The sequence below is a fragment of the Spermophilus citellus genome (assembly GCF_964194105.1).
Source record: "Spermophilus citellus genome assembly, contig: SCAFFOLD_222, whole genome shotgun sequence".
In the NCBI taxonomy this organism is placed as follows: domain Eukaryota; kingdom Metazoa; phylum Chordata; class Mammalia; order Rodentia; family Sciuridae; genus Spermophilus; species Spermophilus citellus.
In genome coordinates, this window is record NW_027673054.1 from 307,747 (window position 1) to 379,835 (window position 72,089).

General features: G+C 38.1%; 2 pseudogenes across 2 annotated transcripts; both read left to right on the top strand.

Moving 5' to 3' along the window:
* Positions 1-12,357: 12,357 nt before the first annotated feature.
* On the top strand, positions 12,358-33,604 carry LOC308640178 (chromodomain-helicase-DNA-binding protein 1-like; annotated as a pseudogene). Its single transcript has 9 exons — positions 12,358-12,361; positions 23,113-23,261; positions 24,260-24,423; positions 25,359-25,564; positions 26,627-26,725; positions 29,518-29,588; positions 31,764-31,879; positions 32,524-32,632; positions 33,493-33,604. The product of its transcript is annotated as a chromodomain-helicase-DNA-binding protein 1-like (transcript).
* Positions 33,605-38,798: 5,194 nt separating this feature from the next.
* Positions 38,799-39,790, top strand: LOC308640181 (glyceraldehyde-3-phosphate dehydrogenase-like; annotated as a pseudogene). The gene has a single exon. The product of its transcript is annotated as a glyceraldehyde-3-phosphate dehydrogenase-like (transcript).
* Positions 39,791-72,089: the final 32,299 nt, after the last annotated feature.

The window sequence follows — 72,089 nt, forward strand, 5'->3', positions numbered from 1 at the left end:
ATATATGTGCAGCAAATGTATTGGGCAGTACTTTCTAGGTCAACAATATGACTGAGTGAAGTGGCCAGGGCCAAGGGAGCAGAGAGCATACAGTTCTGCAGCCAAAACACTGAATAGAGGTGGGGGGGTCCATTTAAACAGAAAAACCACAAAGAAGAGGGGCAGATGAGGCAAGAAAGATCATAAGTCAAGTAAGTGGAAGTACCAACTAACAGAACATTCTTAGAATTCATACTTCTTGTATCTACTCAGAACAGCTCCATAGTTTAAAGACATTGTGGTGAGGGAACAAATGGGTGGGAGTGTTACCTTCCATGTGAGTGAGCTCTTATAGGAGGGGGGGCGACTCCCAGTGCAGGGTGAGATGTATGGACAGAATGGGGTCAGCCTGACTTAACTTTCAAATCAGCCCATAACACTATCACATTGTATATTTTCTACTATACCGAATTTTTTACATTTTTCTCCCCTTCCCAGAAAAACATCAAATGTCAACTCCTTGAGAGTAGGGTTAGGTTATTCTCAACTTTTTAAAAAAAAATTCCCCTAGAACAGTGTCTGACATGTAGAAATTGATGCTTGGCTAAATATGCTATAGTACCTCTCCACACAGATGCAGAAGGTTACCTATAATAATGAGGGGATGCATATTGTTAAATCAAGAAACCATGATTTTCTTTGGAAAGAAAAAAAATGTGTAAATCCATACACAAATTTCTGAAGTATACATAGTGAGGAGTATAATGCTGATCTTTTCATGATAGAAATGCTGGTGATTCTTTTCTCCTTTTCAATGTAATTGAATTCTTCTTATGACTGGAAACCAAATAGTGTGTTCAAAACAGCTTTGCTGAAGAAAAAGTATTTCGGGGTAAGAAGTAGAAAATAAGGTTTTGATATCATCCCATTTTGAGTGCAAGCTGTTTCATAGGTCAAACACACAATTTTGACCTGCTAATAATAAAAGAAATAATATGTGTAACTCCTCAATGACATAATATTTTGTAGTAAAAATGTAATCCAAAAGAAAAGGAAACGTTATAGATTTCTTTAAAAATTAAAAAGTCCTAATCAATTTTCTCTGTGATTCCTAAATAAAGTGAAACTGAACTCTATTTTTCATGCAATTTCTTTGTCTTTGAAAGCAATGAAGAAAAGATTTAATAGCAGGTCTGAGTAATCATCCTTAGACAAACCTGCTTTCAAAGTTGGTTCTTATTTGACATCTAGGAATTTAGGTTTCCCACCATTAACTGGGAATAGTGACTCACTACACTTAACCTGTTCTGCTTGAACCTAATAGGTTCTGCTTAACATAAAAGAATGGTTTATACTAAACACCTTCTTATTTTCTGAGTGTCTAGAATTTAGGTATGAATGAGGCCCAGACTGCTTATGTGAAAAATGCTTAATAAACAGCTTGGGCACTGACCCTCTGATGAGCTTACTTGGTTGGAAACACTTTAAAATTTTTTTAGAAATTGTTTTAATTAGTTATATATGACAGTAGGATGCATTTATGCACTTTGATATACATAAATGGGGTATAATTTATCATTTTTCTGATTGTACATGTTGTAGAATCATATTGGTCAGGCACTCATATATGTATGTAAGGAAATAATGTCTGTTTCATTTACTATCTTTCCTATCCCGAGATCCTCTCCTCTCCCTTCACTCCTCTCTACTTGATCTAAAGTAACTCTATTCTTCCCTAGCCACCCCCAACCTTATTGTGAATTAGCATCTGCATATCTGAGAAAACATTTGGAAGCATTTTGTACACATTGCCACTGTTTCTGGAGAGGTCAGGACATTGTGTGCTAGTCTTTGGGAGAGGACCCTTGGAAGCTTGTGACTGGTTTCCCTAGACTTTGCCCATGTGCCCTTTTCCTTTGCTGATACTGCTTTATAACTTTTTACTCTAATAAATCATAACCTGAATGCTACTCTATGCTGCATCCTAGTAAATCATTTGACCTGTGGGTGGTCTTGGGAACTCCCTGACACGAAAGTTAACTTTCAGACTAGGATCTTTAGCCCATCTTTCATACATTTGTTTGAGCTATATTGTGATTACCTATAGAATATCTCCTACATACCATAATGAATCTATAGCATTAATCTATACTCACCTAATTCTCATAATAAGTATAATAAGATTCCATAGAAAATTCAGACTTTCCAGAGTCTGATTTGGCAGGGTTTTGAGTTGAATTGAAAAACCAGACTCTTTTTTCGGGGGGGAGGGGTTTGCACAATTTAGGTGTTGGTAACAGCCCCTGAAAAACTATAACTTTTTATTTTACTAAATGGAAGTTATATGTAGTGATAAGAACTAGTAGAATAGGAGCTAAAATTCATCTTACATAGAACAGAATTGGTTGAATTATGACATATTACTCATAAATAAGAAGATTCCTCCCATGTTTTAAAAAATTGTTAGCCAGGTCATAGTAATGAATGCAATTGTTGTCATAAATCTTTCTGCTCCTTCTCTGAGGTATTTTGTCACTAGAAAAAAAAACTATTCTCTTTTTATAGAATTAAACATATAATAACATGGCATGAATCTCTGGAGACATTTATACCGTTCACCTTGTATTATTGTAGACTGTGGTCAAGCATAGAGAATTAGCTCATGGTCTTCCCCTGTCACTAACTAGCTGTGTCACTAACTAGCTATGTGACTACTTAGCCTTTTAAGCCTCACTTTCCTCACTTGGAAAATGGTAATAACATTCTAATCTGTTCTCAATGATTGTTAGTAAGGAGATAATAGGAGAAAATGTTTAGATGGCCATCAAATGATTTTTTTCCCATATGGAATGTAGATCCAACTGAGATCTAAGACCTAAGGAAATAAAGATTGTCAGCTGCATTAACTGAGAGTTAATTGGGGGACGTGACTTTGGACTTGTAGTCAAGTGTGTTTGCTAGTGCTTCACCCCTGAATCAGTCTTACTAACCCACTCATTGGCACAATGATGTGACCATAGGCTTCCTCTGCAGGGACACTCAATACAGAACAACCCAGAACACACACATCTGCTTGGCAGGCTGGCTCCTAGAGGAATTCAGCCCTATTTTTTTTTCCAAACTAGCCTATTAGAGAAGTTATTTCTCCTCATTGGCATAAGCAAGCCATGAGAAGAGGAATCAGAAGTTTTGGGTTACCCTGATTCATGTCTCTCCAGAAGAGAAGAAGCTGTTTTGAAACAGGCCCAGTACCATCCATGATAGGAAAGATTTCTGTTGAATGTTCACTTTTATGTTTACTATGAATTTTCCATGAAAGTCTAAGGATCCAGAGGTTGAGGTCATGTCTGACCTCTTATCCTGAGGATGTGGTGGCATCTGGCACGAACAGATGTTTTGGAATGAATATGTGAATGAATAGTACATAGAACACTACTATTACGTGCTTTTATTCTGGTCTTTGAAGCAAATTTAGTAATTAGGAAATAGATGATCGGGGGAGATAATTCTAATTCTCGTTTTGTGTAAGCTTGTTGTTTGCTTGTGAACAAATCATTTAATTATTTTTTATGAAGCTATAATGTAAATACTATCCCTGTTGTACAGGATATATAACAGGAGTAACACAAAACAGTGATGTGAAAAGTTTCTTGGAAAATATGTAAAAAATTATTGTGCAAATATTAGAAAATTCATAGAACTACTTTTCACTTAAACAAAAAGAAGGAAAGAAAACTGCCGCATACTTATATTCTTCACATTAGTTTTTGACTGCTCATAGCATATTCTCAAAAACCTAGTGTCAGCTGGGTGTGATGGTGCATGTCTGTAATCCCAATGGCTCAGGAGACTGAAGCAAGGGAATTAAAAATTCTAAGCCAGTCTCAGCAATTTAGTGAAAACCTAAGTGACTTAGACCCTGTCTGTAAATAAAATCTAAAAAATGGCTGGAGTGAAGTTTAGTGGTTAAGAGCCCCTGGGTTCAATCCCCAGTGTGCACACACATACACACACACACACACCAAACAACAACAACAACAAAAAATCATAAAGAAAAACAACCACCACAACAAAAATTTAACGTAGTATCAACTATTTGTTTCTCTGTTTATTCATCATTTCAATGAACAAAAGACTCAAATAACTCTACTTGGTACAAAGAGAAGTTATCTTTATTTCCTTTTATTTTCCATTTTAAAAAATGAGCATATGCTTTTTAAAAAATGGAAGTACAATAAAACTTGTTTATGTAAAAGCAACACCCTCCAATGGACCACCCACTGACTAGACATGAAAACTCAAACTCCTTAACACTATATTTGTGTCTTCTACCATCTGGAGCTAGTTTTTCTTTAAGAATTTTACATCCTTTTTTTTTAACGTGTCCCATGCTCTCCAAGAAATTTGGTTCTACTTTATGTTTTTCAAACACAATTTTTACCTCTATGTTTTTCTTTATTCTATTTCTTCTTCCTGGAATGTCATTTTCTGTAGGGTCTCTTATATTTTTGTTTTTTGGGGTTTATGCTGAATTCTAGTGTTTCCCATTTTCTTCTGATATCCCTGTCCAAAGTTTCTCTCCCTCTTCACATAGAAAGTGCACTTTGCTTTGTGTGTTTTCTTATATTCAAGTTTTATTCTTGCCTGCATTTGCATTTATCCCAGTGCCTAGTAATGTGCCTTGCTCCTAGTACTTATTTTCTAAATGTTTATTGGTTTGAAAAAAGCCACAATAAAATAAATGATCCAATGATTCCTCTCCCTCAGTGGTTTTACCCGAAAACACACAACTATTCCCTTGGGATAGCATAATGTAGAAAGATGAAAGCAGCAAACATTAGCCTGATAGTTTTAAAACCTTTAAAAGCCAAGAAAATCTAATAATGAATGCATCAAAAATTTGTTTTTGTGTTTCATTATTTCTCTGTTCTTTGTACAACTGATTAACTTGTAATCACCATGCTAATGAGGTCCCTTGTGGGCTACTTCACATCTTTAATCTATGCCCATAAGGTGAACTGCAAATATAGTCCTTAATCACAATTAGAATCTAATGAAATACTTTAAATGCAGCAACCTATTATTGTCTCTGTTTCTGGAGGAAAAAAAATCATAAAAATATAAAAATAGGAAAATAGTTTTATTATATTAATAAGCAAAAAGTACTATTTCACTTAGTATCTTTGTGTATGTATGTCAGGCATAAAATGACCTGCTTAAACAATACTATTAGAAATATGATTAGAGATAGAGTTAACATGAAAAACCATTATATATCTCAATATAGAACAGTCATAACAGTGAAATAATGATTAAAAATATTCTAACAATGATCATTAGCAAAATAATATAACAATCGAAGAAGATAAAATAAAGAACAGTGTTCACAAATATTTTCTAAGTAGATAAGCTGTCAATATAATATTTCTCTTTGTGTTTTCTACGTGATATGCCAAAAGTAAGCATCACAATCAATATTTGTGGTTTTAAAAAGTTAACATCTATGTGATCTGACTTAATATTATATTTTCTTCAATATATTTTGCAAATAAAATATAAAAGATAATAAAAATTCATTTAGGATAGTTTGAAGCTAGGGTATTTTCTTACAAATATTTAAAATGTTCATGTACATGAATTTCATCAATATAATCACAAACACCAAGTGTGAAATCATTGTTAGTTATTACAAACTGCTTAGTGTATAAATTCTTGTCTTTCAAAAAACATAATTCTTGTACCCTTATATTGCTATTAGGAATTTTCAAATAATAAAACAGCTTGGCAACATCTCTTTATAACATCTTGTGGTTCCTGAGATAGACCTTGTAAATATTCAGTATATACTACCTATTTGCTTATTTTTAAACATAAACCACAAAATGAAAGTCTTTCCCTAGTCCAAATATCTGTTTTAAATTTTTCTTCTCATTATTATATTAGACAGCCTAGACAAATATTGTTACAGACATCCCCATCTGAGCTGACTTAATTTTATAATATGTATACCTAAAACTAATATCCAAATAAATTATTACACAGTAACAAAACTACAAAGCCAGTGAAATCCAGATAAAGAAGCCTAATAAGTGGAGTTGATGATGTTATTTTGTATGAATTCAGTGCTTTGAGTGATATGAATTATTGTGAGCATGATCAAATCCACACCTTGACCCTGAGGTTCTAGTGATGAGTAGACAGGTCTCTACTCTTCTCTTTGTGAGCCACTCTTAAAACTTTACTTTTTAGAGCATGTATGAACATCTCTTGGCCTTAAGCTAATGTGTAATTCATTCTTAATATAATAAATCTACTCAATTTAGTCTTTTTTATTCTTTGAAAATAAATTTTTAATTACCTAATAGCAAGGAAATTGTATTCAAAAATATAGAAAAAAATATAGTCACGGAAATCCCATGCTTCATAGTCAAGACGATCCAGAATGTGTTTTTATTTTCAGTATAATTGAAGATGAATGTAAAATTATGATAAAAAATTTAATTTGAAAGTTCTCATAGAAAATGCTCAAGCCTTGGGAATTTGTTGAACCCAGTCCCTGGCAACAACCATCTATTTTCAGTTTCTACCAATTTACCTGTTATGGATATTTCATATAAATGATATCACACAATGTGTGACCTTTTCTGTTGGCTTCTCTCTGTTGACTTCTCTCATAGTAGAGTGTTTTGGAGGTTCATCTTTGTTGTAGTACCTATCAGTGTTTTGGAATAATATTCTAATTTCTCTACATCACCAACAACTAAGTGCTATTTTTAATAGTTTGATTATGGCCTTCCTAATGGCTACAACATGGTATCGCTATTATTGTGTGACTTGCATTTACCTAAATGATAAAAGATGCTGAGCATCTTTTCAGGTTTTTTGGGGGGATTTGCGTATCTTCTTTGGAGCAATGTCTACTATGTTGTTTGTCCTTTTGTTGTTGAGTCATAAATGTTCTTTTTATATTTTGATACTAGATCCTTTTCAAAAAATAGTTTGCAAATGTTTTTTTACATTCTTTAATTTGTGTTTTCGTATTCTGGATAGCATCTTTTGTGGAACAGAATTTTTTTTTCTTTTCTTTTTTTTTTTTTTTATTGGATGTTCACAACTTTACAAAGCTCATGACCAATCATATTTCATAAAATAGAATCAATTGGGTTATGAACTCCCATTTTTTCCCCAAATACAGATTGCAGAATCACATCGGTTACACATCACATTTTCACATACTGCCATATTAGTGACTGTTGTATTCTGCTACCTTTCCTATCCTCTACTATCCCCCCTCCCCTCCCCTCCCATCTTCTCTCTCTACCCCATCTACTGTAATTCATTTCCCTCCATGTTTGTTATCCCATTCCCCTAGTAAACTCTTAAATGTAATTTTGTATAACAATGGGGGTCTCCCTCCATTTACATGTGATTTCCCTTTTTTTCTCCCTTTCCCTCCCGCCTCATGTCTCTGTTTAATGCTAGTCTTTTCTTCCTGCTCATCCTCCCTGTTCCATTCTTAGTTGCTCTCATTATATCAAGGAAGACATTTGGTATTTGTTTTTTAGGGATTGGCTAGCTTCACTAAGCATAATCTGCTCTAGTGCCATCCATTTCCCTGCAAATTCCGTGATTTTGTCATTTTTTAGTGCTGCGTAATATTCCATGGTGTATAAATGCCACATTTTTTTTATCCATTCATCTATTGAAGGGCATCTGGGTTGGTTCCACAGTCTAGCAATTGTGAATTGTGCTGCTATGAACATCGATGTGGCAGTATCCCTGTAGTGTGCTCTTTTAAGGTCTTCAGGAAATAGTCCGAGTAGGGCAATAGCTGGGTCAAATGGTGGTTCCATTCCCAGCTTTCCCAGGAATCTCCATACTGCTTTCCAAATTGGCCGCACCCGTTTGCAGTCCCACCAGCAGTGAACAAGAGTACCCTTTTCCCCACATCCTCGCCAGCACTTGTTGTTGTTTGACTTCATCATGGCTGCCAATCTTACTGGGGTGAGGTGGTATCTTAGGGTGGTTTTGATTTGCATTTCCTTGACTGCTAGAGATGGTGAGCATTTTTTCATGTACTTGTTGATTGATTGTATGTCCTCCTCTGTGAAGTGTTTGTTCATATCCTTGGCCCATTTGTTGATTGGGTTATTTGTTTTCCTATTGTCTAATTTTTTGAGTTCTCTGTATACTCTGGATATTAGGGCTCTATCTGAAATGTGAGGAGTAAAAATTGGAACAGAATTTTTTAAATTTTTATTTTTATCTCTCATTCCTTGTGCTTTGGGTGTCAAATCTAAGAACCTATGGTCAGAGCCAAGATCATGTATATTTTCCTCTTCTAAAAGTTTATAGTTTTAGCTTTTATATTTAGTCCTTAATTGATTTTAATTTTTTTTAAATGTAGCATGAAGCAGGAGTATCATTTGATTCTTTTCCACATAGCCCCTTGTCCCAGAACCATTTATTGACATGACTGTTTTTCTCCACTGAATGATCTTCACATACTTGTTGATGAAATCAGTTGCATGATTTCATTCTTAATGAATAGAAAATATGAAAGACAGGTGGGTGATTAAACAATGCAAAAATGAGAAGGAACTCAGAGAAAACAAAGACAATTTAGAAAGCATAAAAAATTTTAAAGTGATGCAGTGAATATTCTTGGAGAAGAATGAATATTGTACTAGGAAAACAAGAGAAATTTAGTAAATAAATAAGAGCCTTTAAAAATTAAAAAGAGAACTGAAAATAATCAATACATTGTAAGAAAAAGATGAGTATATTAACCACAGAAAAATAAGATGAAATGAAGATGAAAGATAAAAAATAAGTAAGTCAGTAGACCTATCTAGAGCTCCACATCTTTCAAAGGAGAGTTCTGTAATGGTAGAACCAGGAGAAAGTAAGGGACAAATTCATCAACAAAGTGACGCAAGAGTATTTTCCTAACAAGATCATGATTTTAGAGATTAAAAACTATTCCAATGTCTACCCTAATGAATAAAAAGACACATTTCAAGGTAGAACTTTTTTTGAAGGTGGGTAGGGTACTGGGGATTGAACTCAGGGGCACTTAACCACTGAATCACATCCCCAGCCTTGTTTTGTATTTTATTTAGAGATAGAGTCTCACTGATTTGCTTTGGGATTTGCTAAGTTGCTGAGGCTAGCTTTGAACTCTCAGATCCTCCTGCCTCTGCCTCCCAAGCCGCTGGGATCACAGGTGTGCACCATCGTGCCCAGCAAGGCATAACTTTTTGAAACATCCAACCAGGAATGATAAAGAAAATGTTTTGTTCCTAAAAGTTTCCATGGAATTAAGATTCAGAATAGATTGAAAATTGAACCATCACTGGACTTTGTAAAGAACATACCCAGAAACTAGAAGACAAAGAAGTAAATGTCTTTTAAAATATTAGCAAAAATAATTTTCAACCTAGATTTCTATGCTTATCTGAGCCTTCAAGTAAGTGCAGGATGGAATAAGGATAAATTACCTGGTGCACTTGACAATGCTGAAATGACATCTATTTCTATGTAAAGTTTAGGGTTAAATTGTTGCTAAGTAGAAAAGCTCAGTAGAAAAAAAAAGAGTCTCTTAATAAAATAAAGTTTAACTCATGGAACTTAATTTACCAAAAACAGTAATTGTGATCAACCAATTTTTTTTAACCAAAATAATTAATTGTATTGTATAAATATAGAAAAAAAATTTTGGGGGACTCACTTTTGTGAGATTTTCAGTGATTGCTTAGGAATGCTGGGAGATTGGGATAGGTTCTGAGGAAAAGTTAAGTCTTGAATAATTATGAAAGCATTGTTCAATAATGATCGGTTGGTTAAAGAAATTTCTTTGGCAAATTGTATTCTGCATAGAAAAGTCCTCTTGGGATCTGTAAAAAGCTATTAAATCAGTAATAAGCTTCAAGCCGATTGTTACTTTGATAGTAAAGTTAAGACTCAGACTTTGCTATGAAATAAGATTTTTAAACACTATGAGAAAAGCTTTTTTTTTTCATTTTAAAAACAACAACCTGCTTACATCATCCACTACTTATATGGTCAGAGGTAGGTTGAGTTTAACCAAAAATTGGTGACAGAGGAGGATTCAGTGAGCACTAGGGTTGAATATTTTGGGCATCTTAATCATCCAGTCACTGGTGATACACACATTTTCTACCCTACAAATCCCTAAATTAGCCTTTGAACTTAAGGAAAAGTTTGTAGATGTGAAAAATTGATTCATTTATTAGTTTTGAGTATTCATAGAGAACAGGTAAACAAAAATTATTATGGATGTATACTGCATATTGGTATATGCCTGCATATTGGTATATGTTATATCTGGGTTGGAAAGAAGAAAAAAATCCAATGAAACATAGAGAGCTGTCTTTATTAATGTAGTTCAAGTGAAAGGTCTAGATGTCACATTTTTCCTATATTGAAGTAATCTTGTTGGAGAAACTATTAACTGAAAGCAACATATTTTTAATTCCTATGCCTATATGACTAATATTTTTCTGATCCAGATAGTTTGAGGTAAATTATTGAAAGGGAAAAGATTTTTATATTTTCTTAAAAATATAAACAATGTGAAAATAAGTTGAATGGTAATCAGCTGTTCCTTATTACCATTGTGAAATAGACATCATTGAGGGTAACAAATATTTGTTGAACTCCTACTATATGCAAAGTGCTATAATAAATATCCCTGGAGGTACAGGATGAATAAGGAACATTGAGGCCACATCCCCAGCCCCTTTAAAATGTTTTATTTAAAGATAGACTCTTACTAATTTGCTTAGGGACTTGCTAAATTGCTAAGGTTGGCTTTGAACTTGTGATCTTCCTGCTTCAGTCTTTTAAACCACTGGGATTACAGGTGTGAGCCACCATGCCTGGCTTCATGAAATGTTGATGCCCACTAGATTTCAATTTTGATGTTAATTTCAGGAAGAAAGCCTCTCTCCAGCCAAGTTTGTGACACATCTGTTCTCTCAAGCCAGAAGAGGGTGGTGACACAGAGATCAGCAGCCCCGTAGAGACTGTTTTGGGGGTTAGCAGTAGTTTTCCAAGGTGAAGAAAGGAGAATATATGTCAGATGGACCACTACGTATGTCAGATTATAACAGGAACACTATATAATGTATTATCTCAAATGCAGAGAACTGCAAGCATGAAGAAGGATAAAAAGAGAATGGGATCATTTATTATTTTGAAGTCTAAGCTATAATTATATAAGTAGTTTGAGCTAAGGTTATAAAAGTCAGGTTGGAAAGGCAAATGAAAGATAAGAACAGTGTTCTCAATAGTGAGGTCCATTGATCAAATCAGTGTTAGGTTTAGAGGCAACAGTGCTGCTTTCACAGGTGGAAAGTGGAAACCACACCACAATGATGTGAGGTATTTCACCATTCAGATGAATCACGTGAAAGGACTTGGAAGATATATACTTGTTGCATTTTATTACTAAAATTATTAACACATTAATTGTACAAAATAATGGGGTTTGCTATGACATTATCATACTTGCATATATCTTGCTTTGATCATGTCCCACCCACCCTCTTTTCTTCTAACGTTTCCCATCAGCCCTCTGAATCCTCATCTGGGTGCCTCTTTCCAGTCCCTCATAGTCCCTCTTCTATTCCTAGGTCATTATTTTCCCCTTCCCCCTGTCCAGTTTCCACACATAAGATATGCAATACTTGTCTTTCTTTATCTAGCTTATTTTACTTAACTCGAGATCTTCCAGTTGCAATCTCTCTGTTGCAAATTACAGGCTTTCATTCTTTTTTATAACTAAGTAATAATCCATTGTATATATACAATGTTTTTATGCATTACTCTGCTGATGGATATTTAAGTTGATTCCATATTTTGTGTTATGGTTTAGATGTGGTGTTCCTCAAAAGCTCACCTGTGAGACATGCAAGAAGGTTTGGAGAATAACTGGGTTATAGCCTTAATCTAATCAGTTAATTAATCCCTGGTGGGATTAATTGAGTGGTAACTGGAGGTAGGTGGGGTGTGGCTGGAGGAAGTGGTTCATTGGAGGAGTGGCTACGGGGTATATATTGTATATCTGGAGCATGCACTCTCTCTCTCTGCTTCCTGATCTTCATGTGAACTGCTTCTGTCCACCACACTCTTCTGCTATGAGTTTTTGCCTCACTTCAAGCCTAGAGGAATGGAGCCAGCCTTCTATGGAGTAAGACTTCGGAAACTGTGAGCGCTCAAATAAACTTTTCCTCTCCTAAAATTGTTCTGTTCTCCTCTACAGTTGTTCCTCTACGGTTGTTCAGGTCTCTTAGTTGCAGTAGCAAAATAGCTGACGAAAACATTTTGGTTATTGTGAATAGGACCACGATAACCATGGGTAAGCAGGCAGTGCTGATTTCATTTTCTTGGGGTGTATACAAGAAGTGGGCTAGCTGGATCACACGGTAGCTCTATTTTAGTTTTTTGAGGAATCACCCTACTGTTTCCATAGTGGCTGTACTAATTAACATTCACACCAACAGTGGATAAGGGTTCTCTTCTCTCCAGAGCCTTGCCAGCACTTGATATTTTTGTTTTTGTGATAATGGCCATTCTAACTGGGGTCATATGGAATTTCTATAGAGTTTTCATTTGTATTTATCCAATGGCTAAAGGTATTGTATTTTTCAAAAATTTGTTGGCCATTTGTGCTTCTGTTGAGTAGCTAACAAATATTTTTCCCGTCCTATAGGTTGTCTTTTCATTTTGTTGATAATTTCATTTGCTGGGCAGAAGCTTTTTAATTTGCTGTAATTCAATTTGCCATTCTTGCTTTTGTGTTCAGAGTTATAAGAGTCTTATGCAGAAAACTGTGGCCTGTGCCAATATCTTGAAGTGTTTCTCCTAGGTATCCTTCTAGTAGTTTTAAAGTTTTGGGACTTATATTAAGGTATTTGGTCCTTTCCAGTTGATTTCTGTACAGAGTGAGAAATAGAGGTCTTATTGCAGTCTTCTACATGTAGATATTAAGTTTTACCAGCACCATTGTTGAAGAGGCCATGCTGACTAAGGTGCTAGATGACAGGTGCTGGGATATTCTGCTTCTTTTGCTTTATTATCCTCCTAGTCTCTGGATTTTGCCAGGTTTCCCTTTCTCTGCTGTCCGTTTCCATGTTTCCATTGCTCTTCCATGGCCACTCACCTCTCCATGCAATTGTGCACCTGTTGCTTTGGTCCATGGAGAAGCAGGCGGGTGCTGGGTGCCTCTGTATTACCATCTTGCCTCCTCAAGCAAGATACCTACTTGTTAGGTGAGTCTAGAGAGTGGAGAGGTTTGGAGTTGAAAGCAGAGGAGGAATGAAACTGGAAGACAATGTTAGAGAACAGCAGGTCTTCAAATACCCCAGTGAGTATTTAGTAGCTTTTAAAGTATGTTTTAATCATTTAATTTCCAAAGCTTGTGTTTGGCATGTCTACCAGAGACTATCGTAGATTAATTCTGAAGTTCTTACGAAGATGTATTCTATTTTCAATTTTCTATTCTTTTAGGGTTACTGAAATATTTATTGTTCCCAGACTTAAGTAGTCATAAATGTGCAAATAAATGATTTTTCTTGTTTAATTATTTGGTTGTTAATCAATTAATCAATTACTTACCTTTTATTGTTGGCTAAAATATAATAAACAAATATAATGCTTTGCATAAATTACATATATTATACCAATTCTAAATGAATATAATAGTATTATTTAAATCACATTGAGCTATTATTAAAATTTGAGGCTTAGCAATTCATTTGTATTATTATGGAGCAGGATTTTTTTACATTTTATGACATGCTTTTGAATTTTTAAAAAGTATTTCTCAATATATATCATAAATATTATACAATATCTATTGAAATATCATAATTTATGTTGCATAAAACATATATTCTCCATGATTGATTTTCCATGCTTTTCTATACTCTTTGATTGCAGAAGTCTACAGTTGATATACTAAATCAATAACTTTTTTCATTAAAAAATATATCAACTTCTTAATGACATATTTAGACTCAGACTATATATGACATCTTGCTAATTGTTTACTCCAGAAGACCAGTTGCAGTGACAGAATGAAAACTGATTTCAGCAGTTCTCCCCTCAATGTCTCTGACTGCACCTGACAATCTAAAACCAAGGCATAGAGAGCAATGCTAGTCATTCCCTTTCCAGGGACAATAATACCGGGGCTGGTAACATTTTTATATTAAATCATTTCATGAAGTCACTTGACTTTGCTGTGCTGGTTTTGTTACCTGTAGTAGTTAATACAGATGCTTACAATTACTGAAGAAGCCAAAGCTAAAAAGTAGAATATTCTCAGTCATGAGATAACATTCTCACATAATTGCAATCATACTTATGATTTTTTTGAGGCAAAATTCTCAGTCACAGTAGCATTTTTTTCTGCTAAACTAAAAGTCTATGTTTAAAAAGTGTTGAATAGTGTTCTTGAAAAGAAACAACAAATAAAGGAAAGGTCTCTCTGAATTCAGCCAGCTCCTTGTGATAAGGCTTTAGGATTCGTTAGTTTACATGTCTCGGTTATAAATCCAGGGCCAGTTGGCAAGGACATGCAAAAACACTCAAAGTGCTGGTGTGTCAGAGTGTAGCCGATTCTGTGATGTGTTTTTAACTTGAATCTTTATCAAAGTTATTTCATCTCAGTATGATTTTTCTTTTCTCTAAATCTAAATTGGGATAAATTTACTTTATATTGTGGTGCTACAGGCTCCCAGTTAGATTGCCCTAAGCAGGATGGGTGAATGTGTTAGTTTAGAGGAAATCCTTTTGAGCAGGTTATCTGAGTTCAAATCCCAGCTTACCACTAACAAGTGCTGCCTCTGGATGGAATCCTTCATCTTTCTATTCTTCTGTTTTCCCACTTATAGTTTATAGCTTGTCTACTTCTTGGCCTGGTACAGTTTTTATAAAATATAGTGTTTGGAAAATACTGAAGAGTCTATAAGAGTTTTGCACATGGAAACTTGAACATCCAGAAATGCACATTAAAAAGTCTAAATGCTGATTTGCTAATTCTCTGGTTAAGCGTAGCATAACTCATGATAATAACCAGGTAATAAATTCATTTCTAATGTAATACACAAGCCAGTTCTAGGCCATTGATAATAATACCTTTATTTCACACATAACTGAAAATTGGAGAGACTCAAAATACTTGTCCTGAACTCTGTTAGTTGGAAGATGGGATTTTAAATGCTATACTCCAGAGATCTAGCACTTAACTATTTTACTGTATAACCATGAAATCCAAGGAACAGCACCAGAGAGAATGAGTTATGGGTGGTGTTCTGTAGGAAGATAATGGGTAAACTGAATTAGCAAAGGACAAATCTAGTATTTGTGTGCTGCCATTTCTCAGATCATGAGGCCAAAGTTTTGGCATCTCTGATTTTTTTCTTCAACAGCCTCCAGAGATAACAATAGCTTTGAGGGGAAATGGGTAAGAATATACATTTCTAAGTGTGCCATTATTAGAAAAATGCTTAATTTTCATCTTCAGGTATAAAAAAATAAAGATGTCAAGTAATCCTCCTACATCTATCGGTTGCTAATAATAAGGAATGCACTAGTTTATTTTTACTTCACTAATGTTATTCCCCCCCGCCCGCCCAAAGAATGGATTGCATGTTACTTGAAAAATGGTCTGTCTAGTTTTGCCTGCCCTGATGTCACTATATGAGTGAATCCGAACACTTGGCTGCACCTTCAAAATCATGAGGAAACTTTGAAACAGGAGAAAGGACTTCTGTACTAGGTAGAATAAATGAGCTGCCTTTATCACCTTCAACAGGGACCTAAATTAGACTCACACTAATGATGATTTCTATTCTAGGAAAAGTCTAAGTGCCTACATAAGTATACTGTGTTACAGAAATATGGCAGATTAAAACAATGAAATTCACACATTTCCATGGCACAGAAAAGCAATTATGGAAAGTCATTTCAAACACCTTCAGTCTTTCAGATTTTAATCTAATTTTCTTTTTTCCTAACTACCAATTTAAGTTTTATTTGTATCTCAAGAATATTGTTTTATCTATTTTTATTTTTTATTTTATGGAATATACTTTGTTATATGCAATTGTTTTGAGAGTAGAAAAAAGGTGGAAGATATTAGATTTGAAGTGGTAGATCTGGGGAGAGAACTAGGTATGTTGATATGGAGATTGTCCCGGTCCATTCTTTCCACAAGTGGTTTTTGTGCACTGACCATGTGCTGGGTACTGTGAGTGATAAGACTAGGGATACAAGGATAAAAATATAGTTCCTGTTTTTGGGGCACCAATAAACATAATGATAAATAACTGAATATAAAAGAAGGTGGTAAATATCTTAAAGGGCAGAAGGGATTAAAAAGAAGGAAGAGAATATTTGCCTCATGTGCTAGCCAATATGTTATATCCTAATACAAAGTTTTTAATTCATGAAGTTATATTTATTTCCACTTTATTAATGAGAAAAGTAAAAGGCTGAAGAAGTTTGATGTCATGTAGATAATAATTCTAGCTGTGTTTAGAACTTCAATCTCTCATCTTCATAACATTGTTTTTATACAATGATACCAGAGTTTATGCAGTTTGCTTTATCATAGCCAATCATCTGGGAAATATCTTAATATACAGTTTTTTAGCTTCAATACCAGAAGTCCTAAATCAGATACTCCCATGTAGGGGCTGAAGAAATCTGTACTTTTAATAAGCAAGTCTCAAGTTTTTAATCAACCAAGATTTAGAAGCTCATAGTATCAGTTTACTACATTCTATGCTCATAATGAAGAAATTATGTTGAGTGGAGAAAGGAAGACTATTCATGAATACTTTAGAAAAAAAATTATACTTGACCTTGTCAACCAAATAGGAGTTTGCTAAATGGTAAGGGGGAAAGTTTTTGGTATGATTTTTTTTCAGAGTGCTCTTTTATGGTAAACATAAATTAGATTTCATGTTTTCTTGGGTTACCTGATTCACCAAAATGTGCCATAGATAGAAAGATTGATGGATAGATATAGATAGATGATAGATATGCATATAATACATACACATCAAATTTAATCTTTATTAGTTCTAACTAGTTATATATGATAGTAGAATGTGTTTTGGCACACCATACATAAATAGTGTAACTTCTCATCCTTCTCGTTGTATATGGTATAGAATCATACCAGTCATTTAATCATATATGCCTGATTTATTCTTCTGTACTTCCTAACCTTAAAACCCCTCCCCTCCTTTCACTCCCCTCTGTATAATCCAAGTAACTCTATTCTTCCCTAGCCTCCTGGCTGATTGTGAATTAGCATCCACATATCAGAGAAAACAAATTTAATCTTTCATGACAAGCAGCGTATTGATAGAGGAGGATAGATAGATATTCAAAGTCCTATTTTTAAAAATTGACAAAGTGCAGAGCCTTATATTATTTAAAATTTTGCTTTCTACAGTTTCAATTATCAAGGGTCTACCATGCTCTGAAAATATTAAATGGAAATTAGCAAAATGAGTAATTCATAGTTTACCTTTTATCACAGTACATTGTATCACATTGTTACATTTGTTATATTTTGCTATTTGCTGTTATTGTTAATCTCTTATGGTCCCTATATTTACCATGTTTTGAAAATAAGAGGGGAAACTATAGTAAAAAATGTCGACTTTAATTCCTCAATTTGATGTTCCTCCCACAAAAAATTAAGGTTAACTACTAGTCAATAGTGATTAGAAGAAGCTCTGAGAGAAAGGTTGGCATTTCTGAAATTTTCTGTTCCTATTTCTTGGCTGCTTCTGTATAGTGCAGAAGAATGTTACTTTTCAAGAATTTCAAGGCCAAACTGGTCTGCTTAGTATATTTGTGTAGCTGAGTAATTGGACCTATCACTTTGGATCTGTGAGGAATTGAGATAATGCAGTAAATACTCACAAGCACCTGCTGTACACCTGGCACCATCCAAGTCATGTCAACCACAGCATTCCCTTGAACAAAGATCTTCAACTTCACCTCCTACTTTGTGGGGTGATTTAGTAATAATAAAATAAAATACACTTACTGAGCATTTGCCACATGCTATGTACTCTTTTAAGTGGTCCACATACATTCTGTTATTTAATCATCACATCAATTCAATGCAGTGGGTGTAATTTTATATGGTGAAAATGTAAGGTAGACAAAAGTTAAAAACATTGGCCAACTTAATAATTGGCCAATTTAATAAGTAATGGAATAAGAGTTTAATAAGTAATGGAGTAAGTTCAATAAGCAATGAAATCAGAGTTCAAACATACAGAAAAGTGGTTTCAGAAATTGAAACCACTTGAAAATGCTATATGCTCACAACAATACATAGTGATTTTGATAATGGTTTTGAAAGAAACCCATATCCACAAGTTAAGCATAACTAAGAAGAGAGAATAAAGTGTTTCCACTTACTCCTGCATGCGCTTTCCCCCCCTCTTACTAGCATCTTACAACAGTATGGTATATTATTGTCAATTAATGAACCAGTATTGATATATGCTTATTAATTAATAAGTTTATGCACTTTTAAAATTATTTTTAACCTACTGGCTTTGTGTGTGTGTGTGTGTGTGTGTGTGTGTGTGTGTGTGTGCTTTAGGATCCTATGTTACTATATTCTCATTTAGCTATTATGTGTCACTAAGCCCCTCTGTACAGTGACAATTTCTCAGGCTTGTTTTTGATAATCTTAGTAATTTTGAAGGATCTTATGGGTATATTGTAGAATACACCTTTATTGAATTTGTCTTTTGCTTTCCTCATGACTAAACTGAAGTTCTGAGTTTGGGGAGGAAGATCACAATGTAAAGTGACATTTTCAACACCTCAGGTCAAGCACACATACCCATAGTGTGATTCATTACTGTTAACATTGACCTTCACCATCTGACTCAAGTAGTGTTTGCCACCTTCTTCCATTGCATAGTTCCTCTTTCCTCCACTATTCCCCATACCCGTTCCATCATCCCATGGTCTTTGGAAAGAAATCATTTTGCATAGTCTATAAACTCAGGACTAGTAGTCTCCTTGAGAATTGAGTAGCTACATAAGTTATTTGAAATTCTTCTGCAGAGGAGATTTGTCTTTTCACTTGCACTTATATTCAGCAATTTATTTAAATCACACTGGCTTGTGGGTATTTCTTTTATCCTGAAGAGTCTATAAACCAACAGTAAATTATTTATTTATTTTTCTCCAATGATTTTAGTTTCATCCACTGGGGGAGGGGTTCTCATTGGTTCCGGTGCTGTTTTGACATACTCCTATCCATTATCTACCTGTATAATCTCAATCTATCTATCTCTCTCTCTCTCTCTCTCTCTCTCTCTCTCTCTCTCTCTCTCTCATGTTACATGTTGCTCAACACTCACACTGTACATTTTCTAATCTGGTCCTAGAACCAGTAATTTCTCCAAGAAACCTTGGTTACTTTTGTTGGAGAATGATAAGAAAAACCAAGATCTGGGTACTTACTGACACTGGGTGTTATTTTTTTAATGATCTCTCAGTTGACAAAGCAAAGAAATAAATGTGTGTATACTACTCATATCTGTGCACACATCTCTAGACATTTATATGTGGCCATCTGTATCCATATTGCTCTAAATACGAGTCAATCTGAAGTACTCATAGCATGCATCACTCTAGCCTCCTCCACTTGGTTGTTAATAAATGTCCACTCTAATGGTCAGCAACCAGATCTCACCATTCACTTTCCATATACTTTAATGTTCAATTCTAGTGAGTGTATATATGTGTGTTTGTGTGTGTGTGTTACATATGTGTATATAAACACATACAGACATTCCTCAACTGGCAAACTTACCATAAGTTGAAAATTCATGTAATGCACCTAGCTTCCTGAGCATATCAGTTCTGCAACACAGTGCACTGTAGAATGTTGGTTTTTTACTCTTGTCTTCACATGAATGAATGGGAACTGTGGGTGATTGCTGCTGCCCAGCATCACCGGGTCTATGGTGATGCATATCAGAGCTTGGGGACAAAATCAAAATTCAAAATTTGAAGTGCAGTTTCTACTGAATGTGTGTTGCTTTTGCATCATAAAATCAAAAAGTCATTAAGTTGAACCATTGAAAATTGGGATCCATCTGTATTAGCAGTCTGAGAATTGTTAACCTTTACATGGCAAACAGCTTTATCAATTAGAGTTTAGTGCTCATGTGCAATTCCTTTTGCCTTTTATTTTAATAGACTCCACTAATTTCCAAAGTCACTTAGGTTCACAACCTTTTTTCAATCTCCTTCAATGATATCTTTTCATATATTTGTAATACATTCAGATTCTGTTGGCACGGTCTCGGTTATTTCTGTGGTAAGGCAAAACTTAATTAGGGTTTAGAGTTTGAGGGCACAGAGTCAAATTTTAAATAGTTTTATATTAATCACTTAATAATACTTGAGTTATCTTGTCCACTTCCTTTTCTTAGTATAAATTTTGTTTCATAAATGCTCATTTAAGGCACTTGCCATTACCTATTGCTATAGTATTAGTTTACTAAAATGGAAACTTAAAATTATGCACTAACTTAGATTAATGTATGTGTTTTATTTTTATCCTCCAGATTTTTCCTTTATTTTATGCTGTATGAGGAATCAGACATCACAGAAGCCTGGCTTTATTGAGAGGAACATGATATATGATAGGGTCAATTTTCTAAGATTTATTTCTATCACATTAACCTTTAATTTTCCCAGGTTTACAAAATCATCATGGAATGGACTAAGGTTTCTACTTGCCCATTCAAGTCTCCAGAACAGTTTAGAGTCAGTGTTACTGTCAGTGCTACTGTTATCTGGGTGCTTCAGTGAAATCTTGAGAATCCAGAAATGCTTTGTACCTGGGAGTGGTGCTTAGTGTTGGGCTCTGGTAGCTTTCTGTGCATTGTAGAATCATCCTTAACCTGCACTGAATAACTCATTCCTTTTTACTTTATCCAATAGTGCTTCTCTGCTAATCACATCAGTGTCAGATTATAATAACAACAACATATTTTATTATGTGGTTTCAGTCCCAACACTTCATTTTTTAAACATTACTCCCTCATTCTCAGAGCTACTCTTTATACTTCCTACATTTCAGTCATAGCTTATTTTCATCTGTAATCCCACTTTTCTCTCTATGCATGTCGCCATGGAAACCATCACAGAATGTCTGCATTTACAAATTGTGGTATAAATTATAGGCCGTTACAATTGTGATGTTACTATTCTGCTAAGAGCGCTATGTTTTCATCCATAACAGGGTTATGACTGCTCTTCATTCTAAGAGGTATGGTGGTAGTTCAGTGCAGAAATAGGCCATACTGTGGTCTTCCCCTCCATAAGTGTTACTTTGAAATAAACTATTATTGGATAGTATTTAATCTATTATTGGATAGTATTTAATAGGTGTTTTTAAGTTTATTGTGAATGACTACATCTCTAGTTAAGGTTCTTGATTGTGTTCTAATTTTCCATTAAATATTCAACTTTACAAAACTCCCTTCAGAAATACAACTCTATCTGTGAAACACTCTTTGCCAGGCACTGTGGCAGGGGTTATAGGCAATAAATTAAAAAAGCAATCAATAAAAGGAATCAAATATGCAAATAAGTATAAAAGAGCAGCATATAGAGTATTAGTCAAAGACTGGTAAGGAAAATAGAAAACAATAAATGTATTTAAGACATGGGAAATTTATTGAAGGAAATCAGTTATCTGGTTGATAAGAGACACCAAGAAACCAGGAATAAGGAAGCAGCTCCACACTTGGCAAAAACCAAACCAAAAAGCTACCAGCTCTTAGAAAGAGGGAGAAAAGTAAGACATTATTACTGAAGCCTAGAGACTCAACTCATTCATTGGGTCATGAGATGTTTAAGAGCTTGTCTGGAAGATGCTAAATCCATGCAAGGGACACAACATCTGCCAGAGATGCATACAACATAGAGGGAATATCTGCCTTCTCTGTACTTCCTTAACTACAATCTCCTGCTGTTGCTCTCTGAGGGCTTTCTGACAAAGAGATTGGTAAATGCAAATTTTAGCTGTCAGCTCCCATAATATAGAGGGCAGGAGAGCAAGGAATAAACTCAACAGCAAATTGGTCCAGCACTCCTAGCAAGGTTACTGGAATAATGAGATATTATTGTAAGTTCTCACATGCTAAATTGGCTGTATTCTGCCTTTAAATACACATAAAGAGACAGCTGGGTCTATGAGGACAGGAACAAACAATACATTGAAATATTTCTGGAAAAGATAAACTATACAATCCTCATTTATACTCAAATATGAACACTACACTTACATGATAGAATAAGTAAATTTAATAGTTTAAAACGGCTAGAGCCTTCAGGCTTTCTAATTCACTTTATGATGTGTTTTGTACTTGATTTTTCTTTTATTCTTTGCTCTGTTGGTTTATTCTTTTCCATTTTACTAAGTGTGGGTATATCCATGATTTATATTTAATTCTTTGTTTCGTACTTCCCATCCAAACCATTTTTCAGAGATATCAGCTTCTGCTATGGATTCCATTATCGTATTTAGGCAGACATTTTTCCATGACATATTTTTACTTCTGAATTCATTCCTTTGTTTCCATGTGATATCTCTAGCTAAATATTGTGATCTCATTGTTTGGATGGTCTATCATCATTTTAAACATAAACTTCAGAATCGAGGTTAGGCAGGAAACAGATGGCATATTCTAAGGGTTAATTGAACATGTTTACTGAATAACTATATAAAGAGGTGTGGGCAGGGTTAAGAGAATAAAGAAATGATGGTGATATATCCAGAGACTAGTAATATAAAGAAACTTTGCCTCATCTAGGGTAGAATATCCAGGTAAGATTGGTTATGAGAACCTAGAACTGAAGTTGTGAGAAATGGGTTTCCTGAAAAGAACTTTACAGTTTGTACAGAGATGCAGTCCCTGCTAGAATTGTAGTTGCAGGAAGCCAGGAACATATGTACCTGACCTCTATTTCTGCCTGGCCTCTGTTTCCTCCTGGCCTCCTATTTCATGGGCCTCTCATTGTTGTGTTTTATGTTCTTAGAAAGCCATATGTACTTATTTGAAGGTAAAGATTATTCTAAAGGGCCCAGTAAGGAAGACAGAAAATCATTTGAACAACTGGTGAATCTTCAGAAAACCCTTTTGGAGAAAACAAGTCAAGAAGGCCAGTTACTCCGAAATAAAGGCAGTGTAAGAGCTGTTAATTTGTGTGAAATCATAAAGTCTTCCAAAAAATTATATCTTAAGATGATTTGTTGGGGGCTGGGGATGTGGCTCAAGCGGTAGCGCACTCGCCTGACATGCGTGCGGCCCAGGTTCGATCCTCAGCACCACATACCAACAAAGATGTTGTGTCCACCGAGAACTAAAAAATAAATATTAAAAATTCTCTCTCTCTCTCTCTCTCTCTCTCTCTCTCTCTCTCTCTCTCTCCCTCTCTCCCTCCCTCCCTCCCTCCCTCTCTCTCTCTCCTCTCTCCTCTCTCACTCTCTCTTTTTAAAAAAAAGATGATTTGTTAAGAAATAAGTGTCTGTTAAAATATAACAAATTAACTGAACCCTATATAAAAAGCTATGTAAAAATCTAGTATAAAAAACATTAACAAGCTGAGTATATTGTACTATTTAATGCAGGTAAAAGTAGGCCTGTCCCTCTTCTAAGCCACCCTAAAGGGATCACCATGTTACATCAAAATACAATATCCTGCTGTTGATAATCATGACCCTGTTTTATTAAGAGATGGTGGCAATCATAAACGATACATGTCATGTTCACAGTATTTTGTGCTTAAAATGTATTTTCTAAATGTTAGCTATCATTAAGTTAATCATGCTAAAATACTGTATTAAAAGGAATTGTACATTTGTAGAAAGATTCGTGTTAAAATTATTTAAACTTTAAATGCCATCCTATGCTTTCAATCAAAGAAAAAAGTAAGCACCTTATTATTAATGAGATGAATCAAAATCACTACCAGCCATGCTAGTGCTTTGTGCGCCGTGCCAGTGCGATGCAAAATATGAATGTTAAATTGGATTACCTGGCGGCCAGTGCCCACCACACAGGGATGCTATGCTCTGTGAAATCCTACTCAAGTTACCTCTGTAGAGTGTACTTTAGGATGAAGGAGACTTGAGAGGAATAGGAAGACTCTGATCTTCTTGGCTGTGGTCTTGTCTTTCCTACAGGTTCTTATCCCAGGCCTAGTGGAGGGGTCCACCAAAAGGAAGCAGATTCTGAGCCCAGAAGAACTGGAGGAAAGACAGAAAAGAAGACAAGAAGCAGCAGCCAAGAGAAAGAGATTAATAGAGGAAAAGAAGAGGGCAAAGGAAGAGGCTGAACATAAGAAAAAGTATGTCCATAAAGTAATGTGGTTTCCAGTGACGTAGGTCTCATCTTCTCTACTAGATTGTAGAGAAGGGAAGGATATTCATATGGGAAATTTAATATTTTTTTAAGAGAGAGAATTTTTTAATATTTATTTTTTAGTTTTCGGTGGACACAACATCTTTATTTTTATGTGGTGCTGAGGATAAAGCCCAGCGCCTCGTGCATGCCAGGCAAGCGCGCTACTGCTTGAGCCATATCCCCAAGCCCTTAATATATATTTGATGGAAAAAAAGTATGTCTGTGTTACTAACCAAGCTGAGGGTCACAGTTGGCAAAGGATTCCACACTTGAACATCACTTAAAAATTCAAAAAAGTACCAACCTGGTAGTTCCTGTTGGTAACAGAATACTTTTTTTTTGATTAGGGATTGAACCTGGGACACTCTACCACGATCTACTTCCCCAGTTCTTTTTATTTTTTATTTTGAGCCAGCTCTCACTAAGTTGTCCAGCTGGCCTCTAACTTGTGATCCTCTTGCCCCAGCTTCCGGAGTAGCTGGGATCACAGGTGTGCACCACCACACCTGACTCCACAGAACACTTCTTCAAAGATTCAGCTTTAACGTTGAGTCTACTTTAGCGAGAAGTCTTGAGTACCTACAGCAGAGAAACAAGAAATTTTAAAGATTTTATTATAGTTGACAAGGAATTGTTTATTTGAAGAGTCCCTTTTAGTCATGTTCTTAAAAACAGGGACATTGGGTGGCTGCTCATTATTGAAGTGTAATCAAGAGATAGTTGGGCTAATCACTAAAACTTGTTTATTTACAATTGAGCAGAAAACTTCAATCGGTGGGTTTGTAATTGCATTTTACTTGGCAGTTATTGTTTGGGAATAGCAGTGCAAACTGTGCTCAAAGGAGAGGTTCCTTTTCTCTTCTCTCTGACCTATTGAAGGATGGCTTGGTGGAAGTCCAACAACTACCGGTCCTTCTGCCTGCCCTCTGAGGAGAGTGAGCCTGAAGACCTCAAGGATGAGGAAGACAGGGGTGCTGCCGAGCTGGGCTGCGAAGACCCAGACCCAGCTTCCATCAAGTATGTCAGCGGTGACGTCACACACCCTCAGGCCCAGGCCGAGGACGCCTTCATTGTGCATTGTGTAGGTACGAGAAGTGGTGTGGGACAGGGAGAGTGCCTCATCTTCATGGTGCCAAGAAAGGGGGAGGATGAGGCACAGTCATGGCTTAAGGGCTGGTCCCAGTGCAGTGTCATGTGGCCAAGAAAGCATGGCTTGTAAAATCAGTGGACGTGGATTTGACTCTTGGCTCTTTGGTTTACCTGGTTGAGTTACCCACTCTCCCTGAGTGTCAGCCTCCTAATCTATGTTAATGGGACAATATCTGTCTCATCCTCTGCACAAGTTTTTTTAAGAGGGTGAAACAAGGCTGCATTTTAGAAGAAAACTGTATTCTCTGAGAAACTCCCTGTGTGTTCCCCTGACAACCTTTGCATATTCTGTATCCTCTGCCAGGAATCCTATTTTCCCAAATAATCCCATCAAGCATTGTTCAAATGTCTGCTTGTAAAACAGTCTGTATGTTGCCTCTGTTACTCTGTCCTCTTTCTACACTACTTACCTTTATCCCCTTCTGACATATTAACGTACATCTTTGACTATCTCATTGCATTAAAACATAAGCTTAATGGAAGAGGACTGTGTGTGTGCATGTGTGTTCACTGTATTACCCCAGTACCTGGAATGATGTCTGACGTGTGATACAGGTAAATGAGTAGTTGTGGTATGAATGGGTATAAATACCAGGTGCCAACAAGCTACATTAATGTGAGCTTGAATGAGTCATTTAACTTTTTCTCTTCCTTGCTTGTAAAACGGGAGTTGTATGCTGTGGTATTAACAGTGCTTGTCACTGCTGTGTTCCATCCACTCTCCACCCTCCAGAGTTATAGACCCACCAGAGATTCCTGCTTCTTCATAACACTCATTTTGAGCTGCCTTTCTGTTATGATGACCAGAAAGGCATATCTTTCAGAAAATCTGAACATATTTGGGAATCCAACTATGATTCTCTTAGGAGATCAGATATATCGATCCTTCCCTTTGAAAAAAATCATTCTTCTACAAGCCTATCTTGTGTAATTTTGTTTTTCTAAATTGTGGGCTTGACTTTGCCTCTTACAGATGAAAATTTTCTTTCTTCTGTCAGATGACTCTGGCTGCTGGGGCAGAGGTGGCTTATTCACGGCTCTGGAAGCACGATCAGCTGAGCCAAGAAAAATATATGAGCTGGCAGGAAAAATGAAAGGTAAGAAACATAACAATGGAATAAGACAGGAAAAGACACTCAGGACAGTATTGGGTTTAGCTAGCCCTCGAGAAGACCTAGGAGAGCTGATTGGGATTGGAATTCTGTCATCTCTCTGCCTGTTTTCTCATCTGTAAGGTATATACTTTGTCACACCTACCCCGTGGGACTACAGTGAAGATAATGAATGTGTAGGTATTTTGAAAAATGTCAATTGCTGCCTCTTCAAGTATTAGAATAAAGATTATTTCATCCAACTCATGCCATCTTCATAAGGGAATATCCCATAAAAATGTCAGACAGCTATAGGAGAGAAATGCGACACACTACTAAAACTGGTGGGTGGTGGGTCAGGTTTGTGCTAGGTGGATTATGAGGTCAGCAGAGCCTGGGTACAGCACTCCCTAGAGACAGAAATAAGGCTGTTTGGGACTAGGAGAACTTAGAAGACTAAGAAGTATTGTCCTTTGTCACACAGAAGGGAAAAGGCCACCTCCTTTACGTGTCAAGGTTGCAACATGTCAGGAAGAGTAAGATGATCACTGAGGTCATTTTCTGCCATTGAGCAGTCACGGGACCTTGTCCAACAAAGAAGGGCCCTCCTGATATCTTAGAGACTGGTTTTTCCTCATTCTTTTGCCCAGTTCTCTAAAGTAGAGAGAAACATAAGGGTGTAAAACACATTGCTGAAAGAAGGGTTTGGTGTGTGTGTTGAAACAGCCAACTCAGATCTAGATCTTGACTTGGCAGGATTCAAAACAAAAGCAAAAAGGTACAGAGAACCCAGGAGCGGTCAGAGCCAGAGGTGCAGACTGAGGTCCCTGTTAGAAATTGTGTTAGAGAAATGAGAGGGCAGAGAACAGTATGTGGAAAACTTTTGGAGCTAAGAGGAGACAATAAGAATTTTCAGAAAAATAAGAGAACCTTGAGAATGTAGTATTTTGAAGTAAAGGTTTTGCTTATTTAAATTGAAGTATTTCAGATTTTTTAAAAAACTGGATATTTTGTATACCTTAATGAGATACCTTGGGAATGGGAACAGTTCTAAACACAAAATTCACTTATATTTCACATAAATCTAATGGACATAGCCTGAAGGTAGTTTCATACATTATTTTTAGTGCACTGTGCATCACATGAGGTCTAATGTGGAATTTTCCACTTGTGGCATCATATCAGTGTTAAAAATTTGGGATTTGGGAGGATTTGGAATTTCTGGATTAGGGATGCTGCTCAACCTTTGTAAGGGAAGAGAGAATATTAAGAAGGCAAAGTGGTTTACAGTGTCAGACTCTGCATTAGTATACAGGGTAAAAATGGGAGTTCATAACCCACTTGAATCTAATGTATGAAATATGATATGTCGAGCTTTGTAATGTTTTGAACAACCAATAAAAAAAAAGAATTGGGAAAAGGCCACTCGATTCAACCCATGATCAGTCACATGACCTTGGAGCACTTTGAGGAATGTGAGGACTGTCACCTGGTTGTATAGATTTAAGGAAAAAGTGGTCAGTAAGAAAATGGAGTTGGAAGGTGTACACTCTTTTCTGAAGAAGGATTTATATTTTTTTAATCTTTTTTTTTGTAGTTGTAGATGGACAGAATGCCTTTATTTTTTTAATTTTTATGTGGTGCTGTGGATTGAACCCAGTGCCTCATGCATGCTAGGCAAGCTCTACCACTGAGCTACAGCTCCAGCCCCATGAAGAAGGATTTAAATAGCCTAGAGCAGAGTAGGTGGAACTGGACCAAGGCTTCCTGGAATGGTAAGAGTTATCTGGGGTCTGGGAAGATGGGTTGAATTTGAATAGGTGGGTAGAATGGCAAGAGATGCCTAACAGTCACCTTCTTTTTGGTATCCCTATGGTATTTACTGTTCCCAAGTCATTGCATAGTCCACACACATGGGCCAGGCTTAGGCCAAGGAACAGCAGAGTTCAGTTGTAAAGGGAGGGTTGGCCACATCATAGAAGACCATGCATGGCTTGTCCAGGGGATACATTCTAAGTAGGACCATATCCAGGGGATCATGGCTAGACATACAGGAAACCTGATCAGAAGAATGGCATAGCAGGGCTGGGGCTGGGGCTCAGTGGTGGAGCACTTGCCTAGCATATGTGAGGCACTGGGTTCGATTCTCAGCACTTCATATAAATAAATAAAGGTCCATTGTCACCTAGAAAAAAAATTAAAAAGAAAATGATGTAGCAGAGCCAGTATATTAGAATTAAAAGATTGGGGTGTGCAAGATATCTACCTTTTTAATTTAAACAAAAAGTTTAAACTGGGTTATGTAGAGCCCAGAATTAAATGAGCACATCTGCCTAGAATGTCAGTTTGATTTGATTTGTATGGGGTAGGAAAACATGCAATAGGACTAGACGTAGTAGAATGCAGAATCTGAATGATGTGAGACAAACACTAAGACTTCCAAAGGCATTTCAGGCTCATAGAAGTCCTCCCCACCTCCCTACCCAGGGATGCCTCTAGCACTCGCTTTCCCTCTCCGTGGCCTGTAGGTCACTCGGCTGGTGACGTTTGGGGAATACTGAGTTAGCAGAACATGAAAAATTCAGGAGGGAAGCAGATGAGAACTGGCTAAGGCGGTGACTGAGGTCAGGAGAACAGGGGAGTGAGAAAAGGCTACAAAAGACTGGCAGAGGTAAGGTCCTAGACCTAACTGGATTTGGAAGAGCAGGCACAGTAGGGTTTGGAGTAATTCTCCTTCAGTGCTCCATGTGAGGCTGAGTGTTCTTTCTCTTGTTCTTTTTTTCTTTTTTTAATCTCAGACTTGAGTTTGGGAGGTGTCCTTTTATTTCCTATTGATGACAGAGAGTCAAGAAACACAGGGAAAAATCCGGTAAATTTAAAAACAAAAACACATCTCTTAATCAGAACTAATATTTGTCTCCCAATAATTTCTCTTAAAGCCTTTCCTGCCCCTGCTGGCCAAGATCTCTGGTATGCGAGTGGTTTGCTACGGCTGCCATAACAGTGCCTCAGACTGGTACTCAGCTTAAACTTAGATACGTATGTTCTCAGAGTTCTGGATGCCACCAGTCCAGGATTAGAGTGTTGGTAGGTGGGTTTCTCCTGAGGCTTCTCTCCTTGACTTGCAGATGACCACCTTCTCACTGTGTTCTTCAGAGGACACAAGCCAGTTTCGATTATGGCCCACCCTAATAACCCCATTTTAACTTAATAATCTCCATTCTTTAATTGTTTTTATTTTACATGACAGAATGTATTTTGACATGTCATACATACATGGAGTGTAACTGCCCACTCTTTTTTTTAAGAGGGGGAGAGAGAGAGAGAATTTTAATATTTATTTTTTAGTTTTCGGTGGACACAACATCTTTGTTTGTATGTGGTGATGAGGATCGAACCTGGGCCACACGCATGCCAGGCGAGCGCGCTACTGCTTGAGCCACATCCCCAGCCCTGTAACTGCCCATTCTTGTGGTTGTCCATGGTATGGAGTTACACTGGTTATGTGTTCATGTATGAACATAGGAGAGTTATCTGCAATTCATTCTACTGTCAGTATAAATCTTTTTAAGGCTTTTGTCCAAGTGTAGTTACATTCTGGGGTACTGGGAGTACCCCAAATTCAAAACATGAATTTGGGGGAGCAGGGTCCATCCCATAACAAGCAGGTTGGCCCCCACACTCCACTTCGCCATTCCCCAGCTTTCTGAGTATCACAGTCCCTGAGCACTGTCCTCTGCTTCCTTATCATCCCCTGGCCTAGACTCCAGGCCCCTTTGTGTGTAGGGACTTTTTTATCCTTAGTATCCCACATAGTATTGGCTCCTAGTAAATGCTCAGTGAACATTTACTGAATAGTAAGAAAATATGTCTCAAAACTCTGGGGGTTTCATCATTTATTACATGAAAGTTTCTGTAAAAGATTGTGTTTCCTGGCCAGCCACAGGCAGCGGAAAGGAACCAATACAACACTTCTCTGCTTACATCAGAATCCTCCTTTTGCACCTTAAGTATCTCTTGCTTGCTTGTCTGTCATTTGGAATACCTGTAGTGAATTTACTTACCACACCGACAGTTTTCTCCAAGACCTGAGTCCACATCCAAATTTTGAACCAAAACTTACACTTAAGAAATTTAGAAACCAGGCTGAAAGAGGTTCATTTTCTTCATATTGGTGGTGTGTGTGACTAGCAACAAAGTGGTTTCCAGTTTATTGGTTCATTCAGGAATTTCTAAAATAAGAAAAAAAGGCAGAGGGTGGACAACATAATGTCCATGCATGAGAATTTCAGAATATAGTTACTCAGGAAACTGTTCACTGTGTGGAACGTTGTGTCTGGGACATGACTGTCGTGACTCACATTGGCTCCAGAAGCTCCCTGAACTCTCCAGCTTCCCCCCATTAGGAGGAGGTGGGGGATCTTTGGCATCTGTTTTCATAGAGATTGTCTAGAAAGAAATAGTTCCCAGGACAAGCAGGCAGCCTAACTCTAGTGTCAGAGGACTGGATCGTGAGAACCTCTAAAATCCTATCTACTCCTAAGAGTCTTAGAATTTTTCTTTACCTATGAGAACATTTAGAAAGTACAAGTTTTAGATTCTAGTTTTTAACATATCATGAAAAGAGGAAGAAATTCCCGTTACCACAAAAACAAGTTATGATGGGTACATAATCACACATTGCTGTGCAAGCAGATCATACAAAAGAGATGGAGCCACCCAGTACAGTGATGCATGCCTGTAATCCCAGCAGCTCAGGAGGCCGAGGCAGGAGGATCACAAGTTCAAAGCTAACCTCAGCAATTTAGTGAGGCCCTAAGCAACTTAACAAGACCCTGTCTCAAAATGAAAAATAAAAAAAGACTGGGGATGTGGCTTAGTGGTTAAGCACCCCTGGGTTCAATCTCTGTAACCAAAAAAGGGGCTGGTGGGGTGGAGCCAAAGCCTAGGTGGTCCATAAAAGGCTATGTCCCCTCCATGGGCAGGTCACTGAGTTGACAGTAGAACTGTCTCATGTCATCCATCTAATGGTTGTTCTTTCTAGTTAGCCTTGATAGTGGCTCAGCACCGTGATCTCTCCAATGTCCTGTCTGGCATTAAGATGGCAGCCCTAGAAGAGGGCCTCAAGAAGATATTTTTTAGCAGCAAAGAAAAAGAAAGGTAAGCTCTTCCATCTGAGATCAGGAGAGGACCTTCTTTTTCCAGACATGTGGTGTCGTTTTGAGGGGGAGATGAGGAATGTCCAGACCACACTCGGTTTGCATGGCAAAGGTAGAACACATAGTGATGACCACTTCATCTTGTCTGTGTGTGACCCGTTTTCCTTTCCAGGTTGGTTTTGTATTTGTTATCTCGTTTTTATCATGATTTTACAGTGGGGAAGAAGATGATTAGAGATGAAGAAATTTGGTCATACGCAATTGGGAAAAGCTGTTTATTATACTTCCCCTTAGAGAGTCACAGTATGCCATGACTCTCTGCCAAAGAAATTTAATTTTGTTTCTAAACCTAGTGTGTCTTGGTGTTTGTTGAATTTCATGGATTATTGAGGAATCTTTGATTTCACCATTAATCATATTCTACTTCCATTGTGCCTGCTTATTTTCAAGAGCCTGTGGATCTTTATGATCAGCAGAACAACTTAATTTTTCCCTATTATAATCCCCTCGCCAGCATATTCTTCACACTGTATTTGTGTATTTTGGGTGGACAGTCAATGGTTATTTTCTTCTCTGTATATCGTATACCCATCAACCGATTTTTGATGAGTGAAGACATCATGATCTTTTTTTTTTTTTAAATAGAAAGTGTTCATCTTCCACGCATCAGTCATGCCACCAGGGGTTTTAACTGGTATGGTACTGAGCGACTTATTCAGAAACATCTGGCTGTAAGAGGCATCCCAACTTACATGTATCCTTTTGTGGTCCTGATAATATGTTCCCTGATTCAGGAGGGAAATATGTTGTTTTCTAGTATTGCTATTTAATCCACAGCCAAGTCCTCTCCTGCCATGTTCTTCATTCTGCCCTCCTCAGTGGGACAGACACTCAGAAGCAGTTTCTGACTTATGTATATATCCAGAGCGCACACCCATGAGATAGACATGAACACTTTTGGATGCCAAGAGATAGATTTAAAAATATATGAAGGGGAGAATCAATTGAGCAATTGCCTTTTAATTACATACTAATTTTTTTCTTACTACTTTTCTAGAAATCTTTCAGGTGTGTGGACTAAGGCCTGATTCTAAGAACTTATTCTGTTCTCTAAACAGTTAACAAATAAGTGAACTATTTTATTTTGGGAACTTTTTGATATAGTCTGAAGAGGCTATATGAAATTCATTCTATTAAGTCAATAACTAAACTAATATTTATTTCTCAAGATCTCCATTAGCATTCTTTGAACTATTTTACTCTATTCAAAATCAGAAGCTGCCAAGTTGACCCCCCAATGGCTATAATTATACAGAAAATCCATCTTTGTAATTAGATTCTTACTGAATCATTCAGTCAAAAACTTACAAAAACTTGAAATAGAGAAGGTTTTATGTGCTTGCACAATTTAAGCAGTAGCATAAGAGTTTTACTACAGTAGATTAATAGTAGCAATAATTAGTGCCAACAATATTGGAAGTACTTATGATATAGAGAAAATAAATTAGGACATATTACTTTTAGAATGGTTATTTCACTAATTATTAAACTAGTAGTTTTGACAAAGTTGAATATAAAGTGATGAAATACATCTTCCTTGACCACCCTTATCAGATATTACTTCCCTAGAAGCAAGACTGCTGTCCTTCATTCACAGTCCCCACTTTCCTCCTCAGCACAGCCCCACTTTCCTCCTCAGCACAGCAGGTGCCTTAATAGTAGTTAGCAGATCCAGTAGTTAGCAGCCAGCTATCAAGATATTGGCCCAGGGGCTGGAGTTGTGGCTCAGTGGTAGAGGCTCGCCTAGCATGGTCAAGGCCCTGGGTTCCATCCTCAGCACCATGTAAAAATAAATAAATAAATTAAAGATATTGTATCCAACTACAACTAAAAAATAAATATTAAAAAAAAAGATATTGGTCCAGACTGACTGTCATGAGTATCTTAGAAAAGAATTGGGCCAGGCATCATAGTGCACACCTAATATTCCAGTGACTCAGAAGGCTAATGTAGGAGGATTGCAAGTTCAAGGCCAGCCTCAGCAACTAGCAAAACACTATCTGAAAAAGGACTGAGGATGTGGTTAACCATCCCTCGATTCAATCTCAATACCAAAAAGGGGGGTGGGATTTGGGGAGCTTTGGGATAGTGTTTTTCTAATTCTAACTTTGTTCTCCTAGATGTGTTACTCTGATATGGTACCTGTAATAGAGGATGCACAACTTATTTGGGAAAGTTATTTGATCTCAGTTTGTATAACTATTTGCATAATGATAAATAATCTGGTCTCTTTGCCATTTTATTCTTTTTCTCTATATCTAGGTTTTTTTCTCCTTCACCTGATGTTTTCTTTACAGAGGGAAAGACTGTCTGGATTAAGGAGATACAAAGGAAATAGAACAGGGTGTCTGGGAGAAGGAAACACCTTCAGGTAATTCATGCCTTCAAGAGACAGCCTCAGGAATAGAGCTGAGAAGAGAGTCTTGATCCAGACAAGTGAAGCTTCTCCTGCCCTTCTTTTTACACTGCTTAGTATCTCAGTCTGAAAAAAACACTTTGGCCGAGAGGCCTGTCAAATGCAACTTCAGAAAAAACAGTGAATCTCCTTTCCCCTACCCATTAAATCCATTTCAGCTTCAACACATGAGAGAATTGTGAAAATGGCACAAAGCAGGCATAAAATGACTAGTGGTGTTGGAGAAGTTTGGGGCCTGAGAACCACTGAGGAAAGAGTCATAGGGATAAACCTAAGTCTGATTTTTCCCACTTTTGTATGTGAAGTCTTTGTCTTGGGCAGCTGTCCTCAGCCAGCCTAATTTCTGCCTCTTTGAGGCCATTAACACCCTGAATGCTGCAGAGTCCTTGTCAGAGGTCTCAGACAGGGGCCTTTGATGTAGGAAAACCTCACAGAACCAGGATCATGATCTAAGAAAGGTAGTACTTCCAGTACTTTATGATTCTGTTCAACTCCCTACCTATACCTTCATCCTTCTGCAGCTTAGCATCTGTGCCAAAGATGAGTTAGACCCCAAATTCATGATTCCTTATTCTTTTCTCCCCAATTTTTCCATTGCATTTAACTGCCTCCTATCCACTTTTCTTTCCACCAATACTTAACACATAGGTTATTTTTTTAGTTGACAGTATTATTTGTACTTACTAGGAATACAGTATTCTAATTTGACACATGTATCTCATATAATTGGTCATGATATATAATAGCCAAGTTGAAGTAATTAATTAGCATTTCCGTCTCCTCAAATATTATTTCTGTGTGCTGGGATCCTTCAGAATTTCCTCTAGTTATTTTGTTACATATAATTGTTATAGACTGTTTTCACTATGCCATAGAACATTGGAACTCCTCCCCTCTTCACCCATGGTATTTTGGTACCCATCATTACCCTCTCCAAAGCCCCCATTTTTCTACCCTTCCTAGCCTCAAGCAACCTCTGTCATTCTATCTACTTCTATGTAATCAGAACTTTTAGCTTCAACTAATGAGTGAAAACCATTTGATATTCGTATTCTATACCTGGCTTGTTTCACTTGGCAGTTTATCCACTAACACTACCTGGGTAGTTTCTGAACATCTGAGAGAAATATAGTAACAGGGAACTCAGTACCCAGAGCGTATAGGTGATCTTTCCATGGGCACAGTTGTTGTTTTGTTGGCTTGGGGGGAAGGGGCGGGGGTGCTTGTCACCTTACACTATAGACCATGCTCCCACCATGGGGATTTTACTAAGGATAGACCCTGTGTTAGGGTTCTCCAGGAAAATAGGACATCTGTTGGTAAAAGGAGGCTCATTAGATTGGCTTACGTGACACAAGGGCTAAAAAGTTCCACAGTGGCCATCTGGAGGCTGTGGAGAGCATGGAAGTCATCAGCAGCTCAGTGCAAAGAGCTGGGAGCCTCAGAACGAGAGGTACTGATGGTACAGCCCCCAGCCCAACTCCTTGAGGGTTGTTGGTGTAAGTTTGAGTCCAAAGACAGGAAAACCTGCAGTAAATTGTTGAAGGGAAGCAGCAAAAGAAAAGGAACCTTGGAAAACAAGTTTCCCTCTTCTACTTTATGTTCCATCCAGGGCCCCAGCTTGTTGAATGGTGTTGTCCACAGTCAGGGTGGGTCTTCCTCGTTCACTCTGCCGATCCATATGCCAGTCCTCTCTGTGAACACCCTCACAGACACACCCAGAAGTATGTTTTACCACTTCTCTAGGCATCCTTCAATTCAGTCACATTGACGCCCAGAATGAACCATCCTAGAATCCCCAGGCTGTCTCCTGGTTAATTGGGCCAGGATACACATGTATATAGCCTCAGAAAACTCTCAGTAGGGATGCTGGCTATCCCAGACTGGAAATTTCATAGTCCTCACAGGCATATAGCCACTTAAATAAGCACCCTGAAGTAGGCTTGCTGTGGGAAAGGATATTAGATATCTCCCAGTAGTCAACCATAATGCTGTAGCAGAAATGAGCGGCTGTCTGGATTTGAACTGTCGTAGGGGTCAGGAATCCCGCCCGGAATCAGATCAGGGACTTGCTGTCTAAGACTATAGAGTTGTGTTGGTTCCTGGACTAAAGGCAGGTTCACACGTGGCTCACACTGCCCCTTCTCCTCCTGTTACTGCAGTCCTGCCCACAGAAGGTGCTAAGCCAGTAACTCAGGCTATTCCTGTTACCCTGTGCCCAAGCTTGCATGGCTAGGGGAACTGCTTAGCTCTGGTCAGGGTCCCGTTCCCAGGCAGGCACTACCATGTAGCAGTAGAGAAGAACACCACAGTTGCTCTTGTCACCCCACCTATGCAATTCCCACTGCCAGCCACCCCTGTATCTTACCTGACCAAGTTCTGTCAAAATTGGGTGTGAATGCCACAGAGGAGGTGCCCAGGTTCCTTCTGCTGCCTCTTCCCATGCAGCATCTGGGCCTCAGGCCCCTCACTACTACTGGTGCCTTTAATGTCAAGGTCCCTTGCTTGTTGCAGAGCTAGCTTCAACAATGCCGGAGGAAACTCCTGTCACCTAATAGGAGCCACCATTTCCATTATAAGAATAGCCCCACAGTGAAGACCCCACATCCACTGTTGTCTACATCACACTTGCCTGAATTGCTAGTGAGTTTCCACTCTTGCATGGCCCATAGGGGCAGTGGTCCTATCCACTATCTATACCATGCCCTAATTTACTGATCACAGCTGAAGAAGCTTCAGAAACTACACAATGGTTCCCAGCTACAATCAAAGCCAGCCTTGTCAAACCAACACCCAAGACACATGTTCAGGTGGAGTCTGCTTACTAAGAAGGCTACGCCATAAATGTAGTTACCTGATGTACTAAGTCTTGGGAGGTGGGGGTTGGGGGAGACTACCAACCAGGATCATCCAGCAATGCTATCCTTCAGAATCAAAGAAATAAGACTTTCTCAGAACTGAGATAATTAAGACCAGCCTTACAAAAGATACTTAAGGGAGTCCTGTGCCCAGAAGTCAAAGAAAATTACTGTCATGAAAGTAAATCCTACTAGAAGAGTAAATACACAAAAGAAAAACATTTTAATCAGTAAAGTAAGCCATCAAATCACAAAGATAAACGAGAGAAAGTAAAGAGCAAATAATATTCAAAACAACTAACAGGAATAAGCCTTTACCCATCAATGACCTTGAATGGAAACAATGGAAAGATAGCTGGACTGAATAAATAAAAAAGCAAGATCCAATAATATGCTTCCTAAAACAAATTCACAAGTAAAAACAAAATGAAAGAATGGAAAATGATATTCCAAGCAAAGGGAAACCTAAAGCTAGTAGAAGCAGTAGCTACGTTTACACGTGATGAAATAGACTTTAAGATAAAAACTATAAAGACAAAGTCACTAATAATAATCAAGGATTCAATAAGAAATGATAAATTTATGTGTACCTAACATCATAGCAACCAGTTTTATAAAATAGCCACTATTAGACCTAAAGGGAGAGAGACTAATACCATAACAAAGGGGAATTTCAATACCCCACTTCCAGTGGGGTATTGTCAGTGGACAATTCATCCAGCCCCTCCGCCAAAAAATGAACAAACATCAGAGTTCAACTATATGTCAGAACATTCCATTCAACAGCTGCAAAGTACACATTCTTTTCATCAATTCATGGAGTTTTCTCTAGAATACACAATATATTACGCCCCAAAATAATTCTAAATAAAAATTTTAAATGAAATTATATTCTGTATCCTTTCTGATTACCATGGGTAAAAAACTAGAGTCAGCAACAAAATTAATTTAGACATGGACACTGAACAACATACATTTGAATCAATAGTGGTTTGTCAAGGATAAAAGAAGAGAAACATTAAAATTTCTGGAGACAAAACGAAAACAGCATGCCAAAACTTACGGTATACCACAAAGCCAGTATTCAGAGGAACTTGATAGCAATAGTGCCTACATTAAAATTTTTTTTAAAAAATTTCAACTAACCTTAAAATGCATCTCAATGATCTAGAAAAGCCAGAACAAATCAACCTCCAAATTAGAAGGAATGAAAGATCAAAGCAGAAATAAATGCAAAAGAGACTAAAAGGGTAATACAAAAGATCAATAAAATGAAGAGGTCATATTTTAAGAAGGTGAACAAAAGCAACAAACCTTTAGCTAAACTAACCAAGAAAAAAAAGAAGACCCAAATAAAATTAGACATTAAGCAAAAGAAGACATTAGCACAGAAATACAAAGGATCATTATGAGATTCTGATAAAAATAAATACGATATGCTAACATTTATAGATCTAATCTAGAAGAAATGGACAAATTTCTAGACACACATAACCGATCAAAATAAATCTGAGGACTCTGCTGCTTCTGGTTCACAGCCACATCTTCTCCGCTTGTGCACATCCTCTTGTCTCTTGCGGTGCCAGCCATGCCGTCCCTAAGACACGATGGTGAGGGTCAGAGTGAACGTATTTGGCCACATTGGGTGCCTGGTCACCAGGGCTGCTTTCAAGTCTGGCGAAGTGGATATTGTTGCTATCAATGACCCCTTCATTGACCTCAACTACATGGTCTGTGTGTTCCAGTGTGTTTCCACCCGTGGTAAATTCAGTGGCACAGTCAAGGCTGAATACAGGAAGCTTGTTATCAATGGAAAGCCCATCTCCAGAAGCAAGATCCTGCTAACATCAAATGGGGTGATGCTGGTGCTGAACCTGTTGGAGAATCCACTGGTGTCTTCACCAGCATGGGGAAAGCCAGGACTCATTTCAAGGGTAGTGCTGAAAGGGTCATCTCTGCCTCTTCTGCTGATGCCCCCATGTTTGTGATGACCGTGAATCGTGAGATGTATGACAACTCCCCCAAGATCATCAGCAATTCCTCCTGTAGCACCCACCAACTGCTTAAACTCCTGGCCAAGGTCATCCATGACAACTCCAGCATTGTGGAAGGACTCAAGACCACAGTACTTGTCATCACTACTAATCAGAAGACTGTAGATGGCCCCTCTGGGAAACTCTGGCATGATGGTGGTGGAGCTGCCCAGAATATCCTCTCTGCATCCACTGGTGCTGCTAAGGCTGTGGGCAAGGTCATCCCTGAACTGAATGAGAAGCTCACTGGCATGGCTTTTCGTGTGCCTACCCCAGTGTGTCAGTTGTGGATCTGACCTGTTGCCTGGAGAAAACTGCAAGATTTGATGACATCAGGAAGGTGGTAAAGCAGGCATTAGAGGGCCCCTCAAGGACCGGGTTGTCTCCTATGACTTTAACAGTGACATCCACTCTGCCACCTTCAGTGCTGAGGCTGGCATGGCCCTCAGTGATCACTTTGTCAAGCTTATTTCCTGGTATGACCATGAATTTGTCTACAGCAACAGGGTGGTGGACCTGATGTCCACATGGCCTCCAAGGAGTAAGAGCCCCTGGACCACCTGCCCCAGCAAGAACACAGAGAAAGAAAGAGGCCCTCGGCTGTGGGGAGTCCCCTGCTCCTAACTCAGTCCCTCAGCAAGAATCTCCCCTCTTCCCAATTTCCATCCCAGACACCCTGAAGAAGGGGGGAGGTTTAAGGAGCCCTACTTTCACCACCAATCAAGTCTACTGCACCTCCAAAAATTAAAAAAAAAATGAGGACATAAAACCTGAATAGGCCAATAACAAATAATGAGATTGAATCAGTACTGAAAAGTCTCCCAACAAAGAAACCTCAGGACTGAATGGCTTTATGACTGAATTTTGACAAACTTTTAAAAAAGAACTATAACAAATTCTCAGATTTTTCCATATGATTGAAAGGGAGGAAACATTTCCAAACTCTAGGAGGCCAGCATCATCCTGTTTTCAACAAAAAACAAGGACACAACAAGAAGAAAGAAAGCTGTATAGACCAATATCCCTGATGAACAAGGTGCAGACAACCTCAACAGAGTATTAGCAAGCAGGATTTAACAGCACATCAAAAAGGTTATTTCCCCTGATCAAGTAGGTTTTATCCCAAGGGTGCAAGGATGGTGTACATGTGCAAGTCAATAAGCAATATATCACGTCAACAAAAGGAAGAATAAAAGCCATGTTATCTCAGTAGATGAAAAAAATAATTTTAAGATTCAATATTCCTTCATGATAAGAGCCCTGATCAAATTAGGTATAGAAGGATTATAACTCAGCATAATAAAAGCTATCCACAACAAACCCTCCACCTGCATCGCAGTGAACCTGGGAAAGCTGAATACAAGTCCTGTGTCAGGAACAAGACAGGGAGAGGGAGGGGGAGTGTGGCATGTGGAATATGACGGAGGCTGGTGTGGCTGTGGAGGCTTCCAGGAGATGTGTTCTAACCAGGCCTCTCCTACTCTCCCTTGGGTTCATGACTGCTTGCCATCTCCGTACAGAAACTGGACACAAGAGCCTGTATGTTCAAGGGATAAAGTCTGGGCAGGACAACACATTTTGGGGTGAATAGACTAGGAAAGAAAGCTCAGGTAGCTGCTCCTCTTCCCTTCCCCTTAAGTCCCCAGGACTGACAAATCAAGGAATTGACCCCTCCCAACGTTGTTTCTCTATTTGAGAATTCAAAAGTAAAGTTCAGGAATGGCTAGGTGGGGAAATTTTTTTTTAAGGGGTGGATGACCAGATATGAAATGTCTGAGGTTACCTGCTGTAGGATTCACCTCCCACCTCTATTAAATAAAGTTCACTGGTGCTGAGATCTGGACATCTACCCTTTCCCAATACATATTACCAGTTAGAGTAGTCAAACATCTTGGGGAATATTGCATATAACAGGACATCTGAGAATTAAAATATCTTAATAGAAAAAAATTAACAAAAGAAACAACTTTACAATTAAAGTACAGTAAAAACCTTTGGATAATTAGCAATATGATTTTTTAAATAACCAGATGAAAATGTCATTATGAAAAAAATATGAGATAAGTAGTGAAATCTATAGGGCAGAACGTGTTAGAGATTTTTAAAAATATAGATCATCCCAGAAGGAAATCAAAAATAGAAAAAAATTATAAAAGGAAAAATATATATGTATGTAGGAGACAACATCTAAGAAATACAATGAAGATAAAATTTTTGAAGACTAGTGGAGACAAATTTTTTTTATAATCAAAGCAGAATCCTTTTAAACAAATCTGTACAAAGGGAAAACCATTTTGTGAGTATTGTAGGGCTGAGCAAATGAGAAATATTTGATATTGATAGGAAGAGGGGTTCCCATTAGGAGAAGATACAAATATGGATTGGGGAAGTCAAGAAAGAACCATGCAGCATCAGATTGGGATTAAAAGTATCAGTATGAACTCATAATTTTTATATATGTTATATACACATATAATTTCAAATTATATATATGAAATTGAAACATTAAAATAGAAAATTGCAACAGTTTTTCAATTCTCTCTATACTGAGAAATGATGACCTTTGGCAAGATAACTTGTGGTGAGATAATTGAGAAATAAGTTTGTTTTACTGTTCCTTTTCAGACTTCCAACAACTAGTTTTAATACCCACTAAGATTAATTAATGCTCAATTAAATTATTAAATAAGTAAAAAGAGCTCAGATCTTGTTTTCTAAATATTTCCCACTAAAAGGACACAGGCACCAATTCAAAAGGTCTCCTACTGGCCAAAATCTGAATTTGAGCATCAAAATATATGATGGTAGTAGTAGATTATAATTCACTAAATAAAATATCTTAAATTCATACCAGTGAAAATTAGGTATAAAGAAAGGTAAATTCTTCTCACAAATGTAGACAGAATAATAGAAAAATCACTATTTTGCAAAAATCATAGAAATAATTAAGTATTAATTATTCTAACCTTTTTGGAAAGCCATCTGACAATATTAATTGAAATTTAAAATACATCTACCTTTATACCATTTTCCAATCCTGACAATGTCCCTTAGGCAAAAAGACACAAACATATAAAAGGACATGCTTAAACTGAATATGACTGACCATACTGTTTGTTTATAGCTGGCATGTATTCTAGGTAAGCTAGCAAAATGGTTGGTTAGGTTCCATGTCATGCTGGTGGCTATTGTTTTAATATTACTTCAGCATATAATGGTTACATGCATACCTGTAAGGTTTGAAGTTGCACAAAAAACAAAAAAAAAAAACGGGCTGGGGATGTGGCTCAAGCGGTAGGTATCGCGCTCGCCTGGCATGCACAGGGCACTGGGTTCGATCCTCAGCACTTCATAAAATAAAATAAACTTGTAGACAAGTTAAACATCCATTAGCAAAGGACAAATAGTCAAACAAATGATACAACCATATTGTAAAATATTTAAAGTTGTATTATCATTGATTAAAAAAACAAGATAAAATTGTAGCAGAACTACTGTTTGCCAATTCCCTTTCACCATGTAACAAAATGGTGGTTTTTATTGTTGTATTTATGTAAAATGTATCCAGTTAAACAGTAACACAATGTAAACTGTAGTGTTTACAGTTAGAAGTGACCATGTCACCTCCGGCTTGGTAGCGCACCTATAATCCCAGGTATTCAGGAGGCTGAGGCAGGAGGATTGAAAGTTTGAGGTCAGTCTCCACAATTTAGCGAGGCCCTAAGCAATTTAGCAAGACCCTGTCTCAAAAAATAAAAAGGGCTGGGGATGTGGCTTAATGGTTAAGCACCCCTGGGTTTAATCCCCAGTACCCCCCCCCAAAAAATAGTGACCACGTCACTAGTTATGACTGATTGATAGTGTAAGTGAAAGTTGATTTTATGAGAAATTGCTCCAAACTTACGAGGTTTCTTGTGTTTCTGGTCATAGGAGTAACTAACTGAGTCCAGGATTTTGCTATTATGTTTGACAATTAGAAAAATAGACTACATTTAGAAAAGTTTTGCGGCATTTAATAATAGGAAGCTCCAAGCCATGGTCCCTGAAACAAAAGAAATAAACAAAGAAAACCTTTACCACATTCAGGCCTTCTTCCTGTAGACAATTTCTGGACCATTGCACAGGGAGGATCCCCACACACATACACACACCAAAAAAATAGAGAAAAAAAAAACAGGAAATTGCCAAGTTAAGGAAAGAAAAACAAAGTTCAAGGAAACTTGAGTTTGGGTATGCAATTCCAAGAGGATGGAGATAACACAGAATAAGACTTACAGATATATTATAGAGATCTCTGTAAATTAATAACAGCGGAATCTGAATTGCAGGATACATGTCCATGAGCCTAGGCAAGATTAGCTTCCAGGAAAAGAGTTTCCAGGAAGAAGACAATTCCTAAAGATCTCAGTAGGCTGGAAATCACAGTTCCCATCAGCCAGGGTGGAAACATGGGAAAAGCACCTTGAATACTAAGAGATGGATAGGAAAGACCCCAGAGATGCCATGCCTTGGAAGTGAGGCCAAGGTAGCCCTGGAGTCAAGCCCCTTAAACACTCTTAAAAAACAAACCTCAAGAGAAGTAAACTGAAAAGATAACTACTGGTGAGAACATTGTCCAACAATACTTTTTAAAAATACTAAAAACCCAGCAATTAGCAATGTATAATTAACAACATCCAGTTTCTGATAAAACATTACAGATAGGGAAGAGAAATATGACTCATAACCAGGAAAAAATATCTCACAATGGAAACAGACTCAGAAATGAAAGACAAGACAGAACTGGCAGACAGGTATTAAAACAGGTGATGTAGTTATGTTCACATGTTCAAAAATGTCAACGTGAATATAATCAGTGAACAGAGGAAGTTATAAATGTGTACAAAAAACGGTAAGAGATATCAAGTAAAATACTTAAATATTTTATTGGGTGTGATTAATAGAAGTTCAGAGACTAGAAAAAACAGTCTTAAAATAGCAGAATTTACCTAACCTGCATTAAGAGAAAGAAAAAAAAAGTCTTAGTGACTTGTAGGAATATTAAACTAATGGATGTTTCACAAGTAGATGAGAGAGATTAGGGCAGAAAAATATTTGAAAAATAATGGCTCAACTTTTTTTAATATTTGAATGCTCCAAACAGAATAAAGAATCTTAATGAACCTTGAGCAGAAGACACACACACACACACACACAAATGACACCACTCCAGAATTAAGTTATTCAAAACCAGAAAAGTGACCAACTTGAAAAAGATATCATCCATACAGAAAAAGACATTATACAGATATAGAGGGGGAAAGATAAGAATTTTTATAGACCTCTCAGAAATTATGTAAGTCTAAAGACACTATAGCAACTTTCAAATGTGGAAAGGAAAGAGGAAATAAAGCCTGTCTGCCTTGAATTTTCAATCCAGTGAAATTATCCTTTAAAAAGGAAGAATAAATAAAAGAATACTTTTTATCTAGGTAAACAACAGTTGATATAATGATGCAGAATCAGGTCTGCACTGTGTAAACTGTTGACAAAAAGTTCTTCAGGCAAAAGGAGAATGTTGTCACTTGTACATATGTATCTACAAAAAGAAATGAAGAGAGCTAGAAGAAGTAGGTAAATAACACACAGTGGCTATGTAAAAAAGACTGTCCCCTAATTTTTAAGGTCTTTAATGGAAAATTGACTATTAGGTTCAAAATTTAGTGTGTGTTTTACAACATGTAGAACTGAAAATTACAATAAGAACGGCACAAAGGACAGGAAGAGAAAATAGAAACACTACTATAAGACTTTCAAAGAGTATGTGGAGTGTTCTGCCATTCCTTAAAGTTGGACTGTAATAAGTCAAAAGTGCATATCTTAAGCTGTAGAGCAGTGCTAGCAAATGGAAAAATGTGAGAACCTATGTAATCTGAGATTTTTCTAATAGCTACACATTAAAAATCTAAAAAGAAACAGATATAATTTTACTTTTTTTATTAACATGCTACATTCAAAATATTATCATTTCAATATATGATCAATGCAAAAATAAATCAATGGAACATTTTTATTTTTCATACTAAGACTTTGAATTCTGGTGTACATCTCAATTTTCATTAGAAATACACAATTTATATGGATTTAATATAATATATGGTTGTAAAAATAGATTCCCATACTCAAATTATTCTCAATGTACTTGTAATTGTCTAATAGCTGAGCCAAATATCAGTTTTTGTATTTATATTGAAATTAATTAAAATTAAATACATTGGACTTTCAGTTTTATCTCTGACACATAAAGAGCTTGGAAATTGTTACTGTCAATCTTATAAGAAGATAAGACTCTCAAAAAGTCTGAAAATCAATTATGCCTCTTGGGATCATCAGAGAATTGAGGTTGTAGGGTAAAGTGCCACAATAAAATCGGGTGAGAAGCTAATACAGAGAATCACAGACAAGATTCCTTTGCACAGAGCAGAAGCTTCTACAGCCATAAATTGATAGAAACCATTAAATAGAGATATTGGTGAGTTCCTGGAGACTGAGTCCAGTCTAATGGAGTGAGAAACTACGGAGGTCAGAGTCTTACAGGGGCCTCCATATTTTCATGGGTCTTAGCTTCAGAAACCCAATTGGGTCTTCATGATAAAAAGCTGAGAAAAAAATGTCCTCCTGCTCTGGCAGGTGGAGAGGAAAAGTAACTGTTTTGGAATATGCCCCAAGCATCTTCCACAATGAAGTCCTACTCTCCAAGGGCAGAGACCTTTCCAGAACCTTATCCCACCTAGAGAGATATTTACCCAACCTGAGTCACCTCTAGCCTTCTGGCCTACCTAAAAGGAGGCTATAAAAAGACCTGTGGAGTTCACAGCCTAGAGAGATGAAGATTTAACCACAAGATTATAGCTGTTTCTCCTTCCTCATATTCCATTGCCACCACAATAGGGTTTAAGTATAATAACAGCACATTAAGCTGGAAGAGCCTCAAGGCACAGCCAGCATTTAAGGAGGAGAGAAAAGACAAGGATGTGGAGGAATTTGAAGCCTCTGACACTTAACTGCAAACACCAAAAGGCCCAAATCCTAGCCATATTTTTTTAAAATGTAAAACCAAAGGCCTTTTACCCTATTTTCTGTCACCCAAAATACCACAACTGGCATTCAACAAAATTACAAGACACACACACAAATTTTTTTTTAATAGTCTAAAGAGACAAAGCATACTTTTAACCAGACTCAGCTGTGACAAATTTTGGGATTATCAAAGTTAATTTAAAATAATTATGACAAAAGGTTAAAGATTCTAATGGAAAAAGTAGAAAACATGGAACAACAGTGGGGTTTGTAGATGGAAATTCCAAGAAAAGAATCAAAAGGAAATACCAAAAATCAAAGACACTATCAACGAAATGAAGAATGTCTTTTATGGGCTCATCAGTAAACTGGAGACAGCTGAGCAACAAGCCAGTGCGCTGGGAGACAAATCAGCATCCTATCTATACATTTCTGATATTAGAAAAGTTATGGTATGCACTCAGGGTAAGAATTTCTTGGGGATATTTTATATATCTAGGGTCTTGATTTACAAGCATATTTTATACTTTTACAGTAAATAATAGAAGATTTTAGAAAAATGTTAACTGTAGCTTGCTTTGTTCCTTTGGAATCCATTATTAACAAGTTCTTTGTTAAAACAATGGGATGGAGGGATTTCACATATCTTTCCTATTTAAGTGGTCCACAACACAAATATTTGGAATGGTATTGATATAAAGGGAATCAGTTTGTTCCATATCAGGACTCTAGGAACCTCATTTTTAGGAATTTCTCATCTGTCATTGTCCATACTGATCACCACACTGGTCTCTCTAGTTTCTTTTTTCTTTTGTGCAAACCAGTTAGAAAGAAATGGTAAAGGATTAAACAGAAAATATATGTTAATTACCTCAGTTTCTGTTACCCAGTATTTTATACTGGCTCACAACAACAACATTATAAGTCATTTAAAGGCCAGAACAAACTATCTGAAAATGCAAAAACCAGACTCATGGCCTGGGGTTGAGGCTCAGTGGTGGAACACTTGCCTAGCATGTGTGAGGCCCTGGGTTCAGTCTTCAGCACCACATAAAAATAAAGATCCATCAACAACAACAAAAACAAAATTAAAAAGAAAAACACCGGACTTATGAAAATATTTGCTTTTATTAGACAGGGAATTCAAAATAATTGTAATTGATATACTAAGGACTCTTAAGAAAAAATGGACAACATGTAAGAATGATAATGGAAACCAAGAAAATATCAAAAGAAATTTAAAAAAAAACTAACATAAATGAAGACTACCTCTGATAAGCTCTTCAACATGGCTGAAGAAAGAATTGATGAACTTGACGGTACATCAGCAGAAATTTCTCAAAGAAAAGATTTTTAATGAAAAAATTGCAATAGAACATCCAAGAATTATGAAACAATTTCAAAAGGTATAACATGCATTATTGGAACACCACAGGAATAAAGAGAGTGAAACAGAAGATAAATTTGAAATAAAAGTATCAAGAATTTTCGAAGATAATGATAGACACTAAACCTCAGATGCAATAAGCTCAGAGAACACCAAATAGGATTAATATCTACTTGGTAAAGTTATACCTAGATATATCATATTCAAACTTCAGAAAACCAATGACAAATAGAAACCCCTTTTAAAAACCCACAAGGCAAAACAACTTTTCTGTAGAGAAAGAAAAGTATTACATATGACTTCCTATCAGAAAGTATGCAAGCAAGAAGAGGATAATTTGAAATATTTAAGCTGTTCAAAGAAATGACTCTGCAAACTTAGAATTTTATATTCAATGAAATTATCCTTCCAAGATAAAGGAGAACTAGTCTTTGTTTCTTGCAATTAAAATCAGAGAAATCAACAGCAGCAGACCTTCCCTGCAAGAAATATTAAGGAAATTCTTCATGGAGCAGGAAAATTATATAGATCAGAAATTTGAATTTACATAAAGGAAAGAATCAAGGAAGAAATAAATGAAGGTGAAATGTTTTCTTTTCCTTTTTATTAATTGATTTTATTTTTTTAAATATACAACAACAGTGGAATGCATTACAATTGTTATTACACAAATAGAGAACAATTTTTCATATCTCTGTATATAAAGTATGTTCATGTCAATTTATGCCATTATACATGCACTTTTTTTGCATTACAATTCTTTTTTTTAATTTTTTTCTTAGGTGTAGTTGGACAGAATACCTTTATTTTATTTATAATTTATTGTGTTTATATGTGGTACTGAGGATCGAACCCAGAGCCTTGCACATGCCAGGTGAGTGTTCTACCACTGAGCCACAATCCCAGCCCTTGCATTACAATTCTTAATACACATATATACCACAATTTTTCATATCTCTGTTTGTATATAAAGTAAGTGTTTTTAAACATGTACTTTGGATAATGATGTCTATCACATTCCACCATCCTTGCTAATCCCCTGCCCCCTCCTTTTCCCTCCCACCCTCTCTCTATCTAGAATTAATCTAATCCTCCCATACTCTCCCTCCCTACCCCACTATGAGTCACCCCCCTTATATCAGAGAAAATATTTGGCATTTGTTTTTTGGGATTGGCTAACTTAGCATTATCTTCTCCAATGCCTTCCATTTACCTGCAAATGCCATGATTTTAACCTCTTTTATTGAGAGTAATATTCCATTGTGTATATATGCCACATTTTTTTAATCCATTCATCCACTGAAGGACATCTAGGTTGGTTCCACACTTTAGCTATTGTGAATTGTGCTGCTATAAACATTGATGTGGCTGTGTCCCTGTATTTTTCTTAATTGATTGAAAAGTTAATTGTTTAAAGTAATAAGAACAACAATGCATTGGGTGATTATCTCATGTAGGCAAATAAATAAGTGACAGTAGAGCCATAAGAGATGGGAGGGAAGAATTGAGATGGTCCGTTATATGGTACCAGCACCATACACGAAGAGGTGGAAATATTCATTCAAACGTATATTGCAAATTATATGGCAACTACTAAAAAAAATTAAAAGGGAGTGTAACTTATATGCCAACAGGGAATCATATAAAACCAGAAAATGAAAGGTCAAAGAGGGAAGATTTTTTAACAGCACAAGTACAATGAATAAAAAACATAAAAGATATTAATTCAGCAATATCAATATCACTTTAAATGTGAATGATCCAAATGCACCAATTAAAAGAGATTTTGGAGTGGATGAAAAAAAAAGCCTTAGCTGGTGTATTTGAATAGAAATGTTATCCACAAACAACTACTTTGAGGCAAGTTTTCCCTGTTCTTCGTTATCTGGTTTCCTGTCATTTAAAAAAAAGAAAAAAAGATGAATCTAACTCAACATTCCTATATACATATATGAATACACCACAGTGAGTCCCATCATCATGTACATCCACAAATTTTTTAATTAAAAAAATTATAAGTAAATAGCAGGAAGATAGAGGGAAAGGAACAAGGTGGGATGGAGGGAGGAGAAGGGGAAGTATGGGGAATGAATTAGAACAGATTATATTCCCTGATTTTATAATTATGACAGTGTCTATTTTATTGTCATGTGTAACTAAAAAGAACCAAGAAAAAAAAGAAAAAGAAACAAAAAAGCCAACTAACTTCCCATTAACCAACATACCCAGAGAGTATAAGCTTAAAGTGTATGGGAAAGGGACCTAAGGTTAGAGGGACCTCACCTCAGGTCCCTGACATTTCACCATGAAAAGAGGTTCAGGACGTGTGGCTCAGGAGGCACAAAGGCAAACCAGCCTACACTCAGGGAGGGGGATAAAGTGCAGCCACACAGAGGAAAGCGATGTATGTTGTGTGGTCTGAGGTTAGAGAATATAGAAGATCTTTGGGGTATTTTAAAATGGAAGACCTAGCCTAGTTTGGTTTAGTGTACTGGCCGGTAATCCCAGCTTCTCAGGAGGCTGAGTCAGGAGGATCACAAGTTTATAAGCCAGCCTTAGCAATTTAGCAAGCTCCTAAGCAACTTAGTGAGACCCTGCTTCAAAAAATAAAAAGGATTTGGGAATGTGGCTTAGTGGTTAAGTGCCCCTGGGTTCAATTCCTGTTACCAAAATAAATAAATAAAATACAGGACCTAAGATATTTGTCTAAATTTAGACTTTGCATCATTTTCCATCAACTAGTAAGTTTGTTTTATCACTACCTTGTAATGAATTTCACTCTCTCGGGATCAGATCTTTTCAAGCTAAACAAAAACAATAGACTAAGTTTATTTGAGTGTGTGTGTGTGCCTGCACATGCATGTGCACATATGTGTGCTTATATTGTGTAACCTGTGTGATATAGAGTGAGAATTGTGCTGGTACCTAGTCCACTGTGTGCTCCAGAATTCTGGTAACTGTTAAATAGTTCTGTTTGTGCACTGTCCCCTTGGAAGGTGGGTTCTTTGAAGTGGAGCACAGCCTTAGTTTCATATGCCTTATAGCTTGTGGCCTGATGTGTCCCTATCTCAGGAGGACAGTGGCTTTTAGAAAAATGCTGGCAGATAAGGAAGTCCTAGTGGGGAACCAGCAGCGACATGAAGCTGAAGGAAAGTAACCTTACTTTCTGAATCTAATGCCCGGTAAGGACCTGAACTCATTTAACTGTTCAGGGATTAATTATCGTTTCCACTTAACATTTTGTGAAAACTTAAAACAATACCTTCAGCATACCCTACCCAGGAAAGCCAGCCCTCCTGCATCGCCCACCACCCACTCCATGTATACCCTGAGCTTTGCCCCTGTATTTGTGCATACCCACTCCCTTGGCCTAGCCAGTCCCACTGTGGTTCTGCAGCACAGTGGGGCCCATTCTCTAGAGCTGTGAACCTTGCATCTTTCTTTGGCTGTAAACTACCAGGCAGGTAGGTAAGTATCCAGTAAGCCACCGAAAGGAAGCAAAACCTACAGGGAATCTCCAGCAACTGTCTTTTCCTCTTTCTTTCTTGGTCCTGCTCAGAGTTGTCTTGTTGGCAGGCAGCCACCTGTGAAATGTGCACATTTCAAAGCAAATGGCTCCAGGAGATCATAATTGCTGCCAAACGTGTGTGGATTTTAATAGCCCATTTTCATTAGCCTTGTGTGAAATCACCTGTCTCTGTGTTGTTACCCATCTTAATTGTCAATTATGGTGATTAAGCCTGGATTTCACTACCATCACTGGTAATCATTAGTATTATCTCTGAGGCTGAAGGAAGGGAACAAACATCACTCTGTAGGTGAAGGTGAATGTTTTGGTGTCTATGAATGAATTGGCATTTTTCTTTGTTTGGATGGAGCCAAACTTGAGTCTAGCTGTCATTTCCAATCTGCCTTTTAGCTGTCTTAGGATGAATCACATCTCTTTTGTCACTTGGTTTCTTATCATCAAAGGGGTTCCCTGAAACCCACCCCCTTCCAATTCTCCAGAGACGTGTAGCATAGCTAATTAAGAGAGTAGGTCAGATAGTTAATACCTTGAAAGTGCTCTCAGCAGTGTTGGTGATGCTACATATAACAGTACAGCACTGGAAACATTTGGGGGCAGGGCAGAAAGTGCTGCCGATGGGAAACCTGAGATTCGGATTGCTGATTTTTTTTTCTGCCCTCATCAGCCTTGTTAATTTGAAGCACCTTCCCTTGGCTTCTGCTAGATATACCCATTTAATTGTGCATCTTGACTAATGTTTCACTTTTCCTGGAATTTGGAATGAACAATAATGAAAATCTAGTAAATTATCATCCTTTCCTCTTTCCTTACAAATTTTAATTTGGTAAAATTCCCAAACCCATTTCTGTTATGCTTTTGTGGGATTTCAGGACATGAAAAAATAATGAAAGACTTTTTTAAACATGATATCATTAGACAGCATCTCAAGTATCTGAGTGCCATGTGTGTCCCCAAGGTTTATGACACTCTTAAGGCTTGATGGTTTCCTTTATCTTTCAAAAAAACCCTCTGAGGAAACTAATAAGAGATTTTTTTAATTCTAATTTAATGGGAAAAAAGAAATTAAGTCATGCAAGCTTAAGGGATATGGAGAGTAAATCAGTGACTCTTCTCTGCCTCCTGTGGTAGGGGAGGAATAAAGCTCCATCTCAGATGGTCTTTAATAAAAACACCTAAATCTGTAACCTTTCAAAGATCCGCTGGCAAGTCTAGACTGAGGCAGGCAAGAGTTATAAAGGAATTCCTTCCTGGATAATTTCCTTCTCTTCGAAATCTCCCATTCCTCTTTAGTATTGCTTTGAATATTTTGTTTGTTTTTATTTTTCAAGGCCTTATTATAATACAGGCTTGTCTTCATCATTGTCTTCTAAACACTCTGCACTCCAGGTTGCTAGTAACATTAGATTCATGGTCCCCCACTCAACAGTGAAGGGCTGGAATCCGAACTGTTAGGGTGGTTTTCTAACTTCTACGAATAGGTGTTTCTCTTATAATAGAAAAACTATGTTATTTTTAATTTCCAAAAAAAGTAAATATGATTTATCTAGGAATAAAAGAGGAGGACACTTTACAGCTCAAATGTGTCCTCTTATGTGAAGTTTTGCCAACCCTTTTCCCCAAGGTCCTATGACCAAATAAATTGCTTTCTTTCCTGTGTTCCCATTGTTCTTTGTTCTGATGTGGGTTACAGAGCAGCCATATTTTATTAGTTATTTGTTGTGTAATTCCAAATTGTTGTCCTCAAATTTTGGTCAAAAGAGAGCTTCTTTTCCAGTAACTATGCAAGTAAGCAGAGGGTGACGAGGGAAACTGAAAATCCAAACACCCAAAAGTTATGAAGCATGAGTCCTTAATAGGGAAGATTTCTGACTCATGGTGAACTGGTTCAAAATAGAATGAGCTACTTTGTTGACCTGGATAGACTCTAAAGCTGAGTGGTTTCTCTACTGGACAGAAATTCCCAAATTTATGAAGTTGCCTTGCAGATGTGCAAAGGCTCTTGGTCTGTGACAGAAGGCCTCTGGCAGGTGGAGATGTAGTTAGTGGTGGAGCACTTGCCTAGCGTGTATGAAGTTGTGAGTTTAATCCCCAGCACCAAAAAACAAAGAAAGAGCCTCTCAAAGGGCCGACCTTGCTCTAATTTGAAACTCTTCTATATTCCATAAGTGTATAGGTGTCCCCCATTAAGATAAATTCTAAATTCTGTTCCTTCTTTCCCATAACCTAGCAGTGTCTCACAGAAAGACACCAAGGCTCTAACTATCATGCTCCTCCCTTGTAACTCCATAAATCCAGTTAAAGGAGGAACAATGTTGGATATTCATTTTCTTTAAAGTTCACTCCCTGGGGGTTGGCAAGATGGCAGAGTGAAACTAGGCAACAAATAAAATTCAAGCAGGAGACAGCTGATCAGGGAGGTGCATGATGGCGAGAGTGCCTTAAGAACCATGTTGGAGAGTCGGTCACCTGGGGAGACTTGGACATTCTGGATCTGTCAGCCCCCACTACCACTGAGGAGTAGAGCAGAGCAGGACAGAAAGCAAGTCATTCTCAGGCAGAGCGACAACTGGGGCCAGCAGGTGCCCCTGTGTGAGCCACTTGTGCCCTGTGGGCACCAGCTGCAGCTCCTGTGCCCCATTCTGGCAGGGCCTTCTGCTCAGGCTCCCTCCGGGAGCTGCCAGCTGGCTATGTCATGTTTTTAAGGTGTAGCCAAGGCCAGGAATGAGCTATTATATGGCCGGTGTGCAGTCAAGGTCGGAAACACTGACTCAGCATATATACTCGAGGTCACACACATTTGCTTGTGAGCATCACTTACGTGACCCGTTGGCAGTGTGCTACCTGTTGGTAGTTCCACAACCCATCAGAGAGCAGAGATTTAGAAACTTAGAGTTCAAACCAAGAAGTTATGGGCATTTACCAAGATTCCCAAACCTGATGGATTCCAAGTCTGAAAGGCCTAATAAGAAATCTCTCACAGGGCTCAGCAAAGAATAATAATTAGACTCTCTAATGTCAGTTTTTGTATTCCACCAATATAATCTTCTGTACTTATTTGATAGGTTCCCCTCATTATTTGATATTCTTTAATATTTTTGTCTTCTAATATCTTAATGTGCTAATTGGATTCATAGTTTCTATATTTTTGTTGCCATTTTTATACTCTCCCAAGACTTTTCTTTCTCTTCTTGCATTATCTACTTCTGTCTTCTCCCAAACATTTTTGTCTTTTTTTCTTTTATTTTTCTTTTCATACTATATATAATTTAGTAGTAATTTTACTTTCTTTTTTAAAAAAATATTTGTGTTTTAGTTGAACACAATACTTTTATTTTACTTATGTGGTGCTGAGGATCTCGAACCCAGGGCCTGCACGTGCTAGGCGAGCCTCTACCACTGAGCCACAACCCCAGCCCATCTCTTCTACTCTTTGATTAGTGGAGTTGTAGAAAACATTTCAATAAGATTTTAAAGGTTTATTAGTATATGGTTTTTCTCTGAAGTGGCCACAGCTAATAGTTATTATTATCTTAAAGTGGTGCTAAAAACTGAAAATAGCACTGAGATTGAGTGAGAGTTATGACAATTAGATATACCCCCAGGCATGGGCACATAGGAGAAAAAAGTTCAATGAAAGTCCCTTGTGTAACAGTGAAGGAGGTATCCATCCCAGCAGATGTGCAAATATTAACATAGAAATACAAGAAACATGAGTAAACAAGGTTATAACACTCCAACAACTGATACCATAGACATTGAAGTGGAGGAAATGCCAGGTAAACAATTCAGAAAGTTAAAATTATCAATGAACTTAAAGGACATCTAAAGAAGAAAATGCAGGATGTGAAAGAGCATTTTAATGAAGAGAAAAACAGAACCAAACAGAAATCCTAGAATGAAAAATTCAATTAATCAAAAGTTCAGTTGAAAGTCTCACTAATATATAAGATCAAGTTGAAGACAGAATTTCAGACCTTGAAGAACAGCTCTATGAACTTGAACACTCAACAATTTTTTAAAAATTAGGAATATTGAACTTTGGGTAATATGTAAAGCCCTTACTTATACTGAAGATATTGAAGATGAACAGATTCAGGCTAATAGCACTGGTAACCTATTTAGTGAAATAATAGCAGAAAATTTTCCAAACTCGGGGAAGGAGGTGGACATTCAGCTACTGGAATCATTCAGAACTCCAAATAGACAAGACAAGAAAAGAACCTCCCATGATACATTACAGTGAAAGTGCCAAAAACTCAAAATAAGGGAAGAATTTTTAAGTTTAGAGAATACTAAGTCCCTTATAAAGGCAAACTTATCATAATAACAGCAATTTTACCATCAGAAATTCTAAATGCCAGGAGAGAACATGGTATGATATATTTTAAGCCCAGAAAGTAAGATAACTGCCCCTTATATACTATATTAAAAAGAAAAGAAAAAGCCATCCTTCAGAATTGAAGATTTTTTTTAAAAAAGACTTCCAAGAAAAGCATAAACTAATGGATTCATGACCAGTAAGCCAGGATTGCAGAAGACACTTAAAGGAATTTTATACACAAAAAAGAAGGAAAAAAACAGTGTGAAAAAGAATAAATCTCATTAGAAAAGTGGATAAACAAATGAGAAATAGGATTTTAAAAAACTGTTAGAAATATGATTAGAAATAAAATAACTACAAGTTATAATAACCCCGAATGTAGTGATTTCAATTCTAATTAAAAGACATAAAATGACAGGTTGTATTTATTAAATAAATGTTACCTGTGAAAAACATTGGTAAAAAACATCCACAGACTGAAAGTAAAAGCATGGGAAATGATATTTCGTGCATCTGAAAACAAATAGTAGCAATTACTCTTATATCAGCAAAGCAGACTTCAAATCAAAAGTACTCATAGGAGATGAAGAAGCTCAATACATATTCTTAAAGAAAATGATCCAAGAAATAACAATTGTCAATATTTATACCTTGAACATTGGCATACCTAATTTTATAAAGGAAACACCACTCAACTAAAGGCTCAGATTGGCTCTGATTTTTTAAAAGTGGGGTGTTTCAAAATACTTCTCTTGCCAACAGATAGTTCATCTAGACATGAAATAAATGAAGATTAGATTTAAAACTCACTCTAGATCAAAAGGACTTAGCAGATCTGTTCAGGGAACCTTCTCCAAAAAATGTATTTTAGGCCACAAAGTAAGTCTTAGCAAATATAAACAAGTTGAAAGATGAGGGTTAGCATAATAAAGACTAATATACAATAAAACTAAAGTCAACATTCTTAATGGGGAAAAATTGAGCTGGATTTCTCTAAAATCAGGAACAGGACAAAGACATCCACTCTCACCACTCATGTTCAATATAGTACTTGAAATAAAGGGGCTACAAATTGGAAAGGAAGAAGTCAAATTAGTCCTATTTGCAGAAAATATGTTCCTGTACTTAGAAAGCTCCACCAGAAGACCTCTAGAGCAGATAAACAAATTTGGCAAAATAAGAGGACACAAAACTTACAAAAATCAATACTTTTCTATACAGAATGACCTTGCTTAGGAAGAAATCAAGAAAACAATTCCATTGGTAGCAGCCTCAAAAAAAGTAAAACAAAACAAAACAAAAACTAGGAATAAATCTAACCAAGAAAAATTATAGAAAACTGAAAAAAATAAGGGCTGGGGTTATGGCTCAGCTGTAGAGCACTCATCTATCACATGCAAGGCCCTGGGTTCGAGATCCTCAGCACCACATAAAAATAAAGGTATTATGTCCAACTACAACTAAAAAAAATTTAAAAAATAAACAGAAAAGACAGTAGAAGATCAAAAGACCTCCCATGTTCATAGATGGGCAGAATTAATGTTGAAATGGTCAAATTACCAAAAAACAATTTACAGGTTCAATGTAAAATACCATTAAAATACCAATGAAATTCTTCACAGAACTAGAAAACAATTCTAAATTCATATAGAAAGACAACAGACCAAGAACAGTCAAAGCAATTCTGAGCAAAAAGATACTCTGGAGGTATCCCAATACCCAATTTCAAATTACACTAGAAAGCTATTGTAACTACAATAGTGTGGTACGTGGCATTAAAAACAGGCATGTAGACCAACGGAATTAAAAAGAAGACAGATGCTGGGGCTGGGGCTCAGTGGTACAGCACTCACCTAGCAGTGCGTGAGGCCCTGGGTTCGATCCTCCACACCGCTTAAAAAAATAAAAGAATTGTGTCCATCTACAACTAAAAATTCCTTAAAAAAAAAAAAAACACGATACAGTCTTCCGATCCTTGACAAAGGCACAAAAACACTGGAGAAAAGCCATCCTTTTAAACAAATGGTGCTGGATTATCAGACATATGTAGAAGCATGAAACTAGAACCCTATCTCCCACCTGCACAAAGTGGATCAAGAATAAGACCAGAAACCTCACAACTGCTACAAGGAAACAGGGGAAACACCCCAACGTGCAGACACAGACAATAACTTCCTCAATAAAACTCCTACGACTAAGGAAACAATAGCAAATAGGCGGCACAGCACAGGAAACAAGAGCAAGAAGAAAGCCTGCAGAGTGGGAGGAAATCTTCGCCAGTCGCCCTCTGTCAGAGGACTCATATTCAGAATATATAAAGAACTCAAGGAAAACAAATCAATGATTGGGGAGATGAGCCAAACAGAAAATTCTCAAAAGTAGTACAAATGCCAACAACTATATGAAAAAATGCTTAATACCTTTAGCCATAAGAGAAATAAAAATCAAAACTACACTGAGGTTTTGCCTCACTCCAGTAAGAATGGCAAAAATACCATTAATAATAAATGCTGGTAAGAATGCCATGAAAGGGAAACTTTTATCCACTGTTGGTGGGAATGTAGAATAGTACAGCCATTATGGAACTCAGAATGGAGGCTCCTCAAAAGACAGGAATGGAACCCCCCTATGACTCGGTTACACCACTCCTTGGTGTTTATCCAAAAGAATTAAAGTTTTCACACTGTGGCAATGCATGCACATCCCTGTTTACCACAGCACCATTCACAGTAGCCACATCATGGAACCAGCGTAGGTGGCTGTCAACGGATGGGGTTGACACAATGGGGTTTTATTAGCCATAAAGAAGAAGCAATTGTTTCACTTGCAGGAAAAGGAACAAAACAGGAGAGCATCATGTTAAATGAAATAAACCGGACACAGAAAGTAAAGAATTGTATGTTTTCTCTTACAGGTGGAAGCTAGGGAGAAATAGAGGAAAAAAACAAATCTCATGAAAATGGAATGAGATAGAAGTTAGATAGAAGGGGATGGGAGGAGGGAGGAGAAGAAGGAAAGACTAGGTATTTGGGAATAAAATCGATCAAATTGCATCATTGCATGTATGAATATGCCACAATGAAACCCCCTGTTCTGTATAATCACTTTTCACCAATATTTTTTTTTTTAAATTAACACACTTAATGTATGTTTAAAGCAATGAAATGAGACATGATGTCTTTTGAAGTCAGGGTCTCTATAGCTGTTTTTCACAGAACTGTGAGACTCCCAGGCCTCTGGCAGCACAGCACAGCACAGCCTTGCTGCTCCTAGCTGCCCCTTTGCATCTCCTCTGTGCTCCTACAGCAGCTGCTTTCTGATTGTTTAAATCTAGAGCTCGTTGGAGATTCCAGACCCCAGTATCAAAAGCTCCCGGATCTCCCTGCAGAAGTTCCTGATTCAGCCATCTTTGCCAGTTGGGGTTTCTGAAGAGACCAAAGCCGCGTGGTTGCCATGGTGACTGAGTCTCTGGGATGAAGTCAGAGGAGGATCCGTTGAGTTGATGGAGGAGCAATGCTCTAGTAGCATGACCATCTGCTAAGAACGAAGTGGCCCTGAACAAGCAGTGGTTTGGGGAGCCCTAAGGAATGACAGCAAGTGACAGAGGTGCTGAGAGAGAATCAGCGCCTCCACAAAAGGCAGGTGACTGAGAGCAGCGAGAAGCCATCTAGAGAGCACGTGCATCGAACGGGCCCTAAGGACCAGGCTCTGTGTCACTCCCGAGGCTCCCGGCGGCCTGGGCGTGTAGCCGCCGGAAGGCATCACCCAGGGCCTGCTCATGCAGGGAACAGACATGAAACCCGCATAGCTCACCCACCTGTGGACAGAAATGTCCCTGGTGACTGAGCACTCCTGCCAGAAGCGCTGGTCTGAACAGCTCGCCCAGCTGAAGAGAAGGATCTGTGAGGGAATGACGTAGGGTGGCAGGTGAGACGTCTTCCAAGACCCTGGAGTGGCAGGCTGAGGGGACTTCTTATCCTCTAGGGTTCCCAGGGAAACTGAACAGCAGGGTGTCCCATTCAGAAAAGAGGCTAATATTGACCCTTCCAAGTCAGACCCAGGAGTTCTGAGTTGTGCTACAATGAATAAAAATCCACTTTAACAACCACCACCCTCTCGTTCATAAGGCCTCTTCCTCTGTGAGTATCCCATCATTATAATGAGCACCTGATAACAAAGAGAAAAGGTGTATTTTGGTTCATACTTTTGGGGGTTTCATTCCATGATTAATCACCCTATATTGCTTTTGATTCTGTACAACAAGGCCCATCAGGGTGGGGTATGACTGAGCCACACCTCTCCCCTCATGACCAGGGAATAAGAAAGAGGAACAGGCCAGGGTCACACAATCCCTGCAAGTCAGAGCCCTAATGGCATGAAGACCCCTTAAAGGGTCCCCTTTCCTTAAAGGTTTACATGCTGACCAGGTCTCTCTTCTCCAGGCTGAGGTTGAGGCTCATGGGGTTTCATCTCTTTTCCCTGAAACTTACACCTGGATCTCTTGTTTTAACTGCCCAGGGGTCTGAAAAAGAGATCTGCAGGAAATCTTTCTAAATACATTCCAAACAGCTGCAAGTTTCATTTAAATGTCATTTAAATGCAAAAGGGACACAGGTCATCATCCTGTGACACTGCTTTGGGACAGGTCAGCCCAGTTTCTCATTAGTTTCTCGTGGAGGTTGAGTATGATGTGTTCGGCACAAAGAGCAGGGACAGCTTCTCGGTTTTCATACAGATCACTTGACCCCCTACAGAGGTAGCTAATCTAGAAATGGAGAAAGAGATTCTGTTCCCCTTTTCCTCAAGGGAAAACTAGTGCTTCAACAAAGATCTGAACATTAAAACTCACATAGGAAGGAAAATAAGTTTTCCTTAAGAGGACTTTTGAATAAAACCTACCTCTTCAAGTGGATTCATAGAGGGGAGGAATTCTGAAAGAACATTAAAGAAAAATTCTGCTCTTGCAGGTTCCTCAAGGTAGTTGATATCATAGCAGTAGTGTCTTTGATGATTTTTCTTTTGCTAATAAATTTTTAAACTGGAAAGAGAAATTGGCTTCCCAAAAATGAGCATCACGCCTGAGTTTCTGCAGCTAGCATCCTGATTTGATTCATTGAAAACACACACTCGGTCCAGAAAGGGCTGGGAATGAATAGGAAGCCCAGGGGCCACTGTCACAGCCCTGATGCCTGGAGATATTGATTCTCACAGAATGAATGGGTTTGGTGGGCTTGCATTTCAAAATCTCGAGCTGATATCTTCACTCTCCATGCACAGTCAATTTTGTCTTAAAGTTAAGGAAAAGAGTAGAGGTTTTTTTAAAGTTAGTTTAACATTTCTCACTTATCGGCCTGAAGTCACTGTGGGAATAAAAACAAACAAACAAACAAAAACAACAACAAAAAAACACAAAACAAAAAGAACCCACAATACCCACAACCCAGGAATAAAGAAAGCAAAGGATACCATGGGTTTCCTATCTACAGTTTCAACCGACCACAGATCCAAATTATTCAGAAGAAAAAATTCACCTATATTGAGCAAGCCCCTAATTGTGTGTGTGTGTGTGTGTGTGTCTGTGTGTGTATTCCCTTAACAATACAGTAGACCAACTCTTATCATTTGCATTCTATTGTTTTTTCAGGGTGGAAGCGTTTGGGTAGGGGTGTATTGCAATTTTAGGTAAGATGGCCAGTGAAAATCGCTAGGGGAGAGAGGCAGGTCTAAAGTTCTGAGGAAGGGTGGGAGCCGGCCCCGTCAAGCAATCAACACATGCTAAGGTCCCACCACAGGAGCACATCTGGCATGTTCCCTGAACAGCAGCCAGTGCCACTGTTGCAGAGTTAATGGGACAAAACCTGATAATAAGGTCAGCAAGGAAATTTGGGGTGTCTGGAGAGGTATAATGAGATTTTGGCTTTTACTCTGAGTGTAATGTCAGGCCATTGTCACTGGATGGTTTGGAGCAAAGAGAAGCTTGTCTGGTGTAGGTTTAAGCCCTGTCTGTCTGGCCACTGGGTTGGGATTGACTGAAGGGAGCAAGGGCAGAAGCAGGGGGAGCAATTAGGAGCTTTGCCATAGTCTGGGGAAAGAGGATGCTTCTCTGTCATGATAAGTGTTTAAGCACAAGCAAAACAAAAACCCAATGCTGTGAGACTGTCTGGATTTTGCAAACCTGGAAGAAAATAGTTAAAGGACATATTCCTAAATAATTACACTGGTTATTTGGTTGGTTGGTGTCGGCTCCGAAATCTTGAGTTTTCTGCATTATTTTTCTAATCAAGCGGAAAGGATTTGGAAGCAAAGGACCACACCAAGATGGTGATTTTGCACTAACTACCACTGGGGCTTTGTATTTCCACAGATCTCAGCTTTATTTTCTTTCAGAGACTAGTTTTCTCTTCCTTCATGGAGACCACAGCAGAAAATATATTACAATTGCTTTTTCAGAAAATATACATTCTTTGGCTAAGAGTGAAGAATCCTCCAGCCAAGATCACAGCATAAGAGCTGGCTAAACACAGGTAAAGACCAGCAGGTTCTACGCCAGGATGCTCGCCTGTGGACACAAACAAGACATTATCTTCTGTTCTTTCATCAACAAGAAAGTATTGTTTGCACCTCCTTTCTCCTGCTTGAGTCCAGAGGGACCATTTTGATGGTCTATCATGTCTGATAGCCAAGAAGATTGCTCTTCAACCATCAGCCGAATGCATTTTATTTATTTGAATAAAATCTCAGAGTCCTCTTGTTATTCAAAAATAACTGAGTGTTTTTATCACCAGCATTGTTTTGCATTGATACCTCTGAGCCTCCAAGTGTTTGTAGACATACCTCCCTTTCAGTCTTATTAGAAAACTATTCTATTTTCATTTATTTTCTCTGCTTAGTGATGAGAAAGTGGGTAAGAACAGATTTCTATAAAATATGAGTTAACAGAAGAAAAACGGGACTAATTTTTTAAAAAACAGAAATGCTGTGCCAAGCCCTGTCTCCTTTCAATGAACTCTAAGGAGAGGTGGTTGGATTAGCTCAGAGCTCATTCATAGGGGTGGTAAATGGAACTTCCTTTCTAATGGCAAAACACAGTTCTGAGCTCCCTTCTATTGATATTCTTCTGATGAAGAGTCGAAACCTTATTGAAAACAAAGCATAACTTAGCTTTTGATGTGAAGAGTATATATTCATGCACTATTATTTATCTCAGGGCACTTTTCCAGATTCAGCCATGGGATGATAACATTTTCAGGAGAGGACAGGACTGGTGTGTGATCTTGATGGTAAAATAGTGACTTTGGATGACAGCCATGCTAAGCACCTGACTTGTGCCACATTGTTCCCACAACACTCTGAGGAGAAACAGACTATGGTTACTGTCATTTTGCAAATAAATGAACTAATTATTTTTTTGGGGGGGTACTGGGAATTGAATTTAGGGTCACTCTACCACTGAGCCACATCCCCAGCCCTATTTTGTATTTTATTTAGAGACAGGGTCTCACTGAGTTGCTTAGTGCTTCACTTTTGCTGAGGGTAGCTTTGAACTTACTATCCTCCTGCCTGGCTTGGAACTCAGGATCCTCCTGCCTCAGTCTCCCAAGCAGTTGGGATGACAGGCTTGTGCCACTGTAACTGGCAAATAAACTAATTTTTTCGAGACGGTTTTAAAGGAATTACATCACTATTGTGATCTGGTGATGGAGGAGATCATGTCAGCCTTCGAGGTGGCATCTTCTGAAATTGTCTAAAAGTTACTTTGACATTTTGAGTGTCTCTTATCCCTTGAGCTCAACTAAGATGAATTTATAAGCAAGCCCAGAAAAGGGGCATCCTGAAAAATGACATCCTGGCCTCAGATGCACCTGCTTATCTGGACAAAATATTACTGATTTGACAACCAAAGAACCAAGTTCTAGGCAACCTTGGTTCTTGTACTTCTGTCGTTTTGAGGAAGTCTCCTTATATTTCTGAGCCTCAGATTCCCTCGACTGAAGTCCGAGAAGGTAATCCCTTGGGTCAATTTCAATTGTGGTTCAAAGTAATAACTTGATTTCCTTCTCCAGAATTTGAAGCTTAATTAAGCTCCTCAATGAAGGATCTTAGCTTTCCATGTACAAAAATTCAATGCATCATGGGAACTGGGACAACGCCTTTACTGAACAACTGCCATATTGATAATTCCATTTGCTCAGGGTAGTTTCTGAAGAATTATGTGAGAAGGATCTTTGCCTTCAGTTGTAGTCAGCTTCATTCCCAAATTCATCCACACAGGCATTCTCTGGGCATTCTTGTCCAGAATGAACTAATTTCTATTGAATGCTTTAAGGTTGCCTGGTCTCCATATCAGTGTTCTCTTAGTGCTTAGATTTGAGGCATTCTATGAGCATCATTTAGGAATCTTTCTGATGTAATGGAAAATTTGACCTAAAGTGGTTTAAGCTCAAAGGTCCATATAACCAAAACATCCCAGTAGAACTCACTCTGTTGGTTTAGAATGCAAAGAAATGATCTGTCCATATTGCTGAGCTGGATGCCCAGCAAGGCCCATGCCAGCTCTTGACTCTTCCCTTTAGAAGGACAAGAATCTTAGAGTAGTTTGATTTGCATTTCTCTAATTGCTAGAGATGATGAACATTATTTCATATGTTTGTTGATGGATTATATATCCTCTAGATGTGGGGGGAAAGGCACACTCATACAGTGCTGGTGGGACTGCAAATTGGTGCAACCAATATGGAAAGCAGTATGGAGATTCCTTGGAAAACTTGGAATGGAACTACCACTTGACCCATCTATGCCATTCCTTGGTTTATACCCAAAGGACTTAAAAACAGCATACTACAGGGACACAGCCACATCAGTGTTTATAGCAGCACAATTCACAATAGCTAAATTGTGGAACCAATCCAGATGCCCTTCAGTAAATGAATGGATAGGAAAACGGTGGTATATATATACACAATGGAACATTACTCAGCATTAAAAGAGAATAAAATCATGGCATTTGCATGGATGGAGTTGGAGAATATAATGCTAAGTGAAGTTAGCCAATCCCAAAAAAACAAAGGCCAAATGTTTTCTTTGATATGAGGATACTGACTCATAATGGTGATGTGGGGTGAGGTTGGGAGAAATGGAGGAACTTTAGATAGGGCAAAGGGGAGGTAGGGGAAGGAAGGGGGCAAAATGGTAGGAATAATGGTGGAATTAGTTAGACATCACTACCCTAGGTACATGTATGAAGACACTAATGGTGTGAAAATACTTTGTGTACAATCAGTGGACTTGAAAAATTGTGCTCTATATGTGTAATATGAAATGGATTGTATTCTGCCATGGTGTATAACAAATGAGAATTTTAAAAAATAATTTAATTTTTTTAAAAAAGGAAAGGAAGTCATACATTGCTCCTAAAGGCCACACTATACTTCTCTCTGGCTCTGATAGGTTCACATGACCTTTCCTGAACCAATCACTGTGGAGAGAAGCCTGTGATGTTCTGATTGGTTGAACTGAGCCACACCTCCCATCAGTCCCTATGGGAGGTCTAGGCAACTCTATCGGAAGCACCTTGGATGAGCGCTTGGGGTGAGACGGTCCATCACAACGAAAAAGCATACACTGAAGAGAAGAAAACTAAATAAATGATGGACAGCAAAAATAATGCATAGCAGCTATGTTTAATAGTGGCTTACAGGATGCCATTTTTCCTAAAAGTGAGTAAAATCATAGTGTTCCAACAGGGAGGAAAAAGATTTAGAAAGACAACCTTTCTTTCAACTCTCACTGGTAAGGAAAATGACTTCTTGAAGAGGCCATATATTCGGGGCCACAAAACCTTAACCTGATTTGACTCAATATAATTTTAACATTTGGTTCATGGGATTTATAGAACAGATGCAGGGAAAGACATAAAATATCCTGCTCTCTCTCTCTCTCCATTACTCCTTAAACATCTAGAGAACTTCACATAAGAAGAATTTAAACATAAGTCTGCAATATCAGAGCTTTTCTTTTCCTTCCCCCAAGAGGGCCTTGAATGGATTTTGGCTTTCTTTTTAATGGTCCAGACCTGCAGATGGGTAACCATTTCCTTCTGCATTTATCCATTCATCATTTCATCATTTCCCCCTAATCTATTGTATTCTATGACTGATTATCAGAACTGGATTGAAAACTGTTAAAATGAACATAGGGAAAATAATGAATCCAGGAATGTCATTTCTACAGGACATAGAGTTAGAAAAATGTAATTACCACTTCAATCTTCACCTCCGTTTTATTCTGCCAGATTATCTGCCAATACTGAAGTCATAGGGATGTATTTTTAAAAGTACAAAATAAATCCAACCAAAAGTCAAACAAAGGTGACACCACATCCATGAAAATGCAAGAAGGCCCTTGTATTACTAAAATTAGCATGCCATAAAAGAGGGCTTGGTCTCAGCTTTGTTACCCACAGGTTGCTCAGAACATGGAGGATCCAAAAGTCTTGCAGCCTGGATCTGGAAATAGAGCATGGGCTGAGGCTGTCAGGCTGCTACAGGGGAAGACCAGGACCCCAATGGGCCCTCGTGTCTGTCAGGGATTGCCTCCGGAACCAGGAAAGTCAATGCCAATCCAGGCAGTTTCCCTGGCAACCAAGGGTAACCCACAGGACCTTTTCAGGCTTTGGAACATTTTCGGAGAGCTGAAATAAAAGCATCACTGTGAAAAAGCCCCAGAGGGAAACGAGTAGGGGCTCCAAGTCAAGATGGCTTAAAAGCAAGACTGCGCTTGCCGTGAGTCCCCGCTATTCAATCCTCTTCTTCCCTGCCTCTTTCCTTCACTTTATCTAGTTACTATGACATCTGTAGTTTTCATGTTTTTCAAAATTAGGGCGATCCCCCACCCTGGTATTAGTTATTAACTCAACAGGTTCTTTCTAGCTGAACAAATTCCTTTTGCTCATACTTTCAAAAATGATACCAAAAAATTCCTGTGAGTAAGTGAGCAGAATTTAGTATATTATTAGTGAAAGAAGAAATCAAAACTTCTTGTTTAACCCTTGGCTACATTTCCCCACAATTTGCCTTCTAAAATACAAAAAAGTGATAGGTGATAGGGGCCTTGCTCTCTTTGCAGTAGATTTTCATTCTGCGTAAGTGTTTCCAACTTGAGATCCCTGTGGGATGTTGAGATCCTTGGAGAATGTGACCTCTGGCAACGCAGTCACCGGACGGTAATTTAGAGTAGTGCTTAGTGCTTGGTGCTTGGTGGGCTACCCTACTGTCTGCTTTTCTCCTGGCCTCTCAAATATGCTACCAAACCCAGAGAGAGAATTTTTTGTCAGTTTTCTGTTGCTATAACAAAATATCTGAGAAAAAAACAACTTACAAGGAGGAAAGATGGATTTGGGCTCAGGTTTTCAGAAGTTTCAGTTCATGCTGACCTGGCTCTGTCACACTAAACCTGAGCTGAGGCAGAGCATCATGGTGGAAGGGCGTTGGTAAGATGGAACAGTGGAGCTACTCACCCTGTGGCAGTTATGAAGCAGAGAGTGAACCATGGCCAGAAACAAAATTCACCGTTCCTAGTCCTACCTCCAGTGACCCATCTCTTCTAGCTAGGCCTTACCTCTAAAGTTTTTATCCCCTCCCAATAGTGCCATTATCTGGGGACAAGCCCTCAACACATGAGCCTCTGGGAGGATATTCCAGGTCAAGAGTATCATTAATATACTGAAGGCTTCCATGGTGTGGACAGTACCTTCAGCAGATGTACAATAAGCCACTCAAGTTCAGAGGCTCTGGATTCTCACAGCCAAGGTCTTGGGCCTCCAGTTTCTAGCTATGTGACTCTAAGTAAGTTTAACTTTCTTCTCTTATATATGATTTCTTCTATAAAATGTGGTATTATGGTAGTGTCTACTCTTCTGATATTAAAAATGTTTTTACTAAAAAATTTGTCCCAAATCAAAAATTTAGCCTGACCCATGGCTCCTAATGGTGTGACTGTATTTTCTGCCTTTCCTACCAGTTAGCTAAGGGCACAGAGTTAGTGTGGCCAGTGTGTGGAGTTTGAGCAAAAGGGGTGCAGCTCTTGGCCTTCGCTTAAAAATGATGAATATGTCTGACTCCTACTCTCCCTTCTCTTTGCATTGGCTGGAAAATGCTGAAAACTGGAAAATTCCATTTAGAAAAGGGGTTTCTTATAGCACAACCATAGTGAGGTAAAGAGAAGCTCTTTCTAATCTGCTAGCATTGTTTTTAAATGTTTCTATAATATGTATTTTTGCACTTTTACCCTTTTATTCTCAACCTTTCTTTGTGCTTTTGGTGAAGGCTCTCTCTTTCGAGCATTATATATTTGAGTTTCTCTTTAAATCCTGGGACATCTTTGCCTTCTAACTGTAATATTTAGACTATTTACCTTTAACCATTGACATATTGGGGTTTATATGTATCATGCTGTAATTGTTTTCTGCTTTAACTCAATTCCTCATGTTCCTGACATCTATTATAGTTTGATGTCAATATTAGTTTGCATGTTTATTGCTCTCCTGTTTGCTATTCTGGACAGATCATGTGTTTTGGCTGATCTTAATAATAAAGTAAGTCAAGCATTTGCTCATTTTAAACCCTCTGTTGAGCATTTCAGATGTATTCCTTTGCTTAATTCAGATATCCATTTGGTGATCCCCTCCTCAGATCACTTTGTTCTGTTCTGGTTTTCTTGAAGATATACTCATGTCCAAGTAGGCTGCCAGTGACCATTAATGGCGATAGGTCAGCTGAAGAGCCAATTGAAGTAAGAAGCGCATGTGAGTTTGTCACTCAATTCAGTCAAAAAATGCGTGTGAAATATTGCCTGTCTGGGACCAAGACTAATCTCCTCCATCCTGGTGGGACACTGAGAGCTGATGGTGAACTGCCTACTCTGTGTTTATGGGCCTTTCCTCTTCCCATTAGCTCTGACATGTCTAGATTGCATGGTGTAGATGCATCTCTCTGTCTCCTTGGAAACACTGACTCTCGGCAGTCAGTCTGATGGCATCTCCTCTTATGTGACCAAAAAAAAAAAAAAAAAAGAGCATGCTTTGGAAGCTCTGAAACTGAGATTAGGCATTACCATTTCTTTATGTCTTAGCAGGTTTGGCACACATGTATTTGTCTAATGTGTAGCACATAGTTAGATGGCCTCCATCTCACAGCGCAGACACGCTTGATACACTTCCTGGCCTTGGGATCCAGACCAGATCACTGCAGGACAGAGTCCACACTACAAGTTGGGGATGACAAGCTGACTGTGTTCATCTGTGTGTCAGCTTTCCAAGAAGGCATTAAATTTCTTACAGTGATGAAATCACAAAAGGAGACATCAGTGAGGGAGATATTTGGGCATATTTCTGGAAGATTAAAAAACAGATGATGAGAGATACAGATTGGAGGAAATATATACACCCGCACAGGGTCTGTGGCTGGGAAGGGAGACAATTAACAGGACCCAAAAATGTAGAGAACGAGAAATAGTCTATCAGAATGGAAGATATGATAGGCCCAGAGATAACTGAGCCAGACCACTTCCTTCCCCTGACCCCTGCATGAGAAATTGTGTCTAGTCAGAGATTTATTTATTTTGGAGGAAATGGAGACTCAGTCTAAAAATGCTGAGAAGTAAACCCCACAGTATGGGTGTTGATATGCCTTAGTAAATACTTGTGTATTCTGATATCTAGGAACCCTGTAACAGATGAGGAGTTGGGTCCTTATCCAACCAACTTCTAGAAAAGTCTATCAGCAGCAAGCCTGCTCACCGGCTTGAAGCCACCCATTGCCCCCACCTTAAGTTGTAATAATCACTCAAGGGGCTGAAGACCTTTTGTAAAAGTTTGCAACCAAAAAGCAGAGCCAAGAAAAAAGGAAACTATGATTGTTTGAGTCAGCTTTTTCACTGCTGTGTCTAAATGATCCGACCAGAACAACTGTAGAGGAGGAAAAGTTATTGGGGACTCACAGTTTCAGAGGTCTCAGCCCATAGACAGCAGGCTCCACTCCTTGGGGCTTGAGGTGACACAGGACATCTTGGCGAAACAGAGTGGCAGAGGGAAGCAGCTCACATGGGGATCAGGAAGCAGAGGGAGACTCCACTCCCCAGATACAAGATTTATACCCCAAGGCCTTGCTCCCAGGGACTTTCCTCCTCCAGCCACACCCTACCTGCCTTCAGTGACCACCCAGTCAATCCCACCAGCAGATTAATTCACTGATTAGGTTAAGGCTGTCATAACCCAATAATTTCTCCTCTGTTTTGTCACACATGAGCTTTCCTGGGACACATCCAAACCATAACAGTGATAATGCAGAACAAACACTTAAAAAATGAAAAAGGAGCTCAAAATGAGATCATCCGCAATTACCTGAATGGGCCTAAATCCAATGACAAATGTACTTAGAAGTCAAAGAGACATTAAAAACATGTAAATGGTGGGGGCAGGTTGGAGTGACAAGGTCAAGGAAGCCAAGGGCCACCTGAAGCCACCAAAACTGGAAGAGGGAAGTAGGTCTTCTCCCCAGACCCCCAGAGGCAGCACAGCCTGCCAACGCCTTGGTCCTGGATTTCCGGCCGGGGAACTGTGAGAACATAAATGCATGGATTTTTAATTCGCCAGCTGGTGTGGATTTGTTGCAACAGTTGCAATCATAATCATAATCATAATTATAAATTTCATTAACTCATGCAGAACATTATTAGAATATTATTGGAAGATGTGCTCTAACAAAATGGGAAAATAATTTAAGAAAGTGGAAGAAGTGGGATCTAGGATCCAGGATAGTTCTAACCTAGAAGAAATGTGGGAATTCAAAATGGCAGTAAGCAACAGGCCTAGAAGCCACAGTGTGATCAGGAACACCAGGAGAAAGGTGCTTGTAAACTTGATGCCTCCCGTGAGACACTGCAAGAACATGAGCATGCACTGTCAGCAGCAGATGAAAGAGGAGAAGGAGGAGGACAGACAGCCAGTGGGAAAGAATGAACCCTGCCAAAGGAACGCAAGGCAATCCAGTGCACTATGCGGCTACATAGCAAATATCTATAGCCTTGCCATAAGGTAACTGCTGTTGTTGTTTTAAAATTTTGAGAGCAGAGTGATCTGTAAAGCAAGAAAGTCTTAACTAAAGCTCTAAAAAATCACAAACTGCAGCAACCAGGGCTGGTTCACCTAATAAATTAGGATAATAGAAGGGCTGGGGGAGGTGGACACAGAAACAACAGAGGTGATCATAAATATGTGGTAACTAGGGAGCTCATATGCAATTTTTAGGGAACACAATGATGAAAAAAGGTGATATGGTAATGCAAAGGTTGAGATATTACCAAGAGAGACTAAAAATAACAGCATTAATTAATAATCTTCCAGGGAAAGGGGATAGAACACTGTATTATTGAGTTAAGTTCTCATCTGTCATATTAGGCAATCTATACAGAGTGTCTAAAATTGATTAATCACGAAGTGGCTACATTGACATATTTAGCAATATAACTGAGTAAGCAATAGGAAATAAAACCAGAAACAGTTAAATAAAATTTGTTCCTTCTGTGCTGCAGCATTTGCTCTGGATGACAAGAGGTGGCCAAAGGACTGTATTTATACAAAGCTTTAAAGCACTATTTTTGTGGTCATTAACCTTGTCCATATATTAATTGCAAGTATTTAATGTTTTTATAAGCAGTTTTGAGCTTTGACCTAGGATGCACAAAGCTGAAAAGAATGTCCCTTCAGCATCTGCGGTGACAAAACACCAGCTAATCTGCCAATTCACAGCTTTCCTTGAACCCATCATTGAAGAGCTGTTCCAGCTCTGAAATTTAAAGAAACACAGGCGCACTCAAGAAGAGACAGAATCTGAGCACTTTCTCAGTTGTGGCAGATGTGGGAAGCCAGCCAGTCACCCAGGAGGCCACGGTGACTGACTGGGCCAGTGAGATAGTGCAGGACCCCTTGAGCCTCAGGACAGTTCACACGTAGCCCTTGCCCGGATGCACCAATGTGCTCATAGGAAAGAGGAAATCAGGGCAAAAGCCCCAGGTGGGTCTCTCTCGTGGGACCAACCTGGAAAAGAGGACTCAGCCTGGCTGAGAAACAGACAAATCCCTCTCCCGAGCTCCTTCACCTCTGTCTCCCTGCAGAAGGAAGCCCTTGGCCACTGAGAGAAGCAGCAATCCTGTCACCTTACTCACACACCTGGAGACCCAGGCAGGCGAACCTTCTAACTGAGGTTTTGCTTTAGTTGTGTTTGCCATTAGCCCAAACAAAACACCTTTAAAATTGATTCCATTTGAATGCATTTTGTCCAATAATACACTTTTTCTGTAGGGAGGTGTGAACTGGACCTTGTGGCTAAGACCGCCGAGCAGTCATATCCTAGGAAGGTTAAACATGTAGTTAAAATGACAGTATCACACGTGTCTTAGAGCAGTTTCAGTGTTACCTGCATTGCATATTCACTTTTTAAAATGGAAGGTGGGGACGGGGTCCCTGTGTCTGAGGGCCGACAGCACCTGCTG